We start from the raw sequence: 72,089 nt of genomic DNA on the forward strand, positions 1-72,089 counted from the left end.
ACTGTGCACTTGAGCCTGTGCTTTGTGCATCATACCTTGATGTACTGAATAGTACTGGCACCAGTGTTTACATCAAGGTTTCCACTACGAATAAATGCATCCTTAGCCAGCGTCTGAAAGAGTTGCTGCCTTTCTATGCTGCCTTCTTTGCCAGTCACTTTCTTTGGGTTCCCAATTGCACATTAACAAGGCCATAACTAGCAGGAACGCGAGCACATTTGACTGGCAAAGGTTGGTGCGCGCTGAAAGGCAACCTTCTAGAGATACCGGTTCGAAAATGCGGGTTCTATAAAAAGACAACTTTATAATTCGCGCCAAAAGCATACGTATGCGTGACGTCATTCAACGTCACTCATACGTAGGTTGCCCCCCGAAATGAGGGCGCTGGGGTGCCCCATCAGCCGCCATTCTTTGGACCAATGGGCGTCTATGGAGCCTTCGCTACCATGGTATATCTACCTTGGCGCCGGCGCCATGTCAGTGCGTGCGTTGCCTCACGTTTTGTGTTATTTGGATTTTCATGGCATTGTTTGAGTGCTTGTGCGGCGGACATGTGTGAAGAACAGAAGTGTGTTTTAGAAGCCAACGACGAGTATTACGCCCAGTCAACATCGGTGAGTTTGGACGGGCAAAGCCGTGAAGAAAGGCAGCGCTACGACGTCTTGTCATCTGGAAAGGCAATGAAGACGACGGCGCGGTTTTACTAAGCCTAGATGAGCTGCATGATTGGTGAGTACCGTCACCGCTTCTCTATTACTGATCTGTATTCACACGCGTTATTAGTGTGCGGCTATATAGGGATGGCAGTGGAGGCAGTCTGCGTGCGGTTGCCTCAGCTATAATGCGTTGCCTGAAAAGAACGGACGTATAGCCTGCGTGACAAGTCTTGCTTCATAGTCTGCGTTTAGTACTCAGGTGCCGTGGTAAATAAAAATGCCACCAGAGATCACAGCAGAGTTATGCGGTCGCTTGCTAGCGCTGCGAAAAACTACAATGTTTACTACATTCAACTGGCATGGATTTGTACTGCGTAGAAGACGACGATCAGTGCCGCGGGTGAGAGCGCTTTTGCGTGGACAGCTGAGAACAGGCGAGGGAACTGACAACGGGTGATTTTGCTCGCGGCTGGTACCCATCGGATGGATTTGTGCTATTTAGAAGATTATTATGAGCGGCAGTGCTGCGCGATGAAGCACTCGCGCTAGGCGAACTGCGAACAGACGACGGATGGTTTTGCTCGGTGTTGGTGCTCATCGGATCAGTGCTTACTTCTTAATATTCGTCATGCAAATTATTTTGAAGACAGTGATCGCATGTGGAAGGCTGGCGCATATGTACTAGTCATTTGTAAACTTTTTATCTGTGCTTCCCCATTGGAACAGAATTTGGCAATATTATGTCAGTTAGGTCGTTCTTGTGTCTTCCCTGAACTGTAGGCGTCCATGCTTCCTCTCCTTCAGGGCACTGAACTGTTGCGGATGCAACTGCACACTTATTTGGGATTTCAAGCTTTTTGCTGTATGCCTCGCTTATGCGGCCCGCTTTCAGGTCGTTCGCAATTGGTGACGGTTTGTTATTCATTTTCACTTTCTCTTATTTATTCTTGGTTGACTGCCGGCAGCAGTGCTCCGCGCTCGGAACTGTTCCCAGGCACGGAACCCTACCCACAGACCTCCCTGCACCTCATTTACCAGTGTTCTTCGGTATTTTTTTTTTGCTCTTGCCCCTACTTGCATTACCACTCGACAAATGTTTTGCTGTTTTTATTTGTGTGGAATTTGTTAAATGCACTACTAATTTTCGTATCATGCTCAGTTGTGACGTGAGATATCGGGCTCCTTGGTATTGAATGCATGTCTTTTGCATTTTCTCTTCTCATTTATGCAAGGTAAACTGGTCGACTGGGTGCTATGTTCAATTTAAGAATACATTAGACGCTGGTGCAAGGCACCCTAATAGTAATTAACTAAAGCCTGCGCATGCTATATTCGAATAGTTGGGCTCTTTTCATCATGCATAAGAATAAAGCGGTATTCCAGCCAGCTCATCTTTCAATGTGGTTATGACAGTCATGTAAATGTACTCAAAGAATGTGTATGGGTGTTTCACATACAATCTCCTTATTTATTTTGTCATGGGCCACCTCATTGCTTTTTGTGTTCCTATATTAATACCTCATTTTAGTTTCTGAAGCAGTCGACAGTTTGTTTTGTCGTCATTCATGACATTGTCACTGGCACTGACAGCTGTTGGTTGGGACGTATTTATCTGCAGTTTGCCAGCTGCCAGCATCTGCTGGGCCATGCGTGCTTCCTGCCTTCAGCTGTGCCATCCCTCCAAGCCATTCATGGTAATTATCTTTTTCAGTTACGCATACCTTACCTGCCTGTTTTGAAAAATATTTTCAACATAGGCTCACTGCTGTGTTTAAAAATGCATGCAGAACTCTACATGCACTTTACAGCAGTACCTCAGCTTATTACATGAACTGCAAATTTGTACGAAATATAGCCGCACATGTAGCTCTTGACACTGCGCTGTTATTATAAAGTTGAGCCTGCTTCAGGTGCAGTGACTATTCCACACCTGTTGCCTTTTATGCATGTGTGTCCTCTAAAAGGGCCAAAATGTTCGTTTATCTTTTAAAAACGTTGTGCTGTACAATAATACTTTAATGGTATTTAGTGCTTGTACATTGAAATGTCAGTCAGTAAAGTAACATTGTATGATGACACCAAATCTTGCGTGGCATAGCATCCTTGCAGCGTACTTGGCAAGCTCCTGTCAGCGCAGATGTATTGCTGGTTTATTGCTGTGGCATGTGGTTATACTGTACAGTTTGTACCTCTACGTTCTTGACAGTATCCTTGAAAAATTTTAAATTGGTTTTTGAGCCAAGGAAGTGACAGAGTAACTGTCTCACATCTTGATAGGCACCTGAACAATGATGCAAGGGAAGGGATAAAGGAGGGAGTTAAAGAAGAAAAGAGGTGCCGTAGCAGAGGGCTGCAGAATAATTTTGGCCACCTGGGGATCTTTATCCTGCACTGACATCAAACAGCATGCAGTTTAGCCTGTGTTCACTTGGGCCTGCATAAAAAAAAAACGAGCAGACCTTCTTAGAACTAACATTTCATTGCACCAGCTACTTTGTAGCTTTGACTGCAGGGACCTGAAATCAACTGTTGTTTACTTTGCACAACCCACATACCCTGAACAAGATGTGATGATGCTAGACGAGGTGACCCTCTCTGCATAGCAGCAGGTTGGTTCAGGAAATGCGAAGACTCATGGAGAACCGCTCAGTTATATTTGATTTCATGTTATTGTAGTATTAATGGTGAGTTGTAGTATAAGTGATGAATTCTTGCAAATGATTGAGGACATCAATACTCAGTGTGAAAATGAGAGCTAAATGAATACTTAATAATCAGGAAAGAGGCCTTTTTATGAAATGCAGTAAGGTACTGGAAGTCGAAACAGAATACACCTCGGCCAGGTCATGCACAGATATAGAGCATTTGAAAGAAATGGTTGGGAGAATAAGAAAGGGGTTTATTGCCTTAGGCATGCACTCAGAAGTTACGAGCAGCACCTTGCAGTATGCTCAAAAAGAAATTTTAAACTGCTTTGCCTTTGCTAAGCTGTCGGGAAAAGTGGGGTACTTTACAAAGGGCTTAAAATTGAGAACAGTGCGGTGAACCACTCAGGAAAATCATGGGGTTAATGATAAGAGATTGGGAGAGAACTGAGTTGGTTGGAAATAAATGCGAATTAAAATCTGAGCGGGAATCATAAATGGACATAGGCAGGACATACATTTTTTAAAGAAGCTGGCTATCCTTTTGGATAGTGGAGCGGTTACTCACAGCAGGAAATTGTGCTGTTCTTGCTTTCATTTTATGGACATATGCTTTGTGTCTTACATCTCTTGGCCTGCCATAGGCAGCATATGCTCATAATAAATTTTTACCTGTCTAATTATGTGGCACAGGGAGAATTGAACTATATAACCTCATCAATGCACACCCTCTCTGAAGTGAACTTTGTCAGCCCCGCCAGTCACCACATTGATGCATGTCACCCCAAATGGGAGCCGTCATGGTGGCTGAGTGGTTATTGTGCTTGGCTGCTGACCCAGAAGAGGCAGGTTCTATTCCAGCCAGTTTTGATTCCAGCTGTACTAGTCTCATTTCAATGGAGACGAAATGCTAGAGGCCCAGGTACCGTGTGATGTCAGCACACCTAAAGAATTTTCCAGTCCTCTACAATAGCGCCCTGTATAGCCTGCGCCGCTTTGTGGCATTAAACCCTTTAAAACCAAGTAAAGTAATGAATACATCATTTCCAAAAATTGTTTAAATTTATTATTTTCTAAACGTTAACAATTTTCTGCACCTGTTTTCCTTCGTCTTTCCCTCTTATTTCCTCCCTCATGCTGAGTAACAGGTCAGTGATTTTAAGTAAATATTTTGTTCATTTCATTAGCAAAGTTTCTCTGTCTCTCTCTATTGCTTTGCTTTTTGTATCTGCAGTATAGTATTATGCAGAAATATGTCAAGATTAGATCCAAGAGATATGGCCTAGATTTTAAGTTCTATAGTCAACCACACATTACTTATTACGCTATCAAGGCTTTTTTTTGGCATGTGCTACCTGGTACAGAACTGATGTGGCCTACAGCGGTAAATATTGTTTCAATGTGCATAAATTGAATAGGAAGGCAAATTTCCCATTTGACTATGTAAATAGATTGGGCAATCATGTGCTCACAAAGCTCATAAACTTTTCTGTTTCCAAAACTTTCTGTAAAAGGCACTGACTCACTGAAATACACTACAGTTACTTTTGCCTAATCCTGATATTATTTACTGAAGATTGGTTTGAGGGAAAGTCCACTGAGCTCGAATGAGTGCACGGCAGCTTGTCTTTGTCCAAAGTATTTGGAGAATAATGAATTTTGTTACCTGGCAGAGATAAAGCAAGGATGGCAGTGTTTTGTAATGTCCACAGGGCATTCTTCCAAAGCCCAGTATGCATGTAATTCCTTCATTTTGTGCAACATAAAATGTCTTCCCTTTACACTCATGGTTGAAACAAAATGCTATTTGAATACTTCACCACTCAAAAAATGAAGGCCATTGTGCTGCTCTACAAAATATCAGGCTGCAGCGGTTGTTGCGAGGCAAATTCACCAGGTTGTCATCATCATCAGTCTAACACCCAATGCAGGGCAGAGGCCTCTCCCATGTCTCTCCAATTAACCCTGTCCTTCGCCAGTTGTGGCCACCGTATCCCCACAAACTTCTTAATCTCATCCGCCCGCCTAACTTTCTGCTGCCCCCTGCTACGTTTGCCTTCTCTTGGAATCCACTCTATCACTCTTAAGGACCACTGGTTATCTTGCCTTTGCATTACATCTCCTGCCCAAGCCCATTTCTTCCAAATAACCCACGTTTTTTTCACACCTATTTGTCAGGCTCCGCGTTTTTTTCTCACCTATTCGTCAAGCTGCAAGCCACTTGCACGCTCTACAAACCTATTTAAAGTACATTATCCAGCATTGTTGGCATGGAGTGTGTAGTGCTAAAACAAAAAATAATACAATAGCTGATGATCTGCTAGAGCAACAGAATTCCAAGAGTTTGAGAAGGGCAGTGGGAGAACTAGCAAGGCGGGATAGCGAAATTCGACAAGCAGTGGACAAGGATCCTGCAACTTGTAGAGGACAGGCAAATTGGAGACTTGTGGAAGGGGCTGTAGTCTTGAGTGCGCCTAGCCGGCCTTGTGATGCATTGTATAGGGCCCTTTGTTTTTGAGTAAAACTGGTTTCTCCTGATTGTTGCATTCCAGAAAGATTCATCAAGATTGGGTTAAACCCAAGTTTCACGTGCAAATGTGCCTGTAAGAAAGTGTAGATTGATAATGCATGAAGCTAAAGAACCACTGGAGAGTAGTGGATACGTCTCGTATTTCTTCGTAGCTATATTGTTTAAACAGTGCTGGCTATTTTAATTCCTTTTTAATGCTTATTGCTTGTCGAGTTGCATAAAATTTTAGGATAAATTGAAAACTGCAGGTAGGTTTAATTACAATAATTATACCCGTATTTCTGAAGCTCTGTTCGAAGAGAGGTCCACATTTTGTGTGCATGCTTTGAATTTGATTATTTCCACACTGCAAAATGGAGGACAGGTCTGCTGTGAGAGTTTTTTTGCAATGAAGCGAGAGCAAGTGGTGCGGAATGCTTGTTACTGTGTCGCCCTGCCAATATTTCTAGAACCCCTGGGACCACTGAGCTTGTGAGTATCTATGACTCAAAAGGTCGGAGCTGATTGCCCATTCCGTGGTTGTCTGTATTAACCGGTGCAAGGCCAAGGGCTCATAGCTAACAAGCATATGACACCATAGAACTAGATGCAGTCAGGCTGGGACTGTGCAGTATGTCAGTGTTAACGAGGTCGTGATAAACGAGGTTTACTCTGCGAAGCTAGTGTGAAATAATAATTGTTCTTATGGAAAATATCGTTTTTTCTTAGTCATTGCAGCAATACAAGCATATCAAATCTGATATCTCTCACTCATCCCTCTATGTTTCAGTTTCAAGGGACCAAGAGTTGCGTGGAAGTCGTGCAAGCCACAAAGTTGCGTGCGGCTTGAGCCAGCAATCAGGAGCAGGCTGGGAATTTGCGAATTGCCAGTGGTATTCGCTCAGTCAAGCAGGCTTTACTGTAAGTACAGTGTTTTCGCCATAGCATTTCTTTGAAAAGTACGCATTGAGCTTGAATAGGACAAGCTGTCGGTCTAGTTGGTCTGATCCTTTGTGGTTGACAGAGCTTAGAAACACAGACTGGGGTCAGAAAGAAAAAATATGAGGGCACAGGTGCTGACTACAGATTTATTCCAGAATCACCGAAACACTGCATATATAACCAAAACACAGGCGCCAACAGGTGGCAATTTTATGCACTCGTGGCAACAATAAGTGATATGGCCAATAGTGGGAAAACAACACAAACTAGAAACAGAAACCAAGACTATAGAGCAGGGAAGGATGAAACCATAACAAGGTTAAAGGAATAGTTTTAAGCAAGTCATTTTTAAGACCACCAGCACGTGAAACAGTGGAACGGTTTGACCAAAATTTTCAAGTACTGGTCTGATAACACGGAACTAAAACACTACACGCAAACACAGATCAAGGGTAGTGAAATAAAAGTAAAATGGCAAGAAAAAACATGCCGTGAAAAGAAAATGGTGATTGGGCAAGCAAACAAGAATTGGTCTACAAAGGTGAAGTGAGCTAAAAAACTGAAAGAATAAAAGGGGAATACATGCACATGAGCAACAAAGGTGAAGCCAAGAATTAACATGGCTACAGGAGGAAGATGAGCTACTGTAAAAACGAGAGAGATAAAATATCAATAAATGAAATGAAATTTAAGCGCACACGAAAAACGCACACAAGAGGAGATACACACAGGACAGGCGCTAACTTCATCTGATTTATTCGCAGGTAAGAGAGCGAAAATATATACATAAAACGAGGCATGCGCAGTAAAGAAACAGATCGTCATATCACAATGCGTGCTCAAGGTATCTGTATTCTGCCTGCAAAAGATTAACTGATGTATCACTCACACAGTCATGCCCCCTCTTCCTGATGTGAAATGCTTCTAATAATTCACGTGCCGTCTTATCACAGCTCCTGCCAAGAATCTTTATCTCCTTCAGCCGCGGCTCGCACGCTCTGCAGTTCGCACAATGGTCAGCCAAATGTGTCCCTCCACCCCTTAATGCCCGCAAATGTTCCCCCGCCCGGTCATTGACACACCGCCCAGTCTGGCCTATGTAAGCCCTACCGCAGGTCAAAGGTATCTCGTAAACGACACCGGAACAGCAGTCGACATACTTCTTTGAGTGCTTCTTCCTGCAGCCACTCTTCTTTTCCGTGCATGAAATGCGTGAGCAAAGGTGGGCAAGTTTCTTCGGTGCGGAGAACACCACAGGAACGCCGTGTCGGTTTGCCACCTTCTTCACATGATGGGCAACCTTGTGGATATACGGAACCACTACTGGTTTAAACGAGTTCCTTTCTAGTACGTTCGCTTTGGCGAACATGACCTGCTTGGTTTTTCGAAGAAGGGCCTCGGCCACAGAAACAATGACCGCGCAGGGGAACCCAGCCATAAGTAGCCGGCGTACTTGCTTATTAAAGCTACACTGCATAGCATGCGGGCACGACTTCGAGAGAGCAGACCCCAGGCATAGGCCGGCAATAGACCTCTTAACTGTTTTGGAATGAGCGGAATCAAAAGGTAAAAGCTCTTTCTGTGCCCTCGGAGCGTACTCCCAACAAACATGATCAACTCCTATAGTAAAATTGACATCTAAAAACTGCAACGAACCTTGTAAAGGGAGTTCGTGCGTAAATCTCAATCCCCTCCCGTTCTGCTGAAAGCTCTCCAGGATGCTGCCAACTGCTTCGGTGTAAGAAATGTTGTTTAGTTTTTTCAAAACAATAAGAAAATCGTCTACGTACCTAAAAACTTTCAGCACTCCCTTCCCATTAAAGCTTTGCTCAAGGGCGCGGTCAATAAAAGCTAAAAACAGGTTACAAAGCACAGGGGCTACGCAGGACCCAATGCAGATCCCTTGTCTCTGACGATAAAATTTATTCTCAAAAGAGATAAAAGTGACACCTAAATAAAACTCAAGAACGCGCATAAAATTGTCCACTGTAAGACCGCATGAGTTCTGGAACTCCACCTCTCCGCTTTCTTCTATCGCGCTCCTAACATCACCGAACAAAACATCGTGGGGCACAGAATAAAACAGATCTTCCACATCTACCGAGAACATATACCCAACTGCAGAATTACCCTCGAGAAACTGTACAACCTGCAGCGAGTTTTTTACAGTAAAGGGGTCATGGACCTGTAGAGAGCCTAGGTGTTTCTGCAGGTACCTACTGAGGACGTGCCTATGTACCTATGTCGGCGCGGTCATTGTTTCTGTGGCCGAGGCCCTTCTTCGAAAAACCAAGCAGGTCATGTTCGCCAAAGCGAACGTACTAGAAAGGAACTCGTTTAAACCAGTAGTGGTTCCGTATATCCACAAGGTTGCCCATCATGTGAAGAAGGTGGCAAGCCGACACGGCGTTCCTGTGGTGTTCTCCGCACCGAAGAAACTTGCCCACCTTTGCTCACGCATTTCGTGCACGGAAAAGAAGAGTGGCTGCAGGAAGAAGCACTCAAAGAAGTATGTCGACTGCTGTTCCGGTGTCGTTTACGAGATACCTTTGACCTGCGGTAGGGCTTACATAGGCCAGACTGTGCGGTGTGTCAATGACCGGGCGGGGGAACATTTGCGGGCATTAAGGGGTGGAGGGACACATTTGGCTGACCATTGTGCGAACTGCAGAGCGTGCGAGCCGCGGCTGAAGGAGATAAAGATTCTTGGCAGGAGCGGTGATAAGACGGCACGTGAATTATTAGAAGCATTTCACATCAGGAAGAGGGGGCATGACTGTGTGAGTGATACATCAGTTAATCTTTTGCAGGCAGAATACAGATACCTTGAGCACGCATTGTGATATGACGATCTGTTTCTTTACTGCGCATGCCTCGTTTTATGTATATATTTTCGCTCTCTTACCTGCGAATAAATCAGATGAAGTTAGCGCCTGTCCTGTGTGTATCTCCTCTTGTGTGCGTTTTTCGTGTGCGCTTAAATTTCATTTCATTTATAGCTATGCACCATCTAGCCCAAACAGAAGCTTTGTTAAATTATAAAATATCAAAATGTGAAATTCAATTAGTATTAAAGATAAAAGCAAACAAAAACGCGAAAATAGAGGAGTTGGCAGAAAAGTCAAGGCATGCAAGATGTTTTTAAAACCAGGGCTAGGTCAAACATCCTGAAGAAAGGCAATCTTTTTTTCTGAGGGCGTTCTTGCCCATTAATCCTCGAGCCTCAAAATCCCGGCGGCTCCCACCAGTTCATGTCGGCTTATTCTGGTGCTTTTTTAACACAATGGCACTTTTTCGAACATGGGTGGCATGGCTTTTTTCGGTCACAGTTTTGGCAATGGACTTGCAGATTTAGGACGTGCTTGTAGGCCAGTTGGTTGGAAATCGTTAGAAAAACCGCAAAACAGAATGGGACAAAGGCAGGCAAAACACAAGGCGGTACGACAACTGAACATTTATTGAAGAAATGAGTGCTCATATGGATCAGTTGCGCATGTAATCTGCAAACAATCATTGCAAAAACAACCTAGGGAGGGAAACAAATTCCAATTCTTTCTGAAAAATGGACACAGAAGGCGTGCTATCCCACCTATCTGGCTTCGACCTCAGGATGGCAACAGCCTTGAGAATTTCTTTCCAACTGGCCCTTTATTCATCCAATAATAGTGTGCAGTTCAGTTTAGGTTAAGTCTTTACAACTGGGACAGTGGACAGGCAGGCAAGGTCGTCCGGGCCTACCCAAGGAATGCTAATACTCTTGCAAGGGAGTGTTTCACCATCTACCAATTTGGCCGGTATAAAATCGACCACAGCTGAGAGGAATCGTGTACACCACCCCCGTTGCACATGGCATGAGGCATTCAAAAAGTACCGCCAACGGGCATGTTGTACGAGATTCCCCTCAGCTGTGGCCAGTTTTATATCGTCCAAAGTGGTAGATGTTTACACATTTGTTTGCAAGAGTATGCGTGTTCCTTGAGTAGACCCGGAGGCATTTGCCGTCCCACTCACTGTCTCATTGTAGACTGCTATCCCAAACTGAACTGCACACAGATTATTGGATGAAGAAAGAAGCAGTTGGAAAGAGAAATTGTCGAGGCTGTTGCCATCTTGAGGTCAGAGCCAGATAAGTGTGTCAGCACGCCTACTGTGTTCATTTTTCAGGAAAATTAGCGTTTCTGTCTGTGTTTCCCCCGGTTGTTTTTGTTTCGTTTTTGAGCAGGTGATTGTCATATTTGCTCAGCTCTATGGTTGCCATTGAATTTTTTTGCCTCTTTACGATTTTTTGCAGATTACACACGTGACTTGTCTATATAAGCACTGCTGTTCAATAAATTTTCAGTTGTCAGTACGGCCTTGTGTTGTCACCTGCCTCTGTGTGATAGTTTTGTGGTTTTGCTCTTTCCGACTGGCAGATTCCCGAGAAATGTACCCGATAAATCAATCTTATGCTCCCTTATCCTTTCATTGATGCCAATGTATACCTTGCCGCAAGACAAAAGGATTGATTAAATGCCCTCCGCGCATGGCGCTAAGGGTTTTCTGTGCTGCGTGGTGCAGCGTCTTTTTTTTCATTTAGGATTCCGCAACTGCAATAGGTGCTAGGGGGTCAGAAAAGGCAATGTCTACTCCTGCTTTCTCTCCGATTTTCTTAAGGTTCTGTGAAATTTACCTTTAGAAAATTCGAGAGATAGAGTAGATGCTTTTTTTGCTGCCGCCCGCCCCCCCCCATCACCTATCACACCTCTCTAGGATCGTCAATGAAAAAGAAAAAAGAAACAGGCTGCACTGCATTGCACAGAAACCCTTAGTGGCATGCACAAGAAGTGCTTTCTCAATCCCTTTTTCTTGCTGCAAGGTATACATTGGCATCAATGGAAGGCTAAGAGAGCATTACACTGATTTATCGGGTACATCTCTTAGGTACCTGCAAGTCCACTGCTGATAATGGGACGCAAAAAAGCCATGCTGCCCAAAGTTCGAGAAAGCCACTGTGTTAATAGAGCCCCGTAATAAGCTGACGCAATGCAATGGTGGAAGCCACAGAGATTTTCAGGCTCCGGGGTGAATGTAAAGAACACGCTTGGTTTCACTCGGAGGATTGCCTTTCTTTGTGGACGTACTTGATCTAGCCCTGGTTCTACATGTGTGTTACATGCCTTGCCTCCTGCCAACTTCCCTCTTTTGGTGTTTTTCCTTGATTTTTGCCTTCATACTGGTTATTGAATTTCACTTTTTTATATTTTATCTCTCGGCTTCACTGTACGTCATCTTCCACTTTTAACCATCTTAATTGTTGGCTTCACCTTTGTGGCTCATGCGCGTTTTTATTCCCCTTTTATCCTTTTAATTTTTAGCACACTTCACCTTCGCTTGTTGCTTAATTCTCGTTTGCTTACCCAATCGCCATTTTGCTTCTATTGCGTGTTTTTTCTTGCCATTTCTCCTTCATTTTTTTTTTCACTGGGCTTGGTCTGTGTTTGTGTATAAGGTTTTTTAGTTCCATTTTATCAGACCAGTTCTTAAATATTCTTTCGGTCAAACCTATCCACTGTTGGCAGTCTTTTAAAAATGACTTGCTTATAAATTTTTCTCTCACCTTGTTCTGGTTTTATCCTGTGCTGTGTCCTCTGGTTTTTGCTTCTAGCTTTTGTTGTTTTTCCACTACTTCTCATACCACTTCTTGTTACCACGAGTGCATAAATCGCTGCGTGTTGGTGCCTGTGGTGTGGGTATTTATGCAGTATGTCGGCAGTTCTGGGAAAAGTTTTAAGTTCAGTGCCTGTGCCATCATCTTTTTTGTTTCTGTCCCTTGTCTGTATGTCTGAGTGCTGTCAACCACAATCGGTGCATTGAGCTGACTGCTCTGTAGCTACCCATGTGTATGCAATGAAGTGGCTTCAAGAATAATGTACACAAAAAAATTGATTCCTTAAAATTTCTGGCATGTTTTTTAGGAAAACATTTGGCATTTAAAGGGCTAAGAGTGCTCTGAAAATCTAAAAATTATGTGCTTCTTGGGGCCTTTCCTCAAATTTCACATCACCTTGTAGCGTGATGCAAGACGTTCAAGTTGTTACCCACAGTTTACTTTTTTGTTGCCCACTTATTGGCTGCCACCTTCTTTGGGAGGCAGTGTCATGGGGTTTGGGAGACAATCTGATTCCTGTGTGTTGGCTGAAGCTGTCTAAGCTTTTGGATGTGGGGAGCAGGTTCACGGTGCCAACTTTTGGCTGTAACTACAGTTTGGCCATGACTGTTAGTCCTTTTCTGTGATGCAGTGTCATTTATGTAATGCATAATTTGATGATGAAGCAGTCTCAGGGGTTGCGGTGCTCAGCTGTTGACTTCAAAGACACAGGATCGATCCTGGCCGCGGCAGTCGCATTCTGATGGAGACAAAATGCTGGAAGCTTGTGTACTGTGCGATGTCAGTGCACGTGAAAGAACCCCATGTGGATGAAATTATCAGAGCCCTTCACTATGGCATCCCTCATAGCCTGAGTCACTTGGGACATTAAACCCCATAAATCCAAACCCATTTTGGTACTTCTCAGCTTCGCCGCTGGCCTCTGCAGGCCAGCGAAACCTCCCACAAGTTGACGAACGGCAGTTTTTACACCATTCGTAAATGCCTACATAGACGCTACATCATTGGTGGCAAAGGTTGCCAGATGTGCAAGCGTTTCCGGTAGTTTTTCTCTGTTGCTTTCGTCAGGCAGCTTGCAAAAGATGTTTTACTAGGCTAATAAACGGTGAGGTTCTTTGTGTTCTTAAGGTGGTGCAGCGTGATAAAAGAGACACATAATAGCCATGCCATGCTTTTTTGTAGCCAAAGGCAATTTTTCGCCTTATTCTCATCATCATTTGCCTTTCATGCTTCCTCGAGGGACGGCAGTTGGAAGAAGGTCTCTAGAGCAGCTCCTTGTCTGAAGAAATGCCGAGTGGCATTCTTCAATCCTAACTGCCCATCAAATGGAAGAGCAGTTGTTTTCTCCACTCCACAGAGTGGAGACGGAGTATCGAGTTGAGGCGCACTTCTGAATTCGGCGGTTAGCCTTTCATAGGCAGCAGATATGCGCAATAAACTTTATTTGCTGTTAATTTTCCAGTTAAACACCAAATCCTCCTCATTCCTCATCAGTGCACACACTGTGTAAGGAACTTTGTCACTCCATTTGTCACCACTTTGATGTATGCCATCCCTAATTCAGGGGCTGTATAATTTTTGAAATTTTGTTGAAATTGCTTGAAAACCTTTGCAATTTCCTGCACCTCTCTTTTTCCCCCAAGTCCCAAACCTACGCAGAGTGCAAGTGGGTTTTTAAACTCCAGCTAAATTTTGTTATTCATCAAAGGGCTTTTCTCTCTACTGCTTTGCTGGGTGTATCTGAAGTATAATATTATGCACCAGTGTGTGAAGCTTTGCTCCCAGAGCTATTAGCCCGAGGTAGTAATTTTAGAGCATTGCGTTACGTTCTCAGCCTGGTTGCGTTTTGAGCCTGAGTTGTGCTGATTCCACGGATAGAACCCAAGTTGGCAGCCTCCAATGCAGCAGTGTATCCCAGTAGTTGCCATGGGAGCCGAGGTGGTTAGATAATGGAATAAAATAATAGCAGGTGGCAGTGTGATGCTCGAGCACCACAGCTCGAAACTAAACTATATCGATCAGTATATGTATATCTGTCTGGCAGGCATTAAAGTCTGGCTGCTTAGTCACGACATTCCTGTAAAATTAGTGGGTGAACCGTTTGGCATGAATGTACCACATGGTGTCATACGATTCAGCCTGTCGTGCAGCATAAACTTACTAGTTAAGTTAGAGCCTTTCTTGCAGCACGGATTCGAACTGACAACCTATGTTAGGTGTATTAATGCTCATTATTCGATCTGCTCATTTTTTATATTCAACCACACTAACATTACTTATTACCCCATCTGTGCAGATTCCTTCTGGCACTATTTGAAGCTGAAGGGTTGCTCGGCTGAGGATCTCCAAAAGTACCACAAGAAGGTGACGCGCTACCTGGCACAGAAGTGCTGTGGCCTGCGGCGGTAAATATCTGTTCAAGCCAATAGTCTCTTGTTATATGCATGAATAGATTGGGTAAGCTCATGTGCTTACAAAACTCGTAACTTGACTGTATTTCCTAACTGTCTGTATGGTACACTTAGGCACTGGAATAACCTGCAAATCGCACTGGAATTTGCCTACTATAGTGAGATACTGCTTTACCCAAGTTCTGCTTAAGGATAGTCTGCTACTGAGATGACGCACAGAAGATTATATTTATGAACCAGACTGTTAACAGCACTTATGGACCACATTAGCAGACTGTTCTGAGACCGCACACAGCCAGGCTTTTCAGCGTGGAAGAGGCGGCTTTAGACAAGGCAGGCGAGCGCTCTGTTCCTGCACATTAAGTAGCTGTCGGATGAATCTCGAAAAAATATGAACGACGCGCCAGGAATATGACTACTACAACCCTTCGGAGATGTGCACTGCACAGTATACGGCCATGCCAGCGACATGTCTTTCTGTTCAAACTTTCTGTAAAACCGCTGTCACTACGCAGAAGCAGGTTGCAGTATCTGTATTAAGAATCTCTTAGTGAAGCAGCGCAACGGCACAAGGCCAAGGGAAGAAGGGGACAAAAACAGCGCTGAACTGACAACAAATGTTTATTCCGGATGCTAACAGCATATATGTACTCTTTTGCACCTTAGGAAAAACAAAGAAACAGAGAGCAGCAGAAAGTATCAATCCCAGTCATTATGCGCATGCAGCTGTATCGCGTGTACATCGATCATTTGAAATCGGGAAGTTGTGCTCTTTCACCGAGATGGCAACGGAAGGAGTGCTGATACAATTCGCACCCAGCTTCATGATCTCAGATGCCTCAATAATCTCTCGTGTAAGCTTATCCTTGTGTTTGGTAACAACTTGGCTGTTTTTGAATTCTGGGTAACATGAACAGTCACGACAGTGAGTACCTATGTGGCGGGCCGTGTTCTTGACATTGTTTGCGTGCTCTTTAAGTCTTTCATTAAGACACCGGCCAGTTTGGCCGATGCATGACCCACCACACTTCAACGGGACTGAGTACACCACGTTGTCTTGGCATGGCACATACTTCATCCTGTGGTTTTTCTTGCAATTATGACCAGATTCCGATCTTTTATCCGGGCGATTAACTCTCGCACACAAGCCACTCAGTCTGACAGGAGCCGAAAAAACAACATCTACTCCTGCCTTTTTGCCTATTCTCTTCAAATTGTGGGACACAACATGAACATAAGGTATTACTGCCAGATTTTTTTGCTTGGAATGGGGGACAGCTTTGCCCTCCTTCAGCTTTTTCAATATCCCTTCTGCTACTGATGCCAGAATATGAAGGGGGTATTTTGCGTCTGTTAGCCTATCAACCTGATTGGAGAAACTAAATTCAAACTTGTGTGGGCAGGATTTTTGCATGGCATTTTGAAAGCATGACGCCACAATGCCTCTTTTAACAAGCTTCGAATGGGCTGAGCTGTATGGAAGTAAGGGCTTTTTACCCCTAGGATCAAATGCCCAGCATACATGGAAATCAGTAAAATATAAGGTCAGATCAAGGAACTTAATGCGATCATTCACAGCCACTTCATGCGTAATTTCCAGCGGCGAAAGCACTTCACAGAATATCGCGCACAGGTCATTCACTTCCGCAGCGAAGCTAGCCGGGTCACAATCTAGTAAAATTAGGTAATCATCTACATATCGGAACACTCTTGCAACTGTTGAGCTCATGAGTGATTGTTCGAGTGCCCTGTCAAGCTTAGCAAGGAACATGTCACTTAGCAATGGAGCGATGCAAGATCCTATGCAGATCCCATTCTTTTGAACTGTTTTTATTCAAAAGAATGGGATCTGCATAGGATCTTGCATCGCTCCATTGCTAAGTGACATGTTCCTTGCTAAGCTTGACAGGGCACTCGAACAATCACTCATGAGCTCAACAGTTGCAAGAGTGTTCCGATATGTAGATGATTACCTAATTTTACTAGATTGTGACCCGGCTAGCTTCGCTGGGGAAGTGAATGACCTGTGCGCGATATTCTGTGAAGTGCTTTCGCCGCTGGAAATTATGCATGAAGTGGCTGTGAATGATCGCTTTAAGTTCCTTGATCTGACCTTATATTTTACTGATTTCCATGTATGCTGGGCATTTGATCCTAGGGGTAAAAAGCCCTTACTTCCATACAGCTCAGCCCATTCGAAGCTTGTTAAAAGAGGCATTGTGGCGTCATGCTTTCAAAATGCCATGCAAAAATCCTGCCCACACAAGTTTGAATTTAGTTTCTCCAATCAGGTTGATAGGCTAATAGACGCAAAATACCCCCTTCATATTCTGGCATCAGTAGCAGAAGGGATATTGAAAAAGCTGAAGGAGGGCAAAGCTGTCCCCCATTCCAAGCAAAAAAATCGGGCAGTAATACCTTATGTTCATGTTGTGTCCCACAATTTGAAGAGAATAGGCAAAAAGGCAGGAGTAGATGTTTTTTCGGCTCCTGTCAGACTGAGTGGCTTGTGTGCGAGAGTTAATCGCCCGGATAAAAGATCGGAATCTGGTCATAATTGCAAGAAAAACCACAGGATGAAGTATGTGCCATGCCAAGACAACGTGGTGTACTCAGTCCCGTTGAAGTGTGGTGGGTCATACATCGGCCAAACTGGCCGGTGTCTTAATGAAAGACTTGAAGAGCACGCAAACAATGTCAAGAACGCGGCCCGCCACATAGGTACTCACTGTCGTGACTGTTCATGTTACCCAGAATTCAAAAACAGCCAAGTTGTTACCAAACAAAAGGATAAGCTTACACGAGAGATTATTGAGGCATCTGAGATCATGAAGCTGGGTGTGAATTGTATCAGCACTCTTTCCGTTGCCATCTCGGTGAAAGAGCACAACTTCCTCATTTCAAATGATCGATGTACACGCGATACAGCTGCATGCGCACAATGACTGGGATTGATACTTTCTGCTGCTCTCTGTTTCTTTGTTTTTTCTAAGGTGCAAAAGAGTATATATATGCTGTTAGCATCCGGAATAAACATTTGTTGTCAGTTCAGCGCTGTTTGTCCCCTTCTTCCCTTGGCCTTGTGCCGTTGCGCTGCTTCACTAAGATATGTCAGACCAACTCGCCCACCAGTTCATGTTGTACTAAGAATTCGTATCTTAAAGGAAAAAAGAAAGCGCAATGTCCACCTTTGGCACGATTTCTGCAGTGATGTGCGTTCTGCCGGCTGACAGTACACCGCTTGCTTGGTGTTGTAGGCCTAACATGTGCTTTACTCAAGGTGTAGCGAGAAGCGCTTTTGAACTAGCCACCAGCGATCACAGAAATGTCTACTCTTTTTACCGCCTCTACAATAACTTTATGGTGGTATGAACGTGCAGTTTTTATTCCCGCAACGTCTTCGTAAGTGAAGCGCGCGGAAAAACGGGCCAGGCGGACCGCCTCGCACTGATGCGGGTTGCATGCACGGACTCATTCTGAGCCGTTGGCAGAACAGTCATTACAGGCCATGATGCACTTGGTCACACGTTGCATGCACGTCTGCATCTTGATTTCTATCTGGAAACAGCTTGGTTGACGTCACTTCTGTCAGTAAAGTGCTCTGCATGCCAATGTCTCTCCCATTCCGGAAGGTTCCCGCCAGCCATCGTATGAAGCGGCGTGTGCATATTCTTCAGTTGTATAATTGAGGCTTTAATGCATTATTGCTATGGGTTTACGTCGGGCCCGTGCCAATTTGATGTTAAATGTGGATCGTTGCATGAAAGGGGAATGCATAATCAAGATTCCACTGTATGACTTTTGTAACATTTGCATGCATTTGTTGTGTATGCATACTATATATATCACTGTTCTTTTTCTTCACCTAGGACAGTCTGAACAAGAGAGACCTGCTGAAGAAAAATTCTGTATATATGTAAATAAATAGTCGATTTGCTCCAAGTGAGGCGTTTTTATACCTGGCTGTACTGCAGGAATGCATCGAATGTTCAGAGTCAGACTGCTGCTCTGTAGCTGCATATTAATTGACAAATAAAGCGTACTTGGTAATGACTACAGGAATACAACACACTACACAAATGCACTACAGAAGGCAGACTACAGAGATACGACACTACAGAATTACGTCACTACAGAAGACAGACTACAGAAATACTACACTACAGAAAGACTACAGAAATACTACACTACAGAAGACAGACTACAGAAATACTACACTACAGAAGACAGACTACAGAAGTACGACACTACAGACTACAGAGGACAGACTACAGAAATACTACATGCCCAAAATACGACAGACTACAGAAGTTTTCTGTCGTAAATTCCTGTAGTGCGTTTTGACTGGGCAGCGCGTAACGTGTTTTTTTCACAACACGTGGTTGGCCCTACAGCCGAGCAGCCGCCGGCATTTTTCGTTAATGTGCGTCGCACACTGACGTCGTTGACTGCCAGCGTGCCCGATCTGGATGTTGATGAAACCCCACCCTCCAGAATGTGTGAAGCACTAACGGTCGCTGCGCTGACCCGCGAACAACTCCAGAAAACGAGACGGGCACGCTGGCGCCAACTGACCTCAGCTACGCTTCCTGCAGATGTCAGGGACTTCGGCTGGCTGCGAGGCTGGCGGGTCCTGCCCACAAGAGACCGCCTTGCGGCGTGGGGCGTGGCGCCCTCCGCCCGATGCCCGCAGTGCGGTCTGCTTGAAACTTTGCAGCACGCAATGTTTGAGTGTGTAGTTGCGCGCACCTTTTGGACATTAGTGTCACGCATGTTTTTAACCCGCCTGGAAGCGCGCACTAGTTCTCCCGAAGTGTTTCAAAATATGCTCTTGTGTGTCGGCATGTTCGTTTTGTGGCGGCAGCGTGGAGTGGCATCCTTAAATGGGCGTCCGCAAAGAACAATGTTCCCAATGTTGCAGCGCCTGCGCACGCGCCTCTTTGAACAAGCATGCATGGACGCTCTGTCAATGAGCGAGGCTGAGTTCTTGCGCAAATGGTCGACATACTTTATCGTCCTGCGCGGCGGTCGAGTATCGGCATTTTTACTGCATTACTGACGTGCTCAGTGCTGCGTCACTGCGCATGTGCTTGACTGATCAGAGAATTAAGTTCATCTGTTTTGTTGTATTTTCTATGTTAAAACAGAAAAAAATAAACTTCTCTTTCTACGCCGCCACCGAGTGAGTCAGTTCTTTTGCGGGCGCAAGTCAGCCGAAATAAAGAGCTTCGTTTGCAAGTATTTCTGGTGTCTTCCTGACCGCTGGACTGCCGTCACTACAACGTGACATCTGGTGGAGGTGCTGGGTAGCCTTTCATGTTCCGGACACCCCCAGCAAGTCGTGACGCCAGCCCTCTGAGTCATCTACCGCAGGACCTGAGTCCAGTCCACCGCGCAAGCCGACACCTGCAAGGGGACGCACCTGAGTTCGGGACCCTGCCGGACCCTACCCGGAAGCGAAAGCAAGTACCAACGTCCATCATGACCTTGCCCCAGAAGACCACTCCAATCATTCTGCAGCAGCCCCGGGTGCCACCAACCTTCGACGCTTCGCCTGGCGCCGACCCCGAAGAATGGCTGGAGCAGTTCGACCGTGTGGCTGTCTTCAACAACTGGGACGATGCCATGAAATTTAGGTACGTCTTCTTCGCCCTGGAGGGACCAGCAAGAGTCTGGTTCGCGAATGAGGAAGCCAGTCTTGCCAACTGGGAAACCTTCAAGGAACAGCTTCTGAAGACCTTCACAAACGTCGTGCGAAAGGAGAGAGCCCAGCAGCTGCTACGGTCTCGCATACAACACCCAAACGAGACCGTTGCAGTGTATACTGAGGAGATGAAGCGTCTCTTCCGGCGTGCCGACATGAACATGAAGGAAGAAGAGAAGGTGAAGTTGCTTATGCGAGGAGTTAAAGAGCAACTCTTTGCCGGCCTCGTCCGCAACCCACCGAAAACCGTCGCGGAATTCGTAGAAGAGGAAAAAACCCTCGACGCCCGAGCCCGCCAATATGACCGCCAGCAGCGCTTCTTCTCAGCAAACTGCCTGGACACCGTTAACAACGATAACCTGCGGGAGGTTATCCGTCAGGTTGTGCGAGAAGAGCTCCAACGATTGCTGCCAACGGGAACGCAGCCGCAACTTTCATCGCTCACTGACGTCGTCCGGTACGAGGTTCAACAGGCCTTGGGTGTGGTGCCGACACCCACGCAGCCTCTGCAGCCCCCAGCCATGACTTACGCCGCAGCTGTGCGCTGTCCTGCCCCTCGACGACGGGACCCAAGCCCCTATCGCTCTCAGCCAGCTGCGCTGGACCGCCGCCCTCTTGCCCCAACCCGCCCGACCTACGAGCGTCCCACTCAGCCGAGGAAATGCGACGAGTGGAGAACTCCCGACCAGCGGCGCCCACTATGCTTTCAGTGTGGCGAAGCCGGTCACGTCCTCCGCCACTGCCCATACAGAAGACTGGGCATCCGAGGGTTCTCTTACGACGCTCCACGACCCCGACCCGGCCAGCGGCCAGCCGAAATCGAGGAGTTTTTGCGTCGGGAAGGATGCTCAGCGCCGAGCCGCCTGTCACGTTGTCCGTCGCCATCGTCACCACGCTTTGTATCTCCTAACCGAGGTTACGCCGTGCGTGGACGCTCCCCCAGCCCCCGAAGGTTAAACTGAATAAAGCAGCCTCTGAAGGTGAGGTTGCTTCTAAGCGCAATGACAAAGATCCTCCATCGACGATTACTCAAGACCATACCTCGACTACGACGACAACACCGACGACGACAACACCGACGACGACGACGCGGCCAGACTTGAAGCTTTTACCGCTGCCCAGTGAAGTAACGTCGGAGTACGCCCACCGCAGCCCCACTACTCGACGAAGCCGAGATCGGACACCGAAGACGACGTACAATACGAGAACGCGAACAAGTGATCTTGAAGTTACGGTCGACGGTCACGCGGTTACTGCCTTGGTCGACACGGGAGCTGACTACTCAGTCATGAGCGGGCCACTCGCTGTCCGACTCAGGAAAGTGACAACAACTTGGGATGGCCCGCTGATCCGCACCGCAGGTGGTAACCTTATTACGCCATCCGGACGCTGCACCGCGAGAGTTACAGTAAATGGGCGAACCTATGCTACAACCTTCCTGGTCCTACAGAAATGTTCGCCAGACGTGATTTTAGGAATGGACTTCCTGAATGAACATCGGGCGATCATCGACCTTCGATCCAAGTCGATCAAGCTTTCTACGGACACAGCCATATCTGCAGCGACGACAGCGACTCATCGCGTTGCCTTAAACGTCCTTGACGACGTACTGAGCGTGCCGCCCCGATCAAGTGTCTTCGCCTGCATAGGAACTGGAGACGTCGAAACTGCCGAAGGCGTCGTCGAGGGGAACACCCAGTTACTCCTTGATCGAGGACTGGGCGTCGCAAGGGGAGTCGCCCAAATCCGAAATGGCCAAGCACAGGTGCTGCTAACCAACTTCACCGAAGAACACCGGCATCTAAACAAAGGTACGACGATCGCTTTCCTCGACGAGCTGGCAGACATCAGAGACATATTTGCCCTACCCGACCAACCCGTAGAACCATCTGACCAAGGCCATCAACCAAGATTTGATATCAACCCAGCATTACCACGGAGCAGAAAAGACCAAATACGCAGTCTTCTTCAAAAGTACAGCGATTGCTTCTCATCAGCATCAAATGTGCGAAGAACCCGGCTTGCCAAGCACCGCATTGTCACAGATGTACACGCCCGACCAATGCGACAGAGCCCCTACCGCGTATCGCCGCTAGAACGCCAAGCTATTCGCAAGCAAGTTGAGGAAATGCTACGTGACGACGTCATCCAGCCATCAAGGAGCCCATGGGCAGCACCAGTTGTCCTAGTGAAAAAGAAAGACGGCACCCTTCGCTTCTGCGTCGATTACCGCCGCCTGAACAGCATTACGAAAAAGGATGTCTACCCCCTCCCCCGCATCGACGACACACTGGATCGGCTATGCAACGCTAAGTACTTCTCATCGATGGACCTGAAGAGTGGCTACTGGCAAATTGAAGTCGACGAAAGAGATCGCGAGAAGACTGCGTTCATCACGCCAGACGGACTCTTCGAGTTCAAGGTGATGCCATTCGGCCTCTGCTCTGCACCAGCGACGTTCCAGCGAGTAATGGATACGGTGCTCGCAGGCTTGAAGGGGCAGATTTGCCTCGTCTACTTAGATGACGTTGTTGTCTTCTCCTCAAACTTTGAAGACCACCTCAGAAGGCTTCGGATAGTGCTGGAAACGATCAAGTCTTCAGGCCTGACACTGAAACCAGAGAAGTGCCACTTCGCCTACGAGGAGCTGCTGTTCCTTGGTCACGTCGTAAGCAAGGATGGAGTTCGCCCAGACCCCCAGAAGAGGGCTGCGATCGCAGAGTTTCCACAGCCTAATGACAAGAAAGCTATACTCAGATTCCTTGGATTGAGCGCTTATTACCGGCGATTCGTCAAGAACTTTTCGCGCATCGCTGAACCTTTGACCCAACTTACCATGGCTGACGTGACTTTTAAATGGGAAAGGCCGCAAGAGGAAGCTTTCAACGAGCTGAAGCGCCGCTTACAATCCCCTCCTGTGCCGGGCACTTTGATGAAAACGCCGAAACCGAAGTTCATACCGATGCAAGCAGTGTGGGCTTAGGAGCGGTCCTCGTTCAGAAAAATGGCGGACAGGAGAAAGTTATCGCGTACGCTAGCCGTTCACTGTCGAGAGCCGAAGCCAACTATTCGACGACAGAGAAAGAATGTCTCGCCATTATTTGGACCACGTCGAAATTTCGCCCCTACCTATACGGACGACCATTCAAGGTTGTGAGCGATCACCATGCTCTCTGCTGGCTGGCCAATTTGAAAGATCCCTCCGGCCGCCTTGCTCGTTGGAGCCTGCGTCTTCAAGAATTCGACATAACTGTAGTCTACAAATCTGGCCGCAAGCATTCCGATGCAGACTGCCTATCGCGAGCCCCCGTAGACGCAGCACCGGAAGAGGAAGACGACGATGGTTTCCTAGGACCGGTAAGCGACAGCAGTTCCGCGCAGCAGCAGCGCTCGGATCCTGAGTTGCAAAGTCTAGTTGATTATTTGAAAGTCAAGACCGCATCGCCTCCCCGGGGGTTCAAACGCCAACTGTCGTCCTTCGTCCTTCACAATAATGTCCTCCTGAAGAAGAACTCCGCGCCCCACAGGACAGCACATCTTCTTGTCGTGCCCAAGAATCTTAAGCAAGAAATTATGCAGGCATGTCATGATGAGCCGACTGCAGGGCATCTCGGGATTGCTAGCAAGTTGCACCCCATCCAGGAGAAGTACTATTGGCCGCGGCTAGCTACCGACGTTTCCCATTACGTGAAAACGTGCCGTGAGTGTCAGCGACGCAAAACGCCTCCGACTAGACCAGCCGGACTCCTGAACCCCATACCACCTGCAACTAAGCCCTTTCAGCAAATAGGAATGGACCTCCTCGGCCCCTTTCCGACTTCATCATCAGGTAACAAACGGATCATCGTGGCCACCGACTACATGACCCGATACGCCGAAGCAAAAGCGTTGCCTAATGGTACCGCAACAGACGTCGCAAAATTTTTTGTCGAGCAAATTCTCCTGCGACACGGCGCCCCCGAAGTGCTCATCACAGACAGAGGGACGGCATTTACAGCGGAGCTGACGCAAGCCATTTTAAACTACAGCCAGACAAGCCATCGGAGGACAACTGCCTATCATCCACAAACCAACGGACTCACAGAGCGTCTGAACAAGACCATCGCAGACATGCTCTCCATGTACATCGACGCCGAACACAAGACGTGGGACTCCATTCTGCCCTGCGTGATCTTCGCGTATAATACTGCCGTCCAGGAGACAACCAGGTTTACCCCATTCCAGCTGGTATACGGCAGGAAGCCCACGACAACACTCGACGCAATGCTCCCGCACGTTTCTGACGAAGACAACCTCGACGTTGCCGCCTACCTTCATCGCGCCGAGGAAGCCCGAAGACTTGCGCGGCCTCGCATTCAAGACCAGCAGCACACCGACGCCCGACGCTACAATCTGCGCCGACGAGACACGCATTACAAGCCAGGTGATCGTGTTTGGATATGGACGCCAGTTCGCCGCCGTGGATTGAGTGAAAAGTTGCTGCGACGCTACTTTGCCCCGTACAAGGTTCTCCGTCGCATCGGTAACCTCGACTATGAAGTCATCCCCGACGGCACGACAGCATCTCAGCGACGCCGCACACGCCCGGAAGTCGTACATGTCTTACGCCTGAAGCCATATTATGAACGCTAAAGGACTCGAAGTTTTCATTGGCCGTGTTTATTTTCATTTTAAAGCATCGAGACGATGCTTCTTTGGAAGGGGGGTAATGCCACGTATCATTGCAGTGTTTGTTCGTTCACGCTCAAGGCAGCAGGAAAGGGTCGTTATCACTTTTGCTCGTGACGCGAGAAGCGACCAGACTAATCTCGATTGTTCGCAGCCATGAAAGGCTGCATCTAGGTTTTTCTGGATTATCGTAGATGATCTTGACCTGTTATCTGGAAGTTTCCTTGCCGGCTTTAAATTGAGCGATGCCGCGAGCGGCGGGCATTCGTAGTTCGACGATTGACGAGCACGCTTGTTGCTTACGCCGCCTGCGAGTGAGTCAGTTGTTTTGCGGGCGCAAGTCAGCCCAAATAAAGAGCTTCGTTTGCAAGTATTTCTGGTGTCTTCCTGACCGCTGGACTGCCGTCACTACAACGTAACAATATTATGCACCCTGAAGGAAGATGGGCGGCTGATATCGGCGTCGAAGCACAGGCGCGATTGTCTGTGAGTTGACAGTATGACTCAAGCCGCGCTTTTTCCGGCTTTTTGCCCACGTTCCCGACATTGTGCACACATGATGTCAGATAAACCTGCCTGCCTGCTTGCCTGCCTGCCTGCCTGCCTGTCTGTCTGTCTGTCTGTCTGTCTGTCTGTCTGTCTGTCTGTGTCTGTGTCTGTCTTTCTGTGTCTGTCTGTCTGTCTGTCTGTCTGTCTGTCTGTCTGTCTCTCCGTCTGTCTCTCCGTCTGTCTGTCTGTCTGTCTGTCTGTCTCTCCGTCTGTCCGTCCGTCCGTCCGTCTGTCTGTCTGTCTGTCTGTCTGTCTGTCTGTCTGTCTGTCTGTCAAGGGAAGCAATGGCATTGTGTATCGCCTGGAGCTCCAAGGCAAGGGGGAGCAAGTATCCGCGCTATATGTAGCGCGGGAGTTAAGATGAGGAAGGGAGGGACTGTAAACTGCAGTAACTCCCTGCAGTGCTGTGTGTGATGCATCGGTGTATAGTATGCGCCCTGAAGGAAGATGGGCGGCTGATATCGGCGTCGAAGCAGAGGGGCGATTGTCTGTGAGTTGACAGTATGACTATGGAGGAAGAGTGTGTAAACGATGAAGCTGAAGCGAGATCTTGCGTGCTCTTTTTCCTCATGCTGGTCGATAATTTCACTCAATGTATTAAGTTGAGCGTACTCTTGCAGAATGGGTATGGGTGTGAAGCGGACTTGATTTCGGTTTTATCTGAATCTTTTCCTACGAGCGCCTTTTAGTTTTGCATCGTTTCATGAGCGCCTGGTTGTAGTCAGGACCACGCAGAAAGTGCAAAATGCTTGGTATCAGTTGCTGCTCCGTGCATTTGCAAATGGAGTTCACATTTCACTTCTTAAAACAATTTTAGCTTCAGGCTGCCGCGGACAGAGAAAAATATTTATCTAGTTGTGTCTTAACGATAACAGCTTATCTTGCAAAAAGCGTAGCTACGACTTGAAAGCTATTGCTACCTGGTGGTTTCAAAAGCAGCTTTGTCGGGAAGATTGCTTCTTTATTTTATTCTCCCATTTTCCTTAATAAAGTTGACTCAATCCCAAACTAATAAAGCAAAACTTATTGCTAACTACCTTTGCCCTCTCATTGCATATTTCCGCCAAGCATTTCTAGTGCCTCTCCCGGAATGTTTCAGCATTGTAGCTAACATGATTCCAACAAGCCGCCACAGCCTTTAGTTGCAATGCCAACGCCGTTGCACCGCACTATCGGCGGCTCCTTTCAAAACCCAAGCCTACAGCGGCTCCACGATGAGCAGCGCCATGTCCAGCAGCGCTACGAACAGCGCGCTCAGAGACGCGTCCATACATAGCAGGTAGCCTGATGATCATGAGAGATCCAGAGCGCCGCCTCACGAAGAAATAGAGAACGTTTCAAAAATTGTATTTGTCCGATTTCCGTCATCACACGCCACTCAGATGGCACTCTCCCCCTCAGGAGCAGAGCAGGCGCGAAGGCTAGACGATAGGCGCGAAGGAAAATAGGATAGGAGAGGGGCTTGGACGGTCGATCGGATCGGCCGTATTCGGCAAGCATTGTAAATATAGAGGAGGCGCTGGCTCGCATCATGTTGCGAGTGTCCAATACTGCTGAAATCATGTCTAAAGCAATCGCATTGCCCTTGGATGTAAGAAGCGCTCATTCTTTCATAAGTTTCGCACGCCATGTCTGGTCGGTGGTAAAAATGCTGTATCACCTTACAATTTCTTCTTCAGCGAAAACAGAATGAATAAGAGAAAAATGACATCAATGTCCCTCATATGAACGGGGCCGAGGGGTTCCAGCGCGCTTGCCGGAACAGCCAAACTGTGCCCCTGTAACTCGGAAACACGTCATGGTCGACTTTGCAGAGCGCTTGGCCACGCGCTCGCGCGGTGTAGCTCATACTGAGCGCGATAGCACGCGGTACTTTCTCTGGCTAGGGAGCTCCGACGCTGAGCTTACGCAGCAGCCGGCGTTATCTTTTTATTCGTCACTGGGCGGAAGTAAGAAGATAGCCAGCTAGATGGCAGTTGATTTTAAGAACGTTGATAGGCACTGGCCTGGGGCTGTTAGCTCCAGAAGCAGTCTTTTTATTTTTTCCCTTTTTTATCACGCTAGCTTCGTTCAAGGAATGAGGCCACGCTTCTGCGACAGTGTAGCAGATCGAAGACCTCTCCACACGCTGTGCACTTGTCGCTTTTGTAACTGCCTCGAACACTTGGAACGATATTCTAATGTAGAAATCAGCCATGCACAATGGGAGGAAAGATTGGCCCACACAGGCCTTTCTCCGTGAGCGAGCCGAGCCTGGAGATCCGCCTGCGACGCTCGTTTCTAGGATTTGGGCGAACCACACAAACCGAGCGAGCAAACGACGACATGAGGGAAACCAACACTACTCCGAACAGCTACGGAGAGCTGACCATGTTTTGGAAGTTAGGACGCCGTAAATATCCGCTTCCCCACAAGACGCTCACAAGACATCAGGAAACTACATGGAGACGGCTACAAACAAACTCATACCCAAGTCGCTACATATACAGTAAGATTTGGCCACGCAATGCACTCCAGAATGCGTGGGGTGCGGAGAGATAGCCACCCTCTACCACTCCACATGGGGCTGTCGGGCGAGCCCGACAGAGCCAAAAGTTACAAACCCGACAGTCGAGCAGTGGGAGGAGCTTCTGTCCAGCTCCGACCCGCAAGATCAGCTTGCGCTGGTTGCGCGGGCCAAGGAGGCAGCAAGAACCAATGGTATCCTGTACCTTGGAACACCACCTGCTGCTCAAGACCCCAACCCCTAAACCCCTTCCCATTTTGCGGAATAATGTTTAATACTACTACTACTACCCGACTAAAATTCAAGGACGAAATAAAAACTTTTCTCTCTTTTTGTGACAGCTCCAAGTTTTGTTCAACGGTGCCGGTATGACGACATGCAGTATCTAGATTTTCTTTTTTTTACGTGCCGTAGACTTCACAGCTAAAATAAACGAGGACTCTGAAACGGAAAACATTTGGCATTGTAGCGCGACGCTGCTTTGTACAAGCCGCCATCCAATTTCTAGTAAGAAGTGGTAGCCTACGATTAGGAAAACTAAACTTCATATCTTTGGCAGCTTTGAATCATACAACAATCATCAATGAACAAAAATGGTATATTTCAGTGTTTCAGTTGGTTGCAGCGCTATTCGGGCACTCCACCAAAGCAACAGCATTTCGGACAAGACATAATTTCTACATGATGTGCTCAATTTGTTTTCCGTCTATTGCGATGCACAGACAAAATAGCCCTTTCATGGAGTTCATAAAAGATAAAAGCATCTGCCTGGCAACGTTCTCGAGAGATATTCTTAGACGTTGCTTCATGTCCTCGAGGTTGGCTGGTTCCGTCTTCAAAATGTCTTAACATATCCCCAGAAGAAGTCCAAACGTCACAAATCGGGTGACCTAGGAGGACAGGCTGTGGTTCCACAACGCCCAATTCATTGGTTGGGAAAGAACTCGTCGATTATTTGCGAAACCAGTGAAAAAAAAATACGGTGGTGCTCGGCCATGCTGGAGTCACATTTTTTTATACAGCGGGAACTCAGAAGCACACTCGCAGACGACGCCCTTTAAATTGCACTCTGTGTACTTCTTTCCAGTAAGGTTATCCTCGATGCAGTAAGCACCAACAATGCGGTGGTTATAACTCCACACCAAACGTTGGCTGACCACCCTACTTGGTGCTTATGCTCACAATGCCAGTGGGGCTTCTGATCGCAGCAACAAAATGCGTTGTGCAAACTGACTTTCGAATCCCAGCAAAATTGAGCCTCGTCGGTCGAAAGAACATTGTTGAGAAATTCCGGATCTTCGTCGCGTTGAATGAGACACCAGTAGCAAAAATTGAGCCGTTTTTGAAAGTCGTTTGTCTCATTTCTGGATGCATGCACACATGATATGGGTGGTAGCTGAGCCTTGAAAGTGACCTCCGAAATGATGCCGTGCTCGCTCCACATGCGCTTGAAATTTCCCTGACTCTTGCTTCCGGCCTGACAGCGACGTATGCCAACACATCAATGTCAGAATCACCGGCTGCACTAGCTGGTCGCTTCCTTTTTTGAGCATCAACTGATCATGTGGCCCTAAATCGATTAAATATAGATATGAATGTGGGGCGAGTTGGCACACGACGGCCAGGATGTTGGGCAGCATACAATCTCGATGCCAGCACCGATTCTATTTGCGTGCTCACATACGCGTGCCCATTATCCACCTTCTCGGCAACAAAGTAGCGGAGCTTCGCTGGCGCGGTCATTTCCACAGCGGCGTTGAAATCTCCTCGCATGGAGGAGCTGCCAACCGCGGTGTTGCAGTGGCTATGCCGCGCGCGCACCTCCAAAACAAGCACCTCAAATGCAAATGTCCATGCATTTGTAAAATTGGCGCTACAAGTCGCAAGAAAAGCTGTGTAAGGGAATGCAGCCACTGCCGCGAAATGCTCGCGTGCTCCGCAGACCAACCTTTTTCTGACGCGCGTCCTATCAGGCAGCGATTATAAACGAACAGCAGCTGAACCGAACGAATAAGTGAACGCACGGTGACGCCTCACATCTGGCACGTCCGGTAGCCACGTCAGAAGTGATGTAGGTAGAGAAAAAAGAACAAAATGGCCGGAAACTCCTATCAAGGCTCTGAAGATGGGCGGCTGCATGTTTGACGATGACTAGCCTCTTTCGTGCGTCCAGCGGTGAAGAAAAAAGGTAACGCCGGCCGCGGTCTAAGCTGAGCGTTGAGGCTCCCTAGCAGGGGAAATCACCAAAGGCAGTTTAAATTGGGCGGCGCAGTCATTGCTACACGTGATCAGCGGACGTTGTGTCAGTACTGTGTTTTCGGCGCACCTTGTGCGCCGAGTTTTGGTTTCGTGCGAAAAAGAACACCGTATTTTTGTGAGTTCCAGGATTTTAGAGAAAACCTTTTTGTTTACTTCAAAACTAATACGCAATTGACATCTCCGCGGCTACAAACTCGTCATTGACAAAAACCGCCGAACCTCGCTAAACATTAAATTTTAATTAAGAAGTTACTAATTAGCACGTCTTCCACACATACTGACGCCCGCCGCAACTAACAGTTTTCTTCTGATGAGTTTTCCTTTTTTTTCTCAAGTAGACTATTTTTAAGAATTTTCGAAAGTGTTGGCTGCAACACCCGGTATAAGTCAAAAGCACTGTGCTAAAACTATCTGGCAAACACGCCAGCCATTTATGAAGGTTTTTAGTGATTTGTAGCGCTCGTGCCCGTCATCCCCAAAAGAAATAGTGAATTCTCTGTTTGATGATCTAAGGGGTTGAGGTTGGTGGCCTTTCAACGTTGGAGTCTCTCTATCCGTTCTGCATGCGTATTATCTGAATGGGATTTTGAGAAAATTAGGCAGGCCAAGAAGCGGTGCTTGACGCAAATAGGTGCTTTTTGCAAGTCTACTCTACAGCAGACCTCATATTTACGATTTATAATTAGTTGGTATTTTCAGTTTCACTCCCTTTACACCGGACACATGCAGCTGACTTTGCAGCGGACACATGCAGCTGACAGCTTCATGTCCGTTCTCAGGCTTATTACTGAGGACAAGTCGTGTTATATTGTGTTTATTGTCACAGTAGTATTGACATTAACAGCCCTGAAACAACATTCCTTTCAAAAACTCTCCACAGGAACGTTCCATCGAGAGCAGCCTTCCTAAATTCTGTGAAAGTGCACCAGAATTCCAGCTTCCAATAATTTCCACTGAGTGCGTGTCAAAATGAGCTTCAGTAAATTACTACAAATTCAGAAAATAACTCTTCTCATCTTTTCTCCTACTCAGCATTTAGTGCAATGCGAATTCAGTCATGCCTCATTAATATGGTCATTTTGGTACGCGGGCAAAATTGTCTACAAAGCAAATCATCCAAATGAATGAGTCATGGCAAAAACAAGAAAGCTTCAGAAAAGGAACGTTAGTTCTAAAGATATTGTAGTGGGCATATTGATGAACTATAAATTGAAAGCAAACAGAATTTCTAGACCTCAAAGTGCGTGATTTTAGTCGCCATTAAATAATGGGCTGTAGTAACAAATGCGTGTACCCCGCCGCGGTGGAGTGGTTACGGCGCTTGGCTACTGGTCCAAAAGGCGCGGGTTCGATCCCGGCCGCAGTGGTCGAATTTCTTTGGAGGCGAAATTCTGGAGGCCCGTTTACTGTACGATGTCAGTGCACGTTAAAGAACCTCGGGTGGTTCTTGATAGTGATAGTTATAAACAGTGATAGTGATCAACTATCACTATCACATGCATTTGCACTCGCGCCCGAGCGGAGAGTCGCTTAAAAAAGCACTTTTTCGTGATAGTTTATAATCCTTTGAGGACAATGCATAGGATGAAAAAATAGGCTGACGTGAAAAAGTATGTTTAATTTGGCGAGCTGTGCCTACATTTAAAGCGAGTGCCATGTGTCATGTGAGAAGAGTGACCATTTTCTGCAATAACTTCCGCTTCCTAAAAGAGCCGCGACTACGTACATCGATCTTTTAGAGATTAAACAGAAACTGCAAATGGATCAGAACATTCTTGAATAATTACTGAAATATAAAAATAAGGGCCGCTGTTTGAAATTCAAAGCGGAAGTGTCGGGTGACGACAAAGAGAGCTAGTAAGAAGTGGTCGTGGCAATGCATAAAACTTCTGAGTTCCACTACAAGGTGAGCATTACTTGAAACCGTCTGCTCGCCTCCGTTACCGCAAAATCGTGCGGAGGGGGAAAGGGTGGGGTACGCTGCGCTCAAACAATTTCGGGGATTGTTCTGACACCGAAACACCCCCCTGGCCACGACCCAGCTGGCACGCTATTGAAATTGTGTTCCTGTGCGAACGTGGATGATAGCAGTGACGCAGTTGATCCCATGTCCCATAAGGCCATCGTCTCTATGGATTTCATTTTCGTCGGTACAAGGGTTATGTTTTCCTCTGAGCGCGTAGTCCCGATGCAGTTGGTTCATTTCTCCCGAGCTCCTTTTTCTTCCTTCCATCGTGCGGCGCCTGCCTTCTCCTGCTCGGGGCGTGTGTCGGGTTCCGCGCAATTCCGGGCGTCGTTCCATTTGTCGTTCCAGTAGTCGTACCATAATTTGCATTGTAGTCGCGAGCATCGTCAGCTCCGTTGTGCCGTTCGCCCTTTCAGTTCTTGTGGTCGTGGATGTTTCGCCGAAAAGCATCTTCGGTTGCGGACCCCGGTGCAGGTCTTCTTCGCTCTCGTGCTCTTCGTTGAATGTTGAGTGCTTCGCTTCGTCTTGTTTAGCCATGCCTTTTTGGAAGTCATAACGCGTCCCGCGTAATAATTTCTGCAGTGCATCAATTAAAAACTTTGACGGCTGCAGCAAAGACAAAAAACTGTCAAAAGCCATTCGAACAGTTCACAAGGTAACGATTAACGAATGGTCATCAAAATGTAGCTGTCTATGAAAGACGTACATGATTAAACTACATGCATCAAGCGTAGTTCCACCTGTATGAAAAAGGAGCTAATGCAGAACGAGAATCCTAAAGTCAAGACGTTCACTTTCACAAGCTATAGTAATGCGCAAGACAGTTTCGCCTTGCGCAGCGCGCAAGGAAGTTTCGCACGAAGCGACTGTAGCCGCAGCGGTGCGCGATTTCCGACGTTTTGCGACAGAACGGCGCGATTGTTGTGAACGGCCGAGCCGTCAACCAGTCGGACTTATAGGGAGGCTGGCTTCTCTAATTAAATTTTTGTTAACGGATGAAAAAAACTCAAAAATGTTTTATCGAACGTAAAATTGCGCTACGGCTGAATAGACTTGGTCACGATTATAACTAAAAACGAATAATAAGGTGTTTCACATTTATATTCGCCAAAGCATGTCTTTCCTGTGAAAAGCCGCTCGCGCCGCAGTCGAAAATGCGACTGGGCCGTATTTTTTCCTGCCCGTCGCTCCATGGGAAAGAGACTTAGCCGTGAAGGTGTGGAAAGCACGATATACGCGCACAGGGAAGACAGTAGTGCCTTCGGCAAAGCGCAGTTTCTAATACGCGAGAGAGTATCAGGTAATGCCACACTCGCCTAGCTTCCGATTTCAACCCTATACACGTCACCTCAAAACCTCGACATCATCGTAGGGCGGTCAAACACATGCCAGTTCAGCAAGCTCAACTTTCCAATTCTATGGCACCTAAACGGTTTAAGAGAACCGTTTCCTAGGTTAGCTGCCAAATAAAGACTGGGCTGCATGTGCGCGAAAAACAGACCGACGCGACGAGGCAGCGCCGTCCGCTTTAACCCGACGCAAGCGGCGGTGCCAGGCGGTCCACGCGACCGTGCCCCAGTTGAGATGTGCACGTCGCTAATTTACACGTATACTACTGTTTGCTGAAGACGGATTGTTAACTAAGGCAGTGCCTGCGAACTCAGGCTTAGTAAAACATTCTCGTAATCTGCCACCTCGACCTGTACGTAAGTGAGCAAAGTATGGGAGTGAACATCTGCGCCGCGAGTGCTTCTGAAACTGCCCAAAATGTGCCGGTGTAGCCGCAAAGCTTCGAATTTAGTGAACGCGAACACTTTTTCAACGAAGCTTTCCTTTTGCTTTCATGTTAGCTGAAAGGTTTTGCACCTCAATGCGCATGTTTTGTTCTGCACTGCTTCCATCGCACCCATTCCGCACACATTATTGTTCTCGCAATAGGCCGCAAAATACCATCTAAGTTAGGCGGTCTCTTATAATGTCCTGAATGTATACCATGTATACGTACCTTGGAAGACAGGAGGACATTTGTTGACAAAAACTATGCATCAAACACGGCATTGGGATTCGTCAAACCTTCTTTTGCACCCCGGAAGCAACCACTGCAAGCTTGACAAAACAGCTGCACTGGCATGGGCAACAAATTTTGTTGGCAGTGAAGGCAAGGCTGCCGGAGAAGAGCTAGTGCACACGAATTCCTCCGCAAAGTAGTACGGAAATAGTACGGCAGTCTTCTTCGCAAGAAAGACGAGGCGCGCTCCATTCCCGAAGCCCTCACGCTGCCTGTGTGGAGCCCAATGAGGCGACCAGATCTCGAAGACCCGTAGTTGTTCCTTGCCGGAAAGCGTGTTCCCGTGTTACAACATGGGTATCTTCCTACACCTTTTATTTTGTTTTCCTGCGGTTACCCATGTCTCATCCAAGTACACTGACCTGTAACGAAAAAGGAACGCACGTTTGATATTACTGTTCAGTTTAGAGCGCACACGTAAGCGAGTCTCCCAATGCAGAAAAATCCTAGGTGTCCTTAGCTATCGCCTAAGAGACGCAAAGACGAAAGCCATATGACAACATTATCATTTTTGCTCTGTGATGCTCATGACTATGATTCCAGGGATGCGGCTCTGACATCTTCCGCGAAGCGCTTGCTTGATGGAAGGGTGCATAACTGGCTCCCCGGGTCAGTGGACACCTCAATCACGCTTTTAGGTACGTGGCAGAGGCGTCCTACTTTGGCGAGGGCTGCTGCTGACGCCGTCAGCGCCGCTTCGGCGGCCAGACGCTTACGCAGTGAAATGTATTGCACTAATGTATTTGTTTCGGCTAGTCGGTACATTGTTAAAACAAACATTCCTGTCTTTCGTGCGCTGTGCCTTCTGTTTTAACGCAGTGAAACGTGGTTCAGGGATAGTTGCGGCTCTACAGTTTTTGACACCACCAGTGTGATGGACGGCGATGACGGCCGGTCGTATTCCACGACTCATGAGCAAGTTAAGGCGTTCGTCTTTCGAATTTGGCAGCGTCGCAAGACGGAAACTGCAGAGAATTGAAAGCAATAACAAGTTTTTTAGCGCTGCGTTGAAGGTGACTCAAAACCCTGTCTTTCTAAGACGCTACTGCAGCCCTGACATATTACACAGAATGACGCGTAATAAACTAGCGTTTGGTGCAATACCTTCTTTGCTTCCGCTTCTCCCGCATGACCCGCAGGTACCTTCTGTGCCACAGAACATTGTGCGGCCTTTCCAGGAGCGCACAGTTCCCTTTCCTCTATCTGAAAGCGAAGCCGATGTCGTTTAGCGGTCTGCGCACAGTCCTTTCACACCGCCAGCCATCTCCATGTCGAGGTCAGTAGACACATCATTAACGATTTTCGCCGACGTAGGCAGTTCGTTACGCTGGAAGTATTGCTACACCTTGCGTCTTAAGGCACTAAGCGGGAAGCATTCATACATCTGCATTCGTGTTCTCCTATTTTTCTCATAGCTTCTGCCCAGCTTGAAGCGAGGTCTTCTCCGCTCTGGAGTTAGCAGCGCACCTCGAAAGGCCTCTGCTTTTATCCTGATCATAGCACACACACTCACGCCGGTCACCTGGCTCACTGTTTTGCGCACGGCGTCGGTGCTGAGCTCCGAACGGGCAGATGTGGCCACAGCATCAGTGTTGTATACAATTTGCTTCGTCTGCTAAGACTGCCACTTGTTGGTGAAATTCATCTCAAGCTTCTATGGCGAGTCGACGGAAGAGTCCAAGGTGACGAACGCTCACCTGAAGACAGAGACGCCATTTTGCGTTTGAGGTGTACGTAAAAGGTGCCACGTTCTCAAGCGTGCAAAAACACGAAATGACAAAGTATAAAGTAAACGAAATATAAATATCTCCCTGGTGCGTGCTGCGTCTCCTTCAAATAGCTTCTTGTACAAAAGCAGCTACGTAGTTCTTTTTTTTTAAATTCCCACAGAGAAAACACGGCCGCAACTGTGGACTATGTTATTCAGCGGTAGCACACGCGTACTTTGGCTCTCTAACATTCGCTTCTTTGCAAAATGGTGTCCGCGTTGCTGACCGCAGCGTCGCCTTACTCGGCGTGTGCCGCACCGCAGCTCCAGAATGTATTCATCCGCGAAAGAATATAGTTCGACAAAGTGCAGCACACTTTCTTGTATTTTATACAGATATGCGTCACACTTGTGATATATCGAAATTGTTTCGTCGTAGGGTGCTGCCGATCAGTCCGGAGATATTTTTATTTATTTCTTTCTACAGAAAGAGGCCGCCGAGAGGAAAGGCTGAAAAACATCACGGGGCCTCGGTACCCTACAAGTTTGACTTTGAGATTCTAACGCTGAATATTTTATTCGCGCGTTTCAACCGCATTGTAGCAGTTGCTATTTCGGAAAGAGAACTATCAGTGCACCGATGCAAACGGCATGCTCTGCTCAGCTTTTTCTGTAAATGTACGAAATTTTCTAAGAGTAACTTAGAACATGTTGACAACGGGAATACATCTGAACAAACTTGACCTTTTTCGGGCGTTCGCACTGACCCCATACGAACAAATGGCCATAAAGAACGAGACGACTTAAGCAGACGTCTTCTCAGGAACAGCGCACCAACCCACTGACGGCAAGTCTGCTGTGCGCTTCCACCTTCATGCCACCTACAGGCAGCAGCATCCGCTGTTTCTATTTCTAGTACATTGCAATTATCACAAATAGTCAACAGCAAAAGGCTGAGCCCAATCTGTTGTCGTGTTGAGAAATCTGTAATCCATGCAGCGCCCAGTTAATCACCTGGTAGACTTTTGATGACCAGATCTTACTGCCCGGCCTGTTAAAAATGTTCTAGTAAGGTTGGTTCAAAGGGTTCAAAATGTATGCATGCCCGAAAGTGTTAAAGCGGATCCACCCCGCCGTATCCACTCTCGTCGGTAGCGCGTGTCAACCGGCATGGGTGATAAGTGTCACAAACGTCTGGACAATTGCGTACGTACAATTGGGTACGGACAATTGGGTACCCTGCCACGGAAACTCGAGGCCTCTTCTTACGTCATCGCCCGAGGCGTGAGCCATATCTCACAGTGAGCAACAGGCTGGAGTTCTGGTAACGCAAAACGGCTCGCTACAGCCGTCAGATGAAGAGGAAGACGAAAGCGGGTACGTGTTTTCGGGCCACGACGAGGCAACATCATCATCTCTAGCCCTTCGAGATTCGAAACTGCAACCACAAACCGTCCACTGCAGTACGCCAGCGAGACCGAATTGGCCACGTTGAAAAAGATCCCGCCCATCTTGTCCTTCAGTGAAGCACATCAAGCCGGTTTCCTGCCGATGGCTGCAGCTGAGAATAAGCGAGATGAGGGCCCTGCGGAAGATGCAGAGCCCGGTGAAGTGGTCGGGGTCGTCCTGATCGAAGACGCGGAGATCATCACCATGAGCGAGAGCGTGAGTGAGTGCGCCGTGCCCGAAGGCCACGACGGTGGCGCGGCCAGCTGTGTGCGGCCGACGTCGGCCGGCGAGGACTACGGGGAGGGCTCGTCTGCCACGACATTGATGTGCCTCGAGAACGGCCTCCACAGGGACACTGGTGGCAGCGCCAAGACCTTTCCGTGGAACATGCAAGACAGTGGACGATGCAGTGCTGGTGAGGACAAATTCCAGTGCTCTCTAGCTAGCTCGGATATGTCGTACCTGGACGATAGACAGCAGCACGACGCCGAGGCTGGCAGTTCAAAGGCTGCTGAAGATTCCCGTTCACAGATAGGCCGAGCTGACAAAGCTGTGCAATGCGACATGTTCTCAATTGAGTGGGCCGAGCAGTTAAACAGAGAGGCTATACAACGTATTGAGGAACTGAAACGACAGATCAGGTTCTACGATGAGCTCAATCGCAATAAGTCCCAATGAAGTGGCTTTCGTGCGTACTCGTGCGCACAGGGACAGCGAACGGAAGTTATGCGAAGTGACTGTGCATAAAATAAAATGCTTGTCCACCCTGTCATAAGTCTTGCTAATAGTGGTTATTGTGTTAACAACCATCCAGATGGATTACTCTAGTGGTCAGATGGTGGCAGGCCGATGGGAGCAAACCAATAGTGGCAGATTGTGAAATGAGGCATGCAGTAGATGGTGTTGTACACTCTCGATAAGCTAGCGATTATAACATGGGGAATGACCATTGCGATCGACTAATGAGAGACGCAGACTGGTGGTAAGTGTGCCAACTACCTTAATGGCTAAGCAGGTTGTGGTTTCTTTCTACAATGTGCATGCGTAACACGGTGAACATACTACCTCATAGCTTTGATGCACTAAAAAAGCTTCGTAAATGGCTCAACTAGATAGAACGGCACCCAAACTGACAGACATTGACAAGAGAGCATTAGGTGGCCGGTGCTAAGCCAAAGCTTTATTGACATCAATCGACAAGGCTAGTGCAGGTGCTGAGAAGCTGCTGCAATCCTCATATCTGGATATCTGCTGGCATTTCCACTGCGGGGTGAGTCTGATCATAACCGGTAAATAACGAGAAAGAAGAACACAGATAACGCATATACCTCCTCTGCCTTGTGAGTATGCAAAGATATTTTGTCTAAATTCACACACTAAAAATCACTATAGAACTGTGCCACTGTTTAAAGGGACACTGAGGAGAAATTGAAGTTGACTTGCATCGACAGAATACCAGCTCCTGATTACAAAAACGCCATTCATACTGACAACAAAGCTCCTGTAACATAGAAAAGAGCAAGAACCAAAATACAGGTATCGCCGCCACAGGCCAAACTCGCAAGTACAAGCTTCATGGCGTCATAGAACAAAACAGTGTTGCTAGAACCAATAGTTCTAGCAACACTAGGACACGAGAAGCTACGAATCACTGAGGCGCAGCAAATGCATGCGCAAAGCTCCTTGACGTCGCCAGATGGCGCCACGTACCCGATAGCTGCGCGCGCTCCTGCAGCGCCGGTACCAATCAGCGCTTGCTCTCAGCGATATGGGGGCTCCCGGTATTCCGCTAACGGTAACAAGGTACACGGTATGCTAAAGGCGTCTATTTGCGAGAACTTCGTTGACGACTTCTAGAACGGTATCCATTGTAACGCTGGCAAAACGCCGGTGCAAATGTAAGCGAAGCGACGGCCGCAATAGCCGATAGATGCCTTCAACGTGCGGCCGGCGGTAGCTTTCTTTTCGGCTGCTGCTGGGCCGCACTGCTGGCCGTCAGAAATCACGGAGTCTGCGTTACGTCATGTGAATGTCATGTTTCACGTCACTTAGTTCTGTGTCGTCATAGCAGAACCCCAAGTTTGAATCAGAGCGGCGGGAAAAACTATTTCAACTTCGAATCCAAATTTCTTAGAAATAAATGCATCTTTCGCTGCCGGCCAAGTGGCAACAAAGCCATGAAATGCCGAACGATCGGATTTTGCTATAAAAAAAATATTAATAGAGCTCTCCTCAGTGTCCCTTTAAAGCAGTGCTCTATATCAGTGCATGTGTGCCAATATTTGGATCACTGGGGCTTAGGAGTGTATTTGCTCAAATAATGTTTGGTATGTGTGTAGGAAAATAAATTGAATTTGGAAAAGGTAGAGAGCTTCAGAGTGGTTCGAGTCCAGACGAAGAAATAAGGACGACACAGGCACTATTACTGACAACTGAAAGCTTTATTGCCGGTGTTCATAAAGAAAAACGATGAAAGCTATCACCACCGATTCTCTATGCAATAGAAAGCAACAACTGTTAGGAACGTGCGATACGCATCTAGAAAAGCCGTTTCACTCGCTTGCGGTGAAAAGAAAAGCTTTGCCACAGATGTTCCACCGGTTTTGCAGATCATGAATGTTTCAAGTAATTCACAGCAAACCCAATTGACATACCTAAAGATGATATTTGATCAAGCAATGACGATTAATTTTTGCAATCGCTGCAATGCAATGAGAGACTGCATGAAGGCATTTTCATTAGTGATCTGCAGTGCTGTCTAGGCGCACACCGAGGCACTGTTCAATCTCTATGAAGTAGTGTTTGCCACAAGAAAGTTCTATATTGTAGACTACTACCATTTTGCAATCGGTGCACTACACCTGACGCGATTTGAGCACACCCTTTCGTTATGGTTACCTTGCTTCTCCACCTTGTTGCATGTTGCTGCATACACCCTGCTAACCTTGCCATCGGTCGTGATCACTGCCTGAATATCAAATATAGATATGCATTTTTTTCCACCAGTCTGATCCAGTATGCAGATAAAGAATAACGGGCACTTTTTTGCGCAATTGGTTCTCATTTTCCTGAGAAACTATGGTCGTTACCCATTTCGTTGTGGTAGACAGCCATTCTGAAAGCCAGGCTACTGTTGTTCCGGGAGGCCGACACTGTATATGTCAGAAACCTGCTCAAGGGAGGCAGCTTGGATGTGGTGGATGCATGTCTGCTGAAGTGACATGCTCAAGAAGGATACTGCGATGCCGTAATTTCAGTAAGAGTTTTCCGCTATTTTGATGACTTCCTAGCGTTGCGTGAGAGTCGGGCAATACATGACCAGTAGCTGACATTTCGAAATTTCAAGGAAGAGAGAAGGCCTATCTTTCGCGACTGAACTGCCAAAAGATGGCTGTTTATAAATTGTAGACCTTGCGCTTCAGCACAGATCGTGCGTTGACAAGATGCCCCAAGTGTAGCAAAGCAGCTTTTGAGTTTCATATCAGGCTGCTCCAAAATGGTAAAGAATGGCATGGCAATATGCTAATTGTGCACCTCAATTCAGAACACGTGCATCCACTACCTCCAAACAGCCGCCCTGAGGCAGGTTTCTTGTTTATGCAGTGCGGGCTTCCCCAAAGCTACAGTATCCTGTGTTTCGGAAAGGCTGTTCGCGACAGTGGAAGCCGCTAATGACCGGAGATGGCCACGAAAATGAGAATCAACCGGGCAAAAAAATGGCAGTGATTCCTTATCTGCGTACTTTATCATACTGGTTGACACAAATTTTACTTAAATTTATGTCCAGGCAGTATTGACGGTACACAACAAGACTGAATTGTATGTGCACCCGTAAGAAACAAGCTGCAGAAGCAAAGTCACAATAAATGAAATAGTGTGCTCAATGCCACATGAGGTAAAGTATACCGACTGTAAAAAAATGGTGGTCTACAAAGATACAACATCCATGTGGCAAATACCACTTGTAAAAGAGCACAAGATCCCTCAATATATGTATAAGAGAGCACTTCATATCAGTGAACAAAAAGTCGTCACCCAATTTCTCATTGCACTGCTGGGATTGCACAGGTTGCTCTCCACTCATTGATCAGGTATCTTCAGGCATAGCAATGAAGTTAGCTATGCATTAGTCAAAGCATTTTTGATCGGCTAAAACGAAGGAGCATGTGTGGCAACGTCTTCCTTGTCACTGCAAGCGAGTGAAAAGGCCTTCATAGATGGACATACTTCGTTCTCGCTCTTCGTCTGCTCACTCGAAACTTGAAGAATATCTTAGCTTTCCGTTTTACTGGATGAGAGCTTCACGAACTTACAGGAGTGGGTGCAATGGGGGTGGATCAGCTAATCCTTATTTTTCAGAAGTGTATTCGTTGACAATGTGCTTTCAAAGCCCTGACCACGCCTACCATAGGTGGGCAGGTCGACTATTTAGCCAGCATATTGTTAAGAAAGCCCTTCTGACTAGTGATCTAGCGAAGGGTTACTGGTCATGGTGTCAAGGCTGAGCGGTGCACCTAAGCTCGTCGGAGTAGGGGAAGGCTGTGTTATAAAATACACGGACAGCTTTGCCTTCGATTCTGTGCGTGCAGTATGATTGCAGGGGCTGGGAGTAGCTTCCGAGTATGTTTTTGCAGGCTAGTTGGTGCCTAAGCATTCTGGATTTTTTTTTGCGCAAAAGACACAACACAAAAGAAACAAGGTAGACAGGACAAGCGCTTAATAACAACTCAGGTGTTTATTGACGGAACATTTGCTTAAATACAGCAGCTGCTCTTATCAAACAAGAAGAGGGAAAGAAGAGACTTCGCATACATATATATCAGATCAGCACAGATCCCATCATCGCACGAGTGAATGCATGTTTCGAGCTCTAATTCTGCGCAAGAAAACTGATTTCTTTTTTTGAGAGCAAAATTGAAGGATTGCTGACACACGAGTAACCCGATTTTCCGATCTCATTAGCCTCAATTATCTTTCTTCCAAGTTGTGTCTTGCACCGGTGCAGTATTGACGTTTTTTGGAGCGCGGGATTGCAGTTGCGGCAATTCCGAATGTGGTCAATCATTTTGCTACCTGACTTGTTCTTGACATCTCTTGCGTGCTCCCTCAGCCTTTCATTAAGGCACCTGCCAGTTTGGCCAATGTACTGCTTACCACAGGCAAGCGGTATCGAGTACACAACGCTCTTTTTACAGGCCACGAATCGCTGCTGGTGCCGCTTCGAACAAGTGACGGCCGCATCCTGATTGACCATATTCGGAATTGCCACAACTGCACTCCCGCGCTCTAAAAAACGTCAGTACTTCGCCGGTGCAAGACACAACTTGGAAGAGAGATAATTGAGGCTAATGAGGTCGGAAAATCGGGTAACTCGTGTGTCAGCAATCCTTCAATTTTGTTCTCAAAAAAAGAAATCAGTTATCTTGCGCAGAATTAGAGCTCGAAACATGCATTGACTGGTGCGATGATGGGATCTGTGCTGATCTGTGATAAGAGCAGCTGCTTTTTTAAGCAAATGTTCCGTCAATAAACACCTGAGTTGTTAGTAAGCGCTTGTCCTGTCTACCTCGTTTCTTTTGTGTCGTGTCTTTTGCGCAAAAAAAAAGCAGAATGCTGGGAGTAGGGTGGTGCTGCATTTCATGGCCTCAGTCATTCTGTGGAATGCTAGGACAATAGCGATGGGTTGGGATGCATATGGACCAACTCTTCAAGTGCTGGCCGTTGCGTGGGCAAAGTGAAGGGAAATGGCTCCTGTGGTGCCAGCAGTTTGTGTGGCATGCATCTGTGCAGGCCGTCGCTGCAGTGTTCCGGGGTGGTTTGTTGTTGTATGCATAAGCCTCTTAGTAGTCTGCGTGTGTGTGGACATGTGGCACTGCATAGGCGCGAGGTGGCGGTCAGCTGCTGGAAAGTTCAATGCTGAGAACTCTGAAGCTCAGCTCTTGCAGGACGTTACGTACTATACGAGAAATGCCTTAAATTATCTTTTTTGCACAATTTGATATTCCATGCCATTTGTAGTAGGCTATGTACACCCTCCCACTTTTTTAACCTGAACACGCGAGCGTCGACTGCCCGGCGCTGCGGCTCCGGAAGAAGAAGGAGAGGAGAACGCCTGCGAGGGCAACGGCATGCCCACAATTCATGCTGCTGAAGTAAGGTTCGTCTGCTAGGCTGTTCTGATTAGTGCGAAGCAACCCCTGCCCATCATCGGCTGTTATGCATTGGAGCCCCAAGAAGCTGCGAGCGATTGATTTATCCGCTGCATGTAGCGTGGGTGATTCTGAAAAGGGCATACATTTGGGAACAGCCTAGCATGCCCAAGAAACCAGTTGCAATCGTTGCTTTAAAAAAACTGACTGAAGAGGACCCTCGCTATTGACGCTTTAATTTCGCTATTTAAAGCAAATGCTCTCGAGACGCTACCCGCAAATGCAAGACGAGTCCAGAGTCGTGCCTGGAACGCTACGCATTTGCACCATCCCAGAGACATATGCACGCGTCAGACAAAACACGAAACAAACGCCCTCAAAACCCTGCCTCAAAAATTGCTTCGCAGGGGTTGCTTCGCACGCAGCAGAACAGCCAAGCAGACGACGATAGCTGCAGCGACATGATCGGCGCGCATGCTCGTCCCCTCTCCCAATTTCCGCTCTGCTTCGCCTGTGCACCGCTGCACCGGGCAGTCGACGCTCGCGCGTTCAGGTTAAAAAAGTGGGAGGGTGTACAGATGCCTTCTGGAGGAGACTTAATCACAATCACTTTTCCAAACTGCAGGCACAAGTGTTTACTCCACAGGTTGAAATAACAAAGCCATAGCTTGGATTCGCGCAAAGAGAACTGACATAACGAAAGCATGACCATGGATGGTGGCAATAAAGACTATGCGATGCATGCGATATTCAACATTCCAAATCACGCACACTTCATCTCAGTTAAAATTTTTTTGTGGAGCTGGGGAGACCATTTATAATTACGGTGACGCTTTGCTGGACAGCTACACAGGACACCCTTCAGGCATTTTTTGTGCCGTTGGAGCTTGTCAGCCAAACATCTGGCAACCATGGCAAAGTAATGAGGCCGCATGTGACAGGTCTTTCATTTTTTCGGCTATACACACGGTAACACTTGGCTGGACTGCTACAGAGGACACCCTTCAGGCATCTTTCGTGCTCTTGGAGCTGGTCAGTCGAATATGTGGCCATCTTGGCAACGTAAAGAAGACGCAAGCGACAAGTCCTTCATTTTTTTTACGCATTTCACAGTTTTTTTGCACTTTTAATTTCTTGTATGAATATTCCTGTTGCTCACTGTTCACTGGGCAATATTATTTTTATTTCTTTTTATTCTGCCCACACTACTTTATGTTCACCTTTGCACATATCTCACTCAACTTGTTCATGCTGACAAGAGCGCTTTCACGTCAGCTCTCCCCACATTCTTAATGCTGTGTAAAACTCAACGAATGTATAGAACAACTGCGTAGCTTATGTTTTGCCAATTTATTCTGATATGGCGGTATTTAGATTATAGCCCCATTCTTGCAGTAGCCCCTCTACGACAATAGGTATGAGCCGCTCTGGGAATCTTGCTGCTTTATGCTCACAATTGAGGGCATCGAAACTGCCTTGAACTCTCTGCTGTCATATTTTTCATGTAGTTAAGAACTAGAAGGGTTGTAAATAATGAGTGAACCCCTGCAAAAAATTTGTCTGTGAATTCTAGGCTTGAAGCTGACAATCTCATTCATGTATGCTGACTATATGGACTGCAAAGCAGGAAGAGATTGCTTGCACACACCTCCGGTCATTCCGATTATCAAGCAAGGAATAGCGGACGCAATCATGAAGCAGACAACCAGTGTCATGGAAAGGCTACAGGTAGAATTCTGGGGCAGAAAAGAAAAACAGCCAACATCATTACAAACAACTGGCCAAAAAATATGCCACAGAGGCATACCATACGTTCACGGCATACCACGCAGTACTAAGAAGATTGTGGCAAAAGCTCCCATGAGACTGCACGTGCCAGCACGAAACTAGTTTAGTGCCATCTGTGCCAAGGTCAATACTGAGGAACAAAAAGACTCTTGTGAAAACAAACGTAAATAAACAGTATGTGATATGCAAGAAAAGGCTTATGAAATGCAATAGCGAAGCCATATATAGACTGGTAAAACTGGCAGACGTATGAACGACTGGTTCCAGAAGCGGAAAAGGTACCAGAAGGGCGCCATCAGTAGTCGTCTAGGCAAGCACTGCCAGGTGCTGCCCAGCTCTACAATAGCACTGTGATTTCTTCATACACGATGAATACACGAAGAGAAATCAGCTGAAGTCCTCATCATTAAACACAGGAGAGACGCATACCTGCGTGGCCCGTCCAACGCGCCTATTGACAATGGAATTGGATATTTTATGCGCCTTCGTTTTATTACTAACATTTCATTTCATTCATGTGTTTTGGTGCACCTTGCATCGCATCCGTGACTGGTATCGATTTTCAAGTCACGACAGTGCAATACAGTTTGTTTGTTAGCATCAAGCTGTCTGTCTACCTCGGCTTTGTCCAGTGTGAGTGATGTTTTGAACAAAAAGATCACACATGTGCAGGTGCTTCAAAAGACATGACTGAAGAAATTGCATGGTCGGAAAAAAGGATGGCATATTGCAATGCTCCCGCGTGAAGCAGAACTTTCAAAAATACCTGAGTAGAAGAAATTAACAAAGAACCTGAGAGATATGTTCAACACTCATCTAAAGAAAACAAAACAGGAAAGACAGATGGTCCATGTCCACTGAAGAGCAAAATGTGAGAAATTATGAATAGTGCAAATGAACACTTCTACATACATATCCTGAAAGCCTCCCTTGTCTCGAACACAGAACACATCGTCTTACAACAAAATATCGGACTCAATGCCTAGCCAGAATAAGAAAGAAACCATAGGACAGAAATAGAGAACGCGCACACTAATATTTCAACATATATACCTGCACTCCTGAATAATCCTTGTTTCGAGCAGTCTCTTTTAGTCTCTTGTTTGCATACTATGTTTGAGGCAAGAACGTTTTTATTGCTCATATAAATTTAAAATATATCGTGGAAAGCTTACACATCTCAAAGCTACTCTTATGTGAGGCCTGAACATATCAGGTTTTGGCAGTATCGCTGAGGGCAACAATTCAACCTTTATGCTGCCCCTGCAAGAACATGGATTATACTCTTCCATTGAGGTTTAACAAAAAAAATCTCATTCATGTGTTGCTTTGACTCAAAGAAAATTGAATGATATAAGCGGGATTTTTTTTTTTGCTAGACCTTGCAAAACAGGCTCATGCGAGGGCCTTGCAAACACAATACAGTGAATAAAAAAAGGGCTAGCCATAATCGCGCCTTACAAAACTAGACAACTTAGGAAGTGTTGGCAGCTTATACACAGTTTACAAGATCATTACTTGCTTGTTTCCGGTATGCTGCAAGCAAAAAAAAGTAATGAAGGGCAGTTCCTGTGTTCTTCAATTTTCTCTTGCATTCCCATATTATCACAGCTTACTAGAGCAGGCATTGACGATTTGGATTTAAGTTTATATGCAAAACCATTAACTTGCTTGGTCGTGAAAGGTTGCATTTTATAGCAATATGCAGGCAACAACGCCAGACTCAAGCTGGCTATCAATATCTTGTGGCATAAACTGTGCTAAACACAAAGCCTAGCTGTTTTTTTTTTGTGTCCTTCAAGCATGGAAGTTGGATTGGCCCCAATGTCTCCTCCAAGAATGTTGTGTCATGTGCACAGTATGCAACATACTTAGAGGGAACACGGGAGCGCATGGCGCTGCCGCCGCTGGCCAGCACGAGTTGGAGCTAAAGACAGATGCCCAGTAAGCACAACTGGCTGCTCTTTCCGCGGATGTGCCTGCCCTTACGAAAATGGCAGATATGGGCTAGATATATTTTATATACGGCTGTATATACTCATATATGGGATCATATACAGTTAAATAGGTCCATATATGGTCGTATATACGGCCAGATATGACCATGGGAAACCTGATATGCCGCCATATACTGCTATATATGGGCGTATAAGACCACAAATACGGGTAGATACGGCCATAAGGTACCTTATATAGTGCCATATACTGCTATATATAGTCGTATATAGTCCTTATATAGATGCTCTTTTTTATATGGGGACCTTCAAATCCTTATATGGAAACAATCTCGCATATATGGAACATATCCTACCTCATATATGGGATGCTTGTGCCATATACTTCCGAACTTAAACAATTAACTTTGTGTCAAACATGATATTATTGGTTAATTAAGATGCTGAAACTCACCGCACAACAAGGTACTGAGCTTTGTATGATTGAGGCTTCAATCAAGTTAGACTGCTGTTACATAGCCGTGTTTAATTAAGGTGAATTAAAGTACAGTGCTGTAAATCGCCTTCAACTTTGCTATGATTTAAATGCACTAATACATGCATTTACGCGCTTTCTTTCTTGGGTGACTTCGAACCTTCCTGACGAACTGAACCTTCCTGTCTGGGTCTAAATAAGTTGATTACAAGTCCAGCGAGTTGGTTGCGATCGATACCATAGTTTTTAGGAACATTGATAGATTATAGAGTCCCGAACGTACAACAAGCGCTTGGGGATCGAACTCAGCCCCTTCGCAAACGTGATGAATACTCAAACCATCAAGCCAGTCGTGCGGTGTACGTTCCTTCTTTGGGCGCTGTTCCCCAAAACTATGTCGTTCTGAAGGAATGGGAAACCTGCATTGTTTGCGGTAATGCCAGACAATAAACGTTTGCAAAACCGCTGCAGCATACAGCCATTTCTTGTCCAGGAGCGTAAATAACACATCGCTGCTTGCGGCACAGGAATGAAGATTAAAACGCTCTAGTATAATTGTCAGATAAAACATACAAAATTCCGCCGCGGTGGCTCAGCGGCTATGGTGCTCGGCTGCTGACCCAAAAGACGCGGGTTCGATCCCGGCCGCGGTGGCTAGAATTTCTTTGGAGGTGAAATTCTAGAGGCCCGTGTACTGTGCGATGTCAGTGCACGTTAAAGAACCCCAGGTGGTCGAAATTTCCGGAGCCCTCCACTACGGCGTCTCTCAAAGCCTTAGTCGCTTTGGGACGTTAAACCCCATAAACCAAACCAATCCAAAAAATACAAAATATTTCGAAATTCATTTATCTAGAGTTGCCAGCAAAACGTTTACAATGCAGACGAGAAAAACTCCACAGCTACCCGGAAATCTTTTACCCATCGCCTTTTCCGCGCCGCGAGTCTCCGTGGTGTACTGACCAAGCTTGCAATTCTACTCCGACTGTTGTGCCACAGCTGAACAATTTGTAAAAAATCTTCTGCAAATAGTTCTTGATACTATGCGCGTTGGTCTGTTTCTTTTCGCCTCAACTTTTTCTTCCCTTCATAATCCACCCTCCCCTGCCGGCCGATATTCAGATGCCAGTTCTGAGACCAGCAGTCACGGGGAAGCAAGACATCCTTTATTTGCGTAATAAATGAGTCGCCGCTGTGTCCACGGTCAGCCACCACTCACGGCGAAATGTTTCTTACCCTACTGAGCGAGAGATGGCGTTGCTGAGGCGGTGAAAAAGCGGACCCTCAAGACCCCCCCAGAACAGCAGAAACGCGACACATTGCCGCCTTCGGCGGTTGTCAGTCAGAAGATAGCTGGGGGGTGGCTAGGTGGTGTTGGCCTAGTCCAGCTCTGTGTCACTTTCCCTCTTTCTTTCGCTCCGGAAGGCACGCAGAGGGAACCAGAGCTTGGCAGAGCGGCGCTGCAAGCGCGAGTGGAAAGCACCTTCTCCCGCGACTCCCCACAATTGACCGGGCAGACCTGTCCCCCATTGAGAAGTTCCGCGTAAAGCCTTTTCTCTTGAAAAAAGACCAGTTCCGCACATGCTTTGCACGTGTTGGACTGCCTGGAAATCTGTTTGCGCTGACGCTTGCTTTTTCCTTCGTGCTAGAACGCTGACGAGATTAAGAGGATTAGGAAAATGTACAAGGGCGATAGAATATAATGTAAACAGCATGTTGCCACGCACTGCGAAATTGGAATTCATGTTTGTAGCGTACTTGTGTTCGAATTAGGCGCCGCGCTGTTCGCATTTCTTTCTATTGCGACAGTACCCTCTCCGGTGTAGGTTCCAAGAAAGAGTGGTCAGCGATTTTTTTTTCTGCGCCGACTTGAAAAAAAAAGAAAACTGACAGTGCATCAGGCCCACTTCGTGGAGCAGATTGTTGACGAAACCGCCGTTACCGTTGCGGCGAAATGTGTGTCGCACGTAAATAGCAAGTTCATTTAAGGCGTGGAATTCGAGCTTAATACCTTTTTTTTTATGGCAGGGACATTTTCGCAAAATACTTAATTTTGTTGGGTAGCTGAGCAGTTCGATGTACGCAACTTTTTTGGCCAAATAGTTGGAATTTCTTTACGTTTTTCGCTGAATAATAACGATTATGTGTTTATTTGGACGTAAAATAAAGATAGGCGAGGCTGAAAAGAAAAACGAAAACGCGCGAAATGCGCTTACCAGCTGCTCGCTTACGGCTAACAGAAAAAATGTTCTAGTTTGGTCAATCACTACGCAGTGGTTGGGACATTCAATTTAATGCCGACTGCAGCGCATGTGCATTCCCAAAACAATTTATTTGCAGAGCCATGTCTTATATTCAAATGCTCGCTCATGTGCAAGCTAATATCTTTACTACTTTTACTTCGAGACATTTTTTACATCTAGCAAAATAACTTGGAAATTGAGCCGGGCGTCACACAAAGGAACAATGAGGCGATCACTGACCTTGCCTCACACGCGTCTGCCTAACGCAGCTGTTGATGTCAGCCTCCAAAATATTTGTTTGCGTTACCTGACCGGCGGAGGGCTTTACAAGAAAAAAAAAATAGTTTCGTTAGCGTGAGCTCTACGACTAAACACTGCATGCTTAGTGATATATAATGAAAATTCGTCAGAAATAATATACACGCGCAACATACCAAACCAATTTAGCAAGAGAAAACCGCCTACTTCAGTTTGCGCACAGAAGTTATCCAGGCTTGCCGTCTCTCGTTCTCAATCATTTCACAGACAACAATTCCGCGGAAAACCATTTTTGAATGGGAAAAAGTGTATGAACGCATTTTTTTTTATACACTGGAAGATTTCACTATACCAACCTCCCGTGACATGCTTGCATGGTTTTGTGTTTTTTTTGTCTTGCTATTAATGCTTTTGTTATCGCTCGATGCGAGCGATGGAAAAGTTCTGCAAGATTTTGCTACACATCGAAAAAATCCCCACTACCTCCACAATTTCCTCAGCAGTAGATTACAAATTTCGAATATTGATTTTTTTTCCAGGAATGTGGGACATATGTCCAGGAAATTTATAGAGTTACACAGGCTGCTCATGGCCGTTGATGTTGTGAGAACTATTGTGGCAGCAAACGACACAACAATACGTTTCTCCACTCTCTCAACGTCGCGGCATTCCAGTCAGGACTCACAACGAGCGGCAACCCCTCTTTTGTGCACCCACGAGCAGGACAGCACGTGCTCACAATGAAAGAAAGAGTGTCAGCAGCGCGAGCAGCACGGGTACCAGTCGAGGCGTTGCTGACTCCATGCGCTGCGCCGGCGACGTGCCCCCACAGAATTTCAGAAATGACCAGCAGGCATGAAAAAAGTGCAATATAATCGCTGTTTTACATTCGTTACAAGTCCAGATAGTGAAGCTGGCTGACTGGCTCCAGCATTGTAGTGAATTAAAACGAGGACGCAGCTATTATATTGCAGTTTTTCATGCCTCACTCATTGACGTCCCACTCATAGTGAAGTTATTGAAATTGAAACAGCAAGACAAAAATCGATAATAAATTATTTAGCAGTTGTAGGAACACCACGTGGTACTCCATGTATAATAATGCCTCACGCATCATTACAAAGAAGAAAACACGCACCCAAAAGTTAGGTGTCCATACTCCTTTAAGAGCCCTTACAGTTTGAAGAACAGGTGTCTAATTGACTCACATAATGAAATCAGCCGCATACCTAACATACGCATTCATAACATGGTCGGCTGGAATTGCGAAAAACGCATCGTTACTACACAAAGACAATGGTAGTGCTATATACTGGTTGTCTTCAGGATGAACACTGCTTTGGTTTATGTACATGTATTCCGCTCAGAGAAGCATGGGTGTAAGTAAACAAAAAGACTAAGCATTTCTTGCTGAGTATGTTACAGGACTTTTGTGTTAGGTATTTCCTCAGGGCATTCATTTAATTAGGGACAGCAAAGGAATTTTGACGTGATGTATCGCATTGTGATGATAATCTTCAGGAAGGGTTTAGCGATGTGAAATGCAATAAATTACTTTACAAAATGTAATGCACTTTCTAGTTTTCTTTCTATTGATCCAGAAAAGGGTTTTAGATGGCGGGAATTCACCAATATCAATATAAAAATTTTAAACCGCTCTATGCAACGTGATACAAATCCATACAGAAAAACTTGTAAGCGAAACATCGTGAAAAACTACATAAGCAGGCTCAGAAAAACGACATCGTACCCACAACGCGCACGCATGCATGTAAAAAAAACTGCCCTAACGCGCTGAACCACACAGATGTATAAAAAACCGTAGTCTGAAACCACAGATGCCCGCTCCAAGAACGCCCCCCAAAACCACTGCCTATTACTCAGCGGATTCCTTCTCTTTGCACAAAGAAACAAAGCAACTCCTAGGACTCCTACCAGTGATGGCACATTGAAAACACCCCAGACTATGTAAATCCGCTCCCAGTTAGCACTCATGAATTTAGTTCCAAAATAGACTCTGTTCCAGTGGACCCTCATGTGCATGCGCAAGCATGCATGATCTTAATGGAAACAGATGAAATTTTATCTTCGATATATAAACACAGCAGTAGGTCGAGCCGCCCATAATTAGCGAAGTTTGTTTTCGCTTTCGGAGGGAATATCTTGGAGCTCTCCTAGCTGACTGCAAACTGAACAAGAGAGCGACGTCCACCTCTCCCCCTTCCCTGTTACCCAGATGACGTCACTCGTGCTCGCCAAACTGCAGCGCATGGAGCCTATACTTAACTTCGACACCACAGCCATCGTTCGGCTATTAAAACCCCATTCGAAACACCATGTGAGAAAAAAAATGCTATGTAAATTATTTACTGGTCACATGTTAACAGCCCATTTTGTTCCGTCTACAGCAAGGCAAGCGAACAGCCCATGTGAACAAAACAAAATATTTTGCCTGGCTACTTTCAGCTGTTGTGCAGAACTAGGCTGATTCCTGTGTCTGGGTGAAGGGTCTACCTAAGTACATATTTTTTAACTGGCTGCAAGTGAATACTTCTCTGCAATGTAGAAAAAGAAGGCGATATGCGTGTTCGCGTTTCATTCCGGCTGGATTGTACAGCCGATCCTACTTATAATGAACCTGACGCTCACGCTCATTCTGTTTGCTTCTTAGTATGATGACACCCCATATTTCCGCAAAAAATACTAAATCATAGAAAGATAGCTTTTGTCTCTTGAATTGAAGTCCATTGTGCACGCAACCAGATCATATCACGGCGATTTCTGAGCTCTCCAGCGCCGTCATGAGCTGCTTCGATGAGACCCTTGCTTTCGACGAATAAGCGCTAGTCCGCATTGTTCGCGTATGTGGTCTGGGCTTTTGTGGAGAGCGAATACACAAGTTTTGGCGAATGCAAATGGTCATAAGTTAAGTTTTGGAAACTGCAACCCTTAGCGGAGGATTGCTGATATCGCAGGACGAATAGAACGAGCGGGAAGCGCCGGTGTCACCAGGCATGCCGAGCATTGCTTTAGGGAGCCGTCAACAGTCGACCACTGGCGCCGCTCGTGGATAACAAATGAGATCATTTTCATTGATGTGATCAATCGTCGAACATGCTTCTGGATAAAGCAGTTCAGCACCGAGTATTTGTGGTATGGAAGAAAGCGGATCTACCACGATAGGGAAGCGCCAGTTCTCCGGCTATCAAGTGTTTCGTCGCAATCATCCGGTCTTCTTGCAGTGATCATGCTGTGTAAACAAGCATAGTTACAATCCGCGCATCAGAAAGAGAATATTCAACATAGCTTGTGTTTTATGCCATATACAAACGATAACAGGTATGCAGACAACGGTGGTACTGCAGTGCAGTCGACATTTGTGTATTCCCGCTGAAATTTCACGCGCACGCTGTAAATGCTGAATGACGAGTCATTAACTTGAAGCACTAAATTAGCGACAACGCAAGCAGTGTGCTAAACAAAGAGGAGAAGAAACAAGTCAGCAGCAGATGTCGAAATCAAGAGGGCCGAAGCAGTTGCGGGACGCGGCTCTGAGGCAAGATAACGGCCACCGCCAATGACAGGGGCGGTCTCTGTTCGCATTTCGTAAGCATTTGAAACCGTCGAATGTCGGCCGGACGCCGAAGAGCCTCTGAGTGCTCAACTTTCCGCTAAGATATCTTTTTCTCATTTTCCGCAAAGCTCTGTCGACTCGAGTGGCGATCGGTTCGACGGGATTTCAAGCAGCCGTGTAGCACGCATTGGGCATGGCAAGGAAAATACTAGCGACAACGTCAAGGGGAGCAATTAGAGTATTACAGAACAGACTGGTGTCATCCATATCTTAGCACTAACAAAATGCGGAAAAAATGAGCTTAGGGTGGCCAAGTAACGAGCCGAACAAAGGTCGGCGTTTAGAGTTGACTCCAAGGGCAGCGAGTCACAGTCAAAGCTTATGGAATGTCTGATGAGCAGATATGACAAAAAAAAAGGGTAGCCTGACCCTGCCCGACTGAATTCAACAACAGCTAATCGGTGGTCGATGGGAGGGTTCTTTGTCTTGCAAAATTGATCACGGATGACGATGATGACGATCCTCGTCTTCAACTTTTGAGTGAAAAGCGACCCTCAGATCAGGCAATTCGGTTCTTATAGCCGTTGCAGCCTTCGCTTCTCCTTAAAGAACTACAACATGTTGTTGTGCGCTGCAATGGAGTACAGCGCACACAAATCCCCCCCCTCAAAAAAAAAAAAGATCCGACCCAATCCGTGCAATTATGCATGCAAAACAGTATATACCAGCGATCTAATTTTTCCAATGAAGTATGCTAACTGCTGTTCCCTGGTAGAAGGCATATGTTGCTGAGTTTTGTGTCCTCATGACGACGAGCACTAGATGAAGCTGAAAATGTTTTGTTTCATTCTAGGCAACAGAAATCGAAGAAACATCACCAGATGCACCTGGTCATCACACCAGGGAAACGTTTGGCGCCCTTGGTCACTCTAGTCAGGTCGTAATCGCGTCGATTTAACCGGACATTGAAGATATCTCAGAACGCCGTCGTTTTTTGAAAAATTCAGGCAAAGATAACGCCCGAACACAATGACTGCCTGTGTTTTCAGAAAAACAACCACTTAGGCCTCAACAAGTAATTGGAATTTTAAGAGGTTTGTTAGGAAATTAACCGTGATGATTCCACCACACTACACGGCCGCTTGGCCGAATAACTTGCATACAGAAACCGCTGTGGTGTACCGCTAATCATTTCTTAATATAAATTGTGAAACCGCACTTTCACAACATCATTTATGTGTGCAAAATACTCATGAAACCTATTTGTCCAAAACGGAAATTGCCGTTTGACTAGCTACATATTTGATAGAGAAGGCGCGCCGTTACCTTTGATAACCAGCTGAAACGTTCCCGTAATCCACCCTGTCCTAAAGCAACAAACATGTAAAATGATGTGATTATGTGCCACAACGGGCAGCTAGTATAGGCATTCAAGAAGCGAAGACCGCTCACGCATGGGGTGCCGAATCTGCGGAACAAGCGGATGCTAAATCTGCGAGCGAATGCAAACGTCAAGCTGCGCATCGTATCAATCTCTAGGAAAGGCGACTGGGACCTTTGTGATGTATCTGACGTGATGTATGGTCAAATTCATTGCGCAGTGTCCAGCACAAGGAGCAGAGAGCTAGCGATTTTCGAAATTCGCTTTAACAATCACTTCGAATATAACAGGTCTCAATCAAGCCTCTCTTTGGTTTATGTAGATAGGACGAAATATTTATTCGGTTCAGTTTACATAATACGTCCTACAGAGTGATCCGAAAACACGACGCAGCAGGGGTATCGTTAGTTATATTTATTGTGATAAAGATACACGCGATATAAAGCCCCATCTCGATGGACACTTCCAAGGCATACACGCGAAGCGCCTGCGCGCGCAGCACGCGCCGCGACGAGCGTCGAAAAGTGGCATGAACCTCCATGCTCCTCGTGCTGGCTCGCTCCCCCTCGGGAGCCCACTGAAAAAAATGTCAAGCCGTGAACAAGAGATGGTTGGGGAGCTGCAAGGATTCCAAGAAAATTTAGGGGAGGCTGAAAGAGCTTCAAGCCATGAAGAAAAAGAGTCCCCGGAACCCCCGCGGTCCTCCCATTATTGTAAACCGGACCCCCCGCTTCTGACGCGCGCGCGAGCGCCCGTGCGCAGGTGCCGATATCTGACATGCACATATATGCAGATATCTGCTAAGGAAGGCATTGGTGGCGCCACCCTTGACTGTCGTCTGTTGCACAGAGCTAGAAGCCGGACTCTGCAGTGTGCTATGCACTTTCCTGCCGGACGAGCAATTTCCGGTTATACCCGTTGTTGCATCCACTTGTTTTCCCTTTGAAATCATGGTACAGCGCCACACTTGTGCGTTTTGAGGAAGAAGACACTTTTGACGTCGTTAAAATGACCTGCGCCAAGCATGCATGGGATGATGAGCCATCGGAAGGATCCAGGGTGCAAGTGAGCGGGAAATACCAAGGTTTCTGTGAACCTGCAATCATCAATATTTCAGGTAAGCGTGAACAACCATTTACTGTTTTTCCCGTATTGCTTTGTTGTTTACCTTTGTCAATGCTGTCGGCAGTTTTCGATGATAGGGCTATAAATTAAGCTAAATGGTATCATAATGCATGATTTATCTGTAAGCTGGGCTATGTGCAGTCGGAGAGTAATCTCTCATTTTTCAGTAGCGAAATTTTTACCGCCACCGAGTTGCGTTCCTGCCAGCGGTAGTTCAAGTGCATGACATCAATTGTGTAACGCAAAAACATAGACTAACCTCGCTAAGCACATTGCGGGGCTAGTTAGGGATGTATTTTCTAAGTAACGAGACGTAGACAACAACCTGTCATGGATTCTGTCATATGCACGTATCAGGAACTGAACCCCTTTTCATTGTCGTAAGTAATAGTGCTAATTCTAATTAACACGGGATCAGCATTGCTGCGTTCTGCGTATCCAATTAGGTTACAATGGCCCCATTACATTTGCCACAAGGCTTGCGCTCTACAGCTAAGCAGGAGCAGTGGAATGAAGAGCTGGTACGCGTTTTATTGCGGGTGGTTAGTGCGAACGAACGTGTTTCAGAAACAATTGGCGTACACCTGTTTCCGTTCGCGGTTGTGCCAGGAAACTTTAATGGTAAATCCCGAAAAAAAAAGCATGAGACTAAGCTTTTAAAGGGGCATCGCGGTGATTTTCTCTGTACCAGTTAATACTATTAAATAGATTCATCATGCGTTCCAGAGACCAGAGCAAAAAGAATTATTGAAATCGGAGCATGCAAGCGAAAGTTATTCCACTCTGAAAATTCGAAATGAAAAGCTCAGACGAAAACGCATTTCACTCTCCCATTACACTCACCCAGTACCGAGATTGGGCGCTACCAATCAGAACCGCGCCTAGCGGCCACGCAGCCGAAGCGTGCATGCAGTTGCTTTGTCGGGGCTGTAGACAGCCGCGCATTTTGACGGCGTCTTCCCCCCGTGTACGCGACGCCGTAGTAAGGGCAGGGGTGACTAACGACAAAGGAAGCTCCCCGAAGTTTCTTTTTTAGTCGGACTGTAAGGCTGTTAGCGGTAGCCCCCCTCCCCCCAAACTCGACTCCCGTCTCCTGTCCGGCCTTTCTCTTCACATTTTGGGCAAGGTGTGTCGACTGGCTTTTTTTTTCGCTGCCGTCTTGGTATGGTCACGGCCGGTCTCGACGCGTGCGCTTTCTGGTCTGAGCCAACGTTTTTTGAACAGTGCTGGCCGCCATGAAGGTTTGAAAGGGAATGGAAAGTGTCGCCCCTAGCTTTATTCTTGTTAGTTTTCGTTCGCTTTCCCAGCTTCTTTCCAGTTTTTGTGGCATGAGAAAAAGCTTTCAGTACTCAGAGACTTAATATTTTGGATCCATTTCGCAAGTATGAAGGAACAATATGCAAACTGGACGCCCAACCAATGAGAAAAGCAGCGCCCTATCTGGATGCCACCTCATTTCCGCTGCCGCAAATGGCCGCCGCGTTGCGACACCATCGGCCCGAAACAAGCATTTCTATCGAAGATTAAAGTATCAAATATTATGATTTCGGTGATCTCATTGCGCGTTCAGGACTCACAATGTCCCTTACTCTGCATACAAAGATTAAAGAACCCATGTTTCATGTACGCCGCAGGGCACCTTTAATATTCCACAATGGATTTTACGGTAGGGTGTCTCGGATTCAGTGCATAATTCTTCGACTTATGCTACTGTGGCCATGTGCACAACTTCTGCGCAGATTTATATCATGATCACTCTAAATTATCTCCCACGCAGCCTACACAATGGCCCTGCCGACCAAAAAGGGGCGGGAGCTCTCCGGAAAGCTGCTGTTGCTGGCCGTGGGCACTAAACTCAGCGAAATAAGGAGCGAGAAAGAAAAGCATCGAGAATAAGGTGCTTACAGAACTATAGAACCACAAGAGCATTAAATGTACCCCAATAAAATTTCCTGCGCAATTTCTGTGTGGTAATTGTGTTACTTTGTGTTACTTGTGTTACCTATGCTATATGATTATCAGGAGCTTTAGAGCAGCATAGAACCGAGTGGTTTTTCAATTTAATGCAGCACTTAGAGATGTATTGGATGACATTTTTTAACGTTTACAGATTTTTATTTTACAAAGTGCGAGAGATATGTCGGTTTGGTCAGTGAAGGTGGACCGTACAGCAAGACGGGCATTATGTACGTAATAGAGCTCAATAATCTGAGAAATGATTAATTATATTTAACTAATCAGCTTTCATAATTTTGATTTTGGGGCGTAAGTCTGTATCGCGAAAATGAAGGCCGTCAGTAAAAAAAGATAACCTTAGCTTTTAAATTTTCGAAATCGTTAATGTGGTTCGAAATACTGAACATACCCACTTGCAAGCTCAGTGAATTGCCTTGTCCGCTTCGCATATTCATAAACGCGTCGCTGCGCATCGTATCGTCGCCGAATTCAAAGAAACTTTTTCTACATCATAAAATACACAAACAGTGTCCGTGTTTGATGCACAAAAAAAGTGACCGACAGTTTTATGCATTTTCAATGCCGGTAAACCAACTCAGCGAGCTTTGAAATGCGCAAAATCTGGCGCTCGATATTTCAAACCCCTATACCAATTTAAAAAAAAAAGTTAGAAACTGGGCTCACCTTTTACTATGACGGCCTTTAATTTCGCAACATAATATTGCCCCTTAGAATCAAAATAAAATGTTTATTAGTTAATGTTAGTTAATTAATCGTCTATTAAATCAGGTTTATCGCTTACATAATGTTAACCATCCTGTATAACCCCCCTTCACAGCACCAACGTATCTCTCAAAGTTTTAAAATAAAAATCTGCGTCAAAAATTTAAGCTGTATTACATGTCTGAAGTAGTAGCGGTAAGGACGTACTGCACAGTCGCTTACGTCTGCATGTGGCGATAACGGCATATGTATGACAGCATTCTGCAATGGTTGTAACTAATTTCATTACATCTTTTGTTTGGCCGCCCTCCATCACTGTTTGGAGATGCCACGCCCCAGGTTCACTCTTTATTGGCTAATGTGATAGAAGGCCGCGTCGCTGTTGCAGGCAGTCACTGAGAGCGAGCAGTACAGAACTCGAATGAGAAGAGTTCTACTGGGTGTGATGCTTGTGTGGTTCTAAAGTAGCAGCCTGCAACATTGGAGAAGGGGAGCCTAGGTGCTTGCAGAGATTGCAGATGTAGCGCGCCGCAAATCGTTGGATTTCTTCAATTTTTTTTTTGTACCGCCTCCTTCAGTAGATCTCGCCGTATGAGGGCACATATACATAGGCTGCCATTTATTATATATTTCCATATGAAAGCTTATAAGGTTTTAATAAGGGAGTAATCACTCATTTTCATTCCGCCAAGCAGTCACACGGCTACAAAGGGACCCGACACAGCTTCCACAGAAACTTTTGCTCTTTCGTAAAAAGATTCGTCCTGGTCTGGGGACATGGTGTATGACTGTGCTTGGATGGATACGAATAAGTAATTAATACCTTAATGGAAGTCTGCTCCGCCTTAGGGGAAATTTCCCCTCAACATTTAACCAAAAGTATATAAGGTTATGTGCAGATCTGTCAGTATATGTTCGTATATAGAACTAGCTCCATATATTAGCTCCAGCCAAATATGCACATATACAGATTTATCTATATTTGGCCATATATGGCCCATATAAGTACATTCATCCATATATGACTGTTCGGAGATATGGCTATATACGGATTTGGCCGTATCTGGGTATATAAAGACTATATATAGAAATCCCATATATGGGCTCCATCAGATATGGTCATATAAGGATAGGACATATCTGGCTATATAAGGACCATATATACATATATTTCCATATATAAGTTCAATCCATATATGAATATATAGGGAATTGGGCATATCAGGCTATATATGCCAGATATATCCATATATGTGTTCAATCATGATATGGATATATAGGAAATGGGGCATATCATTCCATATATGCCAGATATATCCATATATGAGTTCAATCATGATATGGATATATAAGGAATTGGGCATATCAGGCCATATATGCCAGATATATCCTTATATGAGTTCAATCATGATCTGAATATATAGGGAATTGGCATATCAGGCCATATATGCCAGATATAGTCATATATTTTCATATATGAGTTCAGTCATGATATGGATATATAGGGAATTGGGCATATCAGGCTATATAGGCCCGTATATTCATATAAGACCTTATATGCCCAATTCCCTATTTGTTCATATCTGGATTTTTTCATATCAAACCAGATATGACATTTCCGTACGCGCCTGCTGTCAGTGGCAGCTGCGACGCACTCCCATCTTACCCCTAAGTACGATGCACATTGTGGATGACAACAACATTTTATCCACAGCAATGCAGTAAAAACAAATGCACTATATGGCAGCCACTGTTGCGATGACCACACTGGGTATTACAACAACCAACCTGTATGAACAGCAATGATCTGTCCCTACAGCAGTGTCAGGGCAGCTGGCCCAGTACCAAGCTGCACGATAAAGAGTACCGATGGACGCGGTAATGGCGGGGTACAATCCACACAGTGCGTAGAGAAGCTGCAGTTTGTGGATGATGTGCAAATGGAGCCACCTGCATCAACCGAGTCTGGTGTGTCTATAGACAAGGAGCCGACCAGAGGCTCGGGCCGCAGATGCTGTCAGATACCACGGGTTATGACCTGCATACAAAAGAACTGTGAAATTGGTGCATTCTAGTGGTGTCATGTCGACTGAAATAGAGCCAAAAATTACTTATGCCAACGCGCTAGCTGAATTTCCTTGTGCCCCATGTATGCGTACTCCTGTGTGGAGCTGGGCATTCATTGTGGCATTGTGTTTGCAAACAAAGAAATAAATAATGGAGCAGTAAGTCATTATCATTCACCAAATGCACCCACCAGATTAAAGTTTAAAGCTCTTTAGCAAAGCTCAGCAAGTTTCTGATAAGATATTACTCCCATAATTAGCATTACTATCAACAAAATAAACACGAATTCTGCAATATCTCACACATAAATAAAATACGAAGCTCCCTTCACAGTAGTTACCACATGTCAGCTGCAGCAGTAGTGCAAAGCATATTTTACTAATAAACGTTGCAGGCGTAGCTGGTTCACAATTTGTTTTTTCAAAGAAAAGATATTCAATACACGTCTTGTCATGTTTTTTTGCCCTTGTTTTTCACACAACTGAATTTCTTTGGTTTGAAGCAAATATGCTGCTTTTGAGTGAGGTCAGTTATATGCCCACGAGGCGACTCGAGCACACGACTTTGAATAACACTGCACTGGTCAATTGCGCGCTCTTATTACTGGTAGAATGGATTTAGCGGCTACACATTCGCCGTTCTGTACGAAAGTTCTGACGCGCAATTTTGTAAAATCGTATCAAGGCCGACACTTTGCCATACGCCTCAGTGGTGAGGCCGTCGGATCCTTTGTGCCTCTTCGCGGCGTACCCCAGGGCTCGGTATTATTGCCCGCATTATTTAATATTACTTTTATCCCCCTCTTGGCGCTTGCATGATGTGGCTGATAAGTTTTAGTGTACGCTGATGACATCACTGTGTGGAACACCCACCACGACCTGTCGTCTCAAGTCTCCGCCCTACAATAAGCCCTAGATATTACGTTAACTTATGCCTATTAAATTGGTCTTTAGCTTTCAGTGAGCAAAACTACGTATGTGTCAGTTGCCAACCGCTGGGGATGCCGTAAACTCGCTGCGACACCAATTCGTGTCCATCTATCCAGAACTCCACTTCAAGAAAGTTCGACCGTCAAAATATTGGGCTTGACAATACAAGAGTCAGGAACAGGGACTGCTTGGCTTTCTCGAGCTGAAAAGCAAGCGATTCAGGCGTTAGGTCTGACTAGACGCATTGCTCCTAAAACAGGCGGCGCCCGCTCAAAGATTGCAAGGCAGTTGGTGCGGGCGGTTGTGCAACCGCGCTTCGTGTACCAAGCTGAATTCTAGCATTTGAAGAGGGCTCAATGGGATCGCCTTGAAGCTGTCAATCGAGAGGCAGTGAGGGTCATCACTTGCCTTCCCCGCATCACCCCGATCATGGCGCTCCAAGAACATGCGCATCTGAATACTCTGGATGAGCTGGTGCAGCAAAGACATGATGCTCGCCGGCTTAAGTTTAACTTTACACCAGTAGCAATCCTAAGGGGGGGGGGGGGCGACCGCCCCCCCCCCTCCCAAAAAAGTTGTTGAACGTTTTCCCGAACGTCCGTTTTCGGGCTCTTACAGGGCGAGATGTGATTTTTGATGTAGAAATGGAAAGCTTTTTCGTCTGTGATGCGTCAAGTAGTCCCCTACTTTGCACGTTCACCGTGTTAGCCACTGCCTTATTTCACTCAGCTCTATGTTCTAGAGGTTTATTTATTTATTTTAGTACCTCAGAGACCCAAAACAACGGGCATTACATGAGGGGTGGATTGTACAGAAATATCAACAAAAAACGAACATATTCTGCACAATGGCAACATCAAGGCTCAAAATAAAAATTAAACAGGCAAACAGCTCAGAAAATCAAAATGCAGAACGCTCAAACGCTTTCGAAACGAAAGGAAAAACAAGAGAAGAATGAAAGACTGGAAGAAGCGGTGAACGGAGGGTCAGAATACAATAACGGATTAGAGGACAGTAAAAACCGCATAGTAAAACAAAACGCAACAGGTCAACGTTATAGGGGAAAGGTACACGGAAACCTAAAATGTGTTTAAATATTTAAGCTTATCTTTGAATGCAAGCTTATCTAATATTACAGCGGCATTGGGAAGGACGTTCCAATCTTTTGTTGTTCGGATGAAGAAAGACTGCGCAAATGTTTGTGTTTTTGGGCAAGGGTATGATACCTGTTGACATTTTTGTAACGAGCTGAAAACAGCGAGCGTTTTCTGACGCAGGTGCTTAAGGGAAATGGTTTGGTTTCGGTTTGGTTTGTTGGGGTTTAACGTCCCAAAGCGACTCAGGCTATAAGGGACGCCGTAGTGAAGGGCTCCGGAATAATTTCGACCACCTGGGGTTCTTTAACGTACACTGACATCGCACAGCCCACGGGCCTCTAGAATATCGCCTCCATCGAAATTCTGCCGCCGCGGCCGGGATCGAACGCGCGTCTTTCGGGCCAGCAGCCGAGCGCCGCATCCACTGAGCCACCGCGGCGGGAAATGAATAGTAGAAACGATGAAAAAGGGCGAAACGGGCTAGTTTTCGGTGGTGCTTCGTAGGTGCACTGAAGAGGAATATGAACTCGTGTTTTTACCGCTGGAAATCGACCTACACGTTCTCAGCATTCTTAGAAACTTCGATTTATTGCCCACTGCGGCCTATTTCCCTAATTAAATCGGATTAACGTCCGGATCCCAATTTTTTTTTAATACCCCACATAAGGTGGGAGGAGTCGACCAACGCATGGACTGCGGGCAGTCGCGTGGCGACACTGCTTTCGCTTTTATTTTGTTTTCTTTTAGGTTTCCGTGAATAAATAGGCCTAATCAGAGACTACATAGCTGAAAATTAGGCCCACGGAAATAAAAAAAATCTCTGCGCCTCCCGTAACCGAGAGTAGAGTAAGCATGAAATGTTTACGGGCCTAATGTCATCTCGGTGGACACCCGAACCGCACCGTACAGGAAGGGAGGGAGGAACGCCACCACCCGTTCCGCGCGATGCCTTGCCATTTGAACGCAAGGTTTTTTGAGGAAAGGAAATGGCGCAGCAATTCTCTGCCATCTCGGTGGACACCCGAACCGCACCGTAAAGGAAGGGAGGAACGCCACCACCCGTTCGGCGCGATGCCTTGCCCTTTGAACGCAGCGCTTCTAACCCGGATCACGTATGACAACGAAGTGTAACGTGGCATTTATGTGCTTTTTGCACGCGTTATTAGAAATCGGAAATTATAATTCCGTGCATTATCAAACCCACAGCTCCACTGATATCTTGATAAACATTGAGAAGGCACTGGCAGCAGTTATTTTTTGTCTCATTTGGAGACCAACCGGCGCTTGCATGCCGGTCGCGTAGGAGGGCTTAGAGAGTCTCGTTAAATCTCGTTAAGTCTCGTACGGTGCCCGGATGTTCTCGTTTCAGAGCCCGGATGACTGGAATTCAGTGCCCGGATGAGTGGATTTCAGTGCCCGGATCACTGGAATTCAGTGCCCGGATGAGTGGAATTCAGTGCCCGGATGAGTGGATTTCAGTGCCCGGATGACTGGAATTCAATGCCCGGATGAGTGGATTTCAGTGCCCGGATGATGGCTCTCGGTCTCGGCGTAACGTCACCACACTGCCGACAACGGGAGCTAAAAGCATTTCATGCTTAATACGCGTTGACTCTTCGCTTTCCCCGATCACTACGTATCACTCCGCCGATGGCCGAGCGGCAAGCCCCCACGGGACTGGGAGAAAGGTTGGTCGACTCCTCCAACCGTTTGCGGGGAATTAAAAAAAATGTGGTAGTCCGAGGTTAATTAGAGAAATTGGTCGCACAGGGAAATAATTCGAAGTTTCCAAGAACGCTCGGAACGTGTAGATCGAGTAATAATGGCAAGCTGGATCGGTTTTTCCGAACGGTTACACTTCTGTAGGATGAATAGTCGGAGTGAAGAAATCTAATGGCGGCATTTTGAATAGTTTCCATGCTCTCAGAGAGGTATCCCTTATGTGAGTCCCAAATGGTGGCTGCATATTCTAATTTAGGGCGCATTATGTGCTGTAGGCTAGTAATTTTACATGTGCTGGGGCAAACTTCATTGAGGGTTGAAGATTGCCAAGGGATCGGCTGGATGCTGCAGTGGTGTGGTTGATGTGCGTTGACCACGTAAGAGTGTCAGACAGCTGCAACCCGAGATGTTTGTAAGCTTTAGTAGCATGTAAACGAGAACCGCAGATACAGTAGCTTTGTGGTATTAAGTTGGAGCGTCTATGGAAGTGCATGAACTTACACTTAGCAATATTTTAAACACATTTACCATTTTACACACCACTTTCCTACAGCTAATAAGTCAGGTTTTAAGATAATACTGTCTTACAACATTATCAGTTATACAACGGGTTGGTAGTTATAAGAGTGCAATTCGTACGTGACTATCGATATGACAGGATAGGATAAACCTTATTTACTCTATTTTACAAGTTATTACGGTCGACAGAGGTTGGCGCCCCTATTCCAGGGCACCGCTGAGCCTGGCTGCTCGCTGGGCATGGATGACCAGTTCTCTCTGGAGAACCGGGTTGACTATCGAGGTATCGTGGTCCTGCCGTGCCCTACAGTTAATTTCGCGCGTCATCACTGGAACTGTTATTCAAATTGAAATATTTGAGATAAATGCATCTGTTTTTTTCGTGTGTTTTATGGGAGTTGGACGTCACAAAGCGACTCAGGCTATGACGGACGTCGTAATAAAGGGCTCCGGAAATTTCGACCGCCGGTGGTTCTTCAACGTGCACTGACATCGCGCAGTACACGGGCCACGCATAGTACACGATCTTCGATCGAAATTCGACCACCGCGTAAATATATATGCATTATATAGGTTAATGGTTACGTGAGCAATATTCATATCAATAATAAATAGATATTAATTACATACGAATATTGTTCACGTAACTGTTAGCACTCAAAGCATGAGTAGTGGTGTAATATCTTATCGCTCGCCATTGATTTTTCAACAACAAAGTGCACAGAAATTGTTGTACAAGTAGAGTGTATATAAAAAATCGTTGCTTTTATTTTTTTTACTTTTGGTACACGGAAGTCTGTCCGCCCCCCCCCCTACAGCCAATCGCTGGGACCGCCACTGCTTTACACACACAACGTGTGCACTCAGGGCGTATGCTTCCTGGCACTCCACTGTATAGCCGCCTCCGCCAGTTCTCCCTCCCTGGCATTTTGTGTAGCTAAGCGATAACAAACCAACTGATCTACGTCGGCCATCATCTACCCTCGCGGCGGCGTCGCTTCGCGAACGAAGTACACAAGAAGACGCCCATCTGCCGCATGGCTCCATCGTTTTATACGTTGACGCAGGCATCCAGGCTTGCGAAACCACTACTGCAATTTACTGCCCTTGCAAGCCTGCCCTGAACAAAACGTCCAGGTTTCGCTTCCCAGAACCTCCTTCCTCCTTCTGTGAGGAGATGCTTGCCGTTCAAGAGGCACTTTGCTCAGTGGCCGCCGTTCCCCTACTACCTACGGCTCGCATTGTCATCCGCACCGACGCCCTTCATGTCATACGCCTACGACGACGCGTCAGTTGCACCTCAGGCATTTTCGAAGACATCCATCGTCTCGCGGCACGCATCCCGCTTCCAATCCGAATTGAGTGGGTCCCACGAGACCTCCTGAGTTCGCAAAGCCGTGCACACTCTGCGACCCACCTTGTGACCCCAACTTCGTCTTCGCCTAGAGTCCTAACACTGGATAACACCACCCTGCTTTTAACAAAAAAGGAACACTACCGGCACCGCACACGTGCTCTAATCCCTCCGTGTGCGGTAACCCTCCTCCATGGTCTTACCCGTGCAGAAGAGGTTACGCTTCACGTGCACTTCATTTCACTGAGCGATTAAAGTCGGCCATCAATTCATGCGTTAGTGTATTCCGCTCCGAGTGTGAGATTCAGTTATGTTCTTCTTCGCGTGCCAGTCACCTGGACCGCAGCAACAACGGAACACGAGCGCGATATCTAACCAATACTGCACATAAAACTCACCGCCATTGAGGGTGACGACAGAACCGCCCGTTTCCCACGTTGGTGCAGTGCTTCGAAGACGCTGAACGTGTGTCCAGGGAAACTGATCATCCTCAGTTGCAGGAGTGCGAACAGTGCTTCGTGGGTCCAACGCATGCCGCGAACAACGTAAACGACGCAAATTCCGCTGCTACCCCCCTCCCCCCCCCCCCCGAATTTTGTTCCAAGGACCCCACCAACTTGGCAACGCGAATGCGTTGGACGTCGCTTCCGCGGACGAGGGTGTTGCGACGCGCGCCTGTTCTTTCAATCTTTCTTCTCACATCTTTCAACTCTCCTCTGCGTGTACATGGCAGCGATTCAACCTCAGCTCGAGCCAGTAGGCAAGCCCGTGCACTTTCCTTTTCATCCTTCCTGGAGTCACAACAATTACAACGCCATTTCGTTACCAGTCCGCCAAATGGCCGTTGGGTGTCCCTGCCTCACCATTTTTCTAAAGCAATACTACTCCCAAGAACGGCCTTTCGCGTAGCGGCGACCACATGGCACGTTTGACCTTTAGAATGACCCCTGTCGTCATACTATGCCTAGTGACGACACAGGGTGACGTCATACCTGGAGCGAGGGACGGGCTACCAACTCGGCTCGTCGGGTAACGGCGGCCGCTTGGCACGGTCCGCCGCGCTCCTCGCGCTAGAGGCGCTAGTGACGTTATAGCATGACGTCATACCAGGAGCGAGAGAGGGGCTATCAAATCGGCTCGCCTGGTAACGGCGGCCGCTTGGCACGGAGCGCGGCGCTCCTCCCGCTAGAGGCGCTAGTGAAGTTATGGCGTAACGTCATACCAGGATCGAGAGCCGGGCTACCAACTCGGCTCCCCGGGTAACGGCGGCCGCTTGGCACGGCGCGCCGCGCTCTTCCCACGAGAGGCGCTGCATATGCAGTATAAAACACCTGCTTTCGCAACCTACCAGGCTTAACTAAAGCTAAGCCCCCGCCAATTTTTTCAGCGGTCGAAGACTCGAAAATGGTTCTTATCATCTTCTGGAAAAAAAACCATTATTATTATAATATCAGCATTTAAGTGAATAAACATTGCGAATTATGGGTATTCACGTATTAAAAAAGCTACAATTATTACTCTTAATTTTTCTTAATTAAGTGGTATTCAGCTGTTGCCCCGCAGCGGTCACGTTATGAAGAAAGTTGCAAGCGACTGTTGGGTGCACTTTGAGATGGTTAGGTTTGTTTTTATTGTGGTTCCCGCGCTTCGTGCTCTGCTGAGGGGCAGTGTTTGTTTTCACATCACTGGGCGAAGTGGGGCGTGTTACCCGCAAGGAAGCGTTTGATCGCGGTACTGTGAGTGTAATGCCACTGACCAGAGCTTAAACAACCCGCTCGCAATCGAAACACCGAGGAATTCCGTGCAGTCTAATGCTGTGTTTCTACGTGCGTGCGCGCGGTGTACGATCGGCCACCAGCTTGCTACTCGTTCATTCAACGACGCCAGAAACATCTGTGTTTGTAAGAATGGGCTCCACAAATGCGTGTGAAGGGTGCTAGACGAAGCGGTAACTGAGCCGTCTCGATGTTAAACGAACGGTGAGCTCGTGAGTCGGACTACGCTGGTGATGCTGTAGTTTTAAACTCGGCTAGGAATCATAAGGCGATTGCTACATTGCCTGATTGTTTCTAATGTTTGCCTTTTTTCAATTCGGTGGCGGAGGCGACACCAGTAAGTGCGCTCAGTGGGCTGCGAAGGTCAGAATCGCGGTCGCTTTTGGCCGCGCTTAATTTTGTGCTGACGACGCACTAAGGCGCCTTGAACGCCTGCTAAAGTCTTGAGCACTGTCAGAACTGCGCATGGCTGCGACCATTCCATAGTAATCTGGTCGCCTGTCGCATAGCATACAAAATGCGTGCAGGGGAGGTGTGAGAGGGGGGGGGGGGGGCTTTGATCATGCTAAAATAAAACGGCAGGGCGTCGCGGCAGTATGTTTGGAAAGCTAGGCTGTGCCAAACGATCGATTGATTGTAAAACATTTTATTCGCCGGGAAGAGCTTGGCAAGAGGTCGCGTTAAGTGGTCGAGAGTACATAGCCCTCGACGACGTTGTCAGCCCACTCTACCGCCAAAACTTGCGTTCTGGGGTCAGAGATCGACAGACACTACAGTTTTAACATTTGAATCTAGCGGCTTCGCAGTGTCTATCGTTATCCGCTGCCTTGTACTGCAGGAAGGAAAAGCAACCACTGGTTACCAGATACAAGGCGAAAAAGTGCGGGAGCATAGCGCCGCGTTCGTTTCCTAATTCAGCTCGCACACTCTTCAGAGTGCACTATTTCTCCAATTTCTTGATTTTGCCTTTAGAGAAAGTTAGTTTATCGCCTCAGGCTTAAAGGTCCACTGAAGGGGAATCTAAACTCGTCTTTTTGCCCCGGGAATTCGATCTACACGTTCCCAGCATCCCTAGAAACTTCAAATTATTGCCCTGTGCGGCCGGTTTCCGTAATATAAATCGTATTAACGTCCGGCTCTCGCCTTTCTTTTTTAATTCCATGCAGACGGTGGGAGGTGTCGACTAACGCGTGGAATGCCTTTCAGGCAGTCGCATGGCGGCTACGCTTTCGATTTCATTTTGTTTTTTAGGTTTCTGTGAATAAATAGATCCAGTCAGAGACTACATAGCTGCAAATTAGGCCCACAGAAATAAAAATACGTGTGGACTCTTTGCTTTCGCCGATCACCAGGTATCACTCCGCCGATAGCAGAGCGGCAAGCCGCCACAGGACTGGTTGAAAGGTTGGTCGACTCCTCCAACCATCGGCGGCGAATTAAAAAAAAAGGGCGGAAACCGAGACGTTGAATCGGATTTAAGTCAGAGCAATTGGCCACACAGGGCAAGTTCGAAGTTTCTAAGAACGCTAGGAACATTCAGATCGAGTTCCGGCGATAACAACACGCGTTCAGACACCTCTTCAGTGCACCTTTAAGGTTAGGTAGGTGCGATAATCACATAGATGTGCCAAAAACATGTACAGAATTTAAATTGTTTCGCCACAAATTATTCTGATGCAGATGAAGTTCTCGTTGTTACCCCTAATGTAATGCTTTTCTACGCAGTGCATAACTATTTTCTGACACTTGTCACTGCGATACTTTCTCTTATTTAGAGATATGCCGTCATGCACGTCGCAGCTACCTGCTGATAGTCATTCTTTGGAGAAAAAGCACTTGAGTTCTATGCTGTGCACTTAAGTAACGCTGAGGGCTTGTTTTTGTTACATTTTGTTCTTGAGATATATTAGCGAAGCATGCTGCAAATGCAACCATGGTGAAACCTATAATCTAAACAGCGAGAACACAATACTCAGCTGGTTGTGAGCATACCACCTATGACAAGAACTGGCCGCAAGCGTTCAAAATGCAGAATTAATTATCGTTCTTTCTTGATGGGTTGCATTTTGCCTTCATGCTAGGACCCTTTCTCTTATAAATATCTTACGCTATCAGTAGTTCCTTGATGGTTCGTAGTAGTCGTCACACCTCTGTGAAAAAAAAAACTCATTTTGTCATTTTTTTCAGTTTAGCATGGCTCGATATATGTGTCCTTTATTTTTGTAGTTCAGCAAATTGTGACATAGGGCATGCGCTCATACCGTTACTAAGAACACCTTTACAAGCCTTGGCTGTATGTGTAGCCAAACAATAGAAATAAAGACATTTTAATAGCTATGAAATTGTGTCTTGGATGAGTGCTCCTGAACCGATGGGTTTACTTATACCTCTGACTATTTATTCAGCACAGCTTGCATAAGTCCGGTAGGTGTAATGTGTTCCACTATTCAGCAATTTTCCTGTTCCAAATGTTTTTAGGATAGCTGCGAAACGTAACATTCTATCTGTGTTATTTATATTATTTGTTACTTTTGTAAGATGGGTACTGGAATGGTTAGAGGTAGAGGTTAGGTTAGAGAGAGCACACACACAAAGCGATGGCAATGCCGCTCAATACAACGGTCAGAAGTTCGTCGTCGTCTTCGCCTGAATAGGAACTTCTTCGTCGTTACAACGGCCCCCGGGGAGGAGAGGAGCCATCCTGGCGACTTACGGCGTAGGTGAGATGGCCGGGTCATAATACGGCTTAAGGCGCTGGACGTGAACAGTCTCGCGTCCTCTCCGGCGAAGATCAGGAGACGGCACCAACGGTTCCACCACGTAATTACAGGCGAGGTGCGTTCCACAACTCGGTAGGGGCCGTAAAACTTTGCATGAAGTTTCGAGGAGAGGCCTGGAGTACTGGATGGAATCTAGAGCCGCACGAGGCTACCAGACGAAAAGTGCGGGGACGTGTGATTGCTGTCGTGGCGGGATTTCCGACGGTATTGGGCCTCAGTTGTGAGAGAACGGGCGATGTGGCGGCGCTCTTCTGCGTGTCGTGCAGCTTGCAAAATAGGAGTGCACTCAGTTGTGTCAGGCTGGTATGGGAGAATAGTGTTAAGTGGAGCAGAAGGATGACGGCCGTAAATAAGATAGAACAGGGAGAAGCCGGTAGTCGACTGCGTTGCGGTGTTGTAGGCGTACGTCACATACGGAAGGACGACATCCCAATTTGAATGGTCCAATGAGACGTATATAGAGAGCATATCGCCGAGGGTACGCTTAAATCTTTCTGTAATACCGTTTGTTTGCGGATGATAGGCGGAGCTT

The 72,089-nt window shown here is 46.5% G+C and overlaps 1 protein-coding gene across 2 annotated transcripts; it reads left to right on the forward strand.

The window, feature by feature from the left end:
* Positions 1-468: 468 nt before the first annotated feature.
* On the forward strand, positions 469-18,755 carry LOC149356370 (uncharacterized). 2 transcript variants are annotated; one of them, XM_089584173.1, is made up of 5 exons: positions 469-729; positions 2,275-2,350; positions 6,601-6,731; positions 14,699-14,807; positions 18,683-18,755. In XM_089584173.1, exons 1-5 carry the CDS (start codon positions 714-716, stop codon positions 18,690-18,692), a joined length of 342 nt encoding a protein of 113 aa, XP_089440299.1. In that variant the 5' UTR covers positions 469-713; the 3' UTR covers positions 18,693-18,755. The 2 variants fall into 2 exon arrangements, with proteins under 2 accessions (XP_089440299.1, XP_089440298.1); XM_089584172.1 differs by having other exon boundaries at positions 18,688-18,755.
* Positions 18,756-72,089: the final 53,334 nt, after the last annotated feature.

The sequence above is a fragment of the Amblyomma mixtum genome, chromosome 3 (genome assembly GCF_055824585.1).
Source record: "Amblyomma mixtum isolate Tamu chromosome 3, ASM5582458v1, whole genome shotgun sequence".
NCBI lineage: Eukaryota > Metazoa > Arthropoda > Arachnida > Ixodida > Ixodidae > Amblyomma > Amblyomma mixtum.

Bases quoted from the DNA above. Each gene is read 5' to 3' on its own strand.
- LOC149356370 (XM_089584172.1), top strand. The intron at 2,351-6,600 runs GTAATTATCTTT...TCTATGTTTCAG, and splicing joins ATCCCTCCAAGCCATTCATG to TTTCAAGGGACCAAGAGTTG. The intron at 6,732-14,698 runs GTAAGTACAGTG...CCATCTGTGCAG, and splicing joins TCAGTCAAGCAGGCTTTACT to ATTCCTTCTGGCACTATTTG.